This window comes from Cyprinus carpio, chromosome A17 (assembly GCF_018340385.1).
Source record: "Cyprinus carpio isolate SPL01 chromosome A17, ASM1834038v1, whole genome shotgun sequence".
Lineage (NCBI taxonomy): Eukaryota > Metazoa > Chordata > Actinopteri > Cypriniformes > Cyprinidae > Cyprinus > Cyprinus carpio.
Window position 1 is genome coordinate 25331585 of NC_056588.1, and position 72089 is coordinate 25403673.

Below are 72089 nucleotides of genomic sequence, written 5' to 3' on the forward strand. Positions count from 1 at the left end.
AACGCATAAATGTGAAATACTGGAAGTTGTGAAACATGCCACAAACAAATACCACAATACAGTTCTTTACTGGCATTGATGGTTCCACAGAAAACATCCATAAATGGTTCTGTATAAGCTGGAAATACATTCTTTAGATTATTAAAATGTTTCACAAACACACTCAAACAAAAACGGCTCTTTTCACAACTCTTGACTGAAACGTCCTTTGGGGAACCAAAAATGGTTCCTCCATTTCTGTTTCGAACCCCACATTTTGCAAGCTTTATTTCTAAGAGTGAATGTATGTAGAGTTAGATGCGTCACGTCTCACCTGCTATGTAAATCTCATCTAGTTTGACTGCAACTTTTCTGGGCAGGCCGGCGTCGAGGAGCGTCTGGAAGTGCTCTGAATGGGTAACAGCCACCGAAGACTCCACTGGTTCATCCGTACCATTTCCATTTATATGCTCCGTGGCCATGTCTCCGGGACCTGTGCAGATGTAAGGGGCCAAATTAATCCAAAACTGGGTCAAAGTTGAGCGATCTGGAGCCTGCCGGCTGTCTTCATCACCACGGAAGTAGAGGCATGCAGAAAGTCTGCAGGACAAACTTGATTTTACTTACTGCACCGAGCGTTTAATGATTATAAACAGTATTTGTTTACTCTTTTACTATTATGCAATATGCATGCATCCAACCACCATTTGCTCCAAGGAACCACATTCACAGGAATACCAATTTATCACGCCGTTTGGATTTTTAAATAACAGCCATTCTTGAGAATCAAATGAGAAAGATTCATTAAAATTAAACATCCTGAAACCATTGAGAAAATCAGGATAAAACGTGCATTATTAATCGTTATATAGACATTTGATATTATTTATTGTCTCTAAATTCATTGAGCACATTTTTAATATCGCAGCCTACTGATCAATCAGTTATTAGGCGAGTCAAAACAAAGAAATAATTAAAAAATCTGTATAAGTTCTAAAAGTTAAATTTCAATCTGACTATATTTTTTGATCTTTTGAGAGATTACATGGGATTTTTACTCATTACAGCACAGCATGATTTATGTGATGGCAAAAAAGTGGATGATTAAAGTATAAATGACTCTATATTACTTCTGTCTCAATATAGAAATTTCTAGTGGTACATTTAAGACACTGCTGTTTGTTTGAATATCTCAGCCAGCCGGACACAGTAACAATGAGCCAATCACTGCTTTGGGGCGGGACAATCCGTTTGTCTGACCAATGGCAGATGAAGGAAGTGTACAGGGAAACCTGTTTGGAAACAGCCACCTGCTTGTGCCCATAGACTGTATAAAAACATGAAGGTAGCCTAAAGTGGGCGGAGCCGGACATCATCTCGGCAGGTTGCATTTTATGCAACAGCCTTTTTAGTGGCAGTCCCTTCTGAAAACGAACCGTTTTACTAAAGTGACCATACTTCAACTACAGTATTAGTAGATTTGCATGGTTACCACTACAGAAAACATCTTAACCATGTGTAAATAAAAATAAAACCTAATCAGTTGAAATTAAGGCGTACTGAATGATAAAATGTGCTTCAAATATAAAGTTAAGTGGATATCATTCCCAATTTTACTCTTGGAAATGTAATACATAATTGAAAAGTTCAGTTTAGAAGCATCATATCGGTCTCGACGATACTGGCCTTTAAAAGTATCTGGATTGCATCAAAAACAAAATAAGTGGTATCGGCCATCCCTACCCAACAGAAAACAATACGCCCAGACCAAATACTGAATCAAGCCCATGTACTTTGAATACTTGTCAGTTTCTATAGTTCATAGAGCTTTTTATGTATTACAGACAAAGTACGTTACTGTGAAAGTACCACGGTACAGAGATGGCCTCACACAATACCATGGTACTGAAAATATCAGCTGCTTTTTGCCATATTGTGTTATTAAGGCATTGACTAACAACATTGCCAATTATTATTATTATTAGTATTTTTTACCATAAGGCAATATGGCCAATAATGGGTCCAATGCTCAAGCTAATAAGCATCAACTTCATCAACACCTAAGAAAGCTGTCAGCACAAGTAGGCTATTTGTTATTAATCAGATTTCACATTAAAAAAATAAATAAATAAATAAATGTATTACACTTCAACTTAATGCAACTCAATCATACAGATATCACAGAGACGTGTTATTGCTCAGCTGGTCCTGTAGACACGTCAGCACTCGTCTGACCCAAACTAACTACCATATTCATAAAGACTGCATGCATACCATAATCATAACACTTCAGCCTGTTACTGTTAATAGAATGCGAGAAGAGCGCGCAGAGGCGTCTCGTGCTGAATCTGTCAGCGCTCTTCTTCACGCAGACCCGCACGTGCTCCGCGCGATTCCCGCTTCAGCAGCACGTGCACCAGCTTCAGCCCGCGGGCTACACACTACACACTAAACGGCCATTTCTGTCGCAAAACACAAACAACATAATAGCTTTATCAGCTCGTGCGAACAAAAGCGTTTGTTTACAGACTGTGTGGCTCGCCTATTCCTTCAAACGTTAGTCGGTGTGGATAAAACCGTGTTTTCTCGTCGGGCTGTGTCTCTTTGTTGTGTGTCAGATGCTGAATGACAAGGGCACACTCACTAGGCCACAACACACGAGCTACGTGGACACTCTGCGCTCTGATAAAGCCTGCTTCAGCTCCTCAGAGAGTCTTTCAGCCAGACCTGACGCCTTATTCACTTTAAAAACAACAAACGAACACTTCCACCGCGAACTTTAGTCATGGCTGGTCGTGTTAAGTTTGTTTGTTTGACAACGTGTGTGTGTGTGTGTGTGTGTGTGTGTGTGTGTGTGTGTGTGTGTGTGTGAGGAGGGCGAGCTCGTGTTCGATCCGCGAGAAAACAACAACCACATCACGACTTTAACACACTACTTTAACGGTGTACGTGCACGGAACGCTAACAACAGTCGGTGAATTCCGCCTGAACGCGCGGGAACGCCGCTCCGAAACGAGACGCGACGCGCCGCGCGCCGCCACAGAAGCCGGTGCGATCCAGAAGCGTCGCTTCACCTTCATCAGATCTCAACAGAACGTTCTCATACCTGTCAGTTAATGTCTCGGATTGTGTTGGGATAGATCCAGAGGGAAATGTACTGAAGGAGGATAAAGTGGCCAAATCCCGCCGTGTCTGCTATCTCACTCTTTTCAATAGGTCTGATGCAAAATGGCGGCGAAACTCATGCCGCGGGAGGTTTTTTTTCCGCTTCCGGTTGCACGGGGTTTCTCACGCAGCCATTGGAGGGCTCGCATCACACAGACCGCGTTCGGAATGGCACGCTGTCTCACTACGTACTAAATATTGCGCAGTATGTACTGCTTACTGTTTTAAAACCATTGCTAGCTTACTAGTTAACTAGCTAACTACTGACTGAATACGCACTTTATGTATTCTACACAATCTAGTACTTTTAATAAATAGTTTCAGATAAAACAGTAGGGCTGTGTTGCAAATGCACTCTACACTATATACTTATGTACTCAACCTGCCGCTGGTCACGTGACAGTAACAACATGGCGGATGTAGTAGTCCGAAACACAACATACTTTTTTATCGGTCATGAAGTAAATTAACTGAAGTAATTCAGAACATACTTTTTTATTTGGCCGTGAAGTAAATAAATTTAATTCAAATGTAGTATCATTCTTTATTAGTATGTGATTTTCAGATGCATCGAACCGCAAACATTCCACTTGTTAACACAATCTCTAACTGTCTGTTAATTTTGATTTTATTTTGGGACGCACCTTAGGGATCTCTTTTTGAAGTTTTTGCAGTACACTTTTTCTTTTGGGAATTGTAAGTACGCTACTCTCTCTATTTTTACTACAAAACATCATCGAATAGTGCATAAGTACACAATTTGGGACGCACCTTAGGGATCTGTCCCAACTGGCTCAAAAAGCCCTTGGTCTTTTCAACTTCTCTTCGATTTTTTTGTGTGATACAGTATACAATACACTGTAAATAATGATTGTGATATTAACAGTAAAAGACTGTAAAAATGCTACAGCAAAAACCTGTTAATTGGTTATCAGTAAGTTTCCATACTATATACGGTGAATAACTGTAATTACATTTAATGTAACTTTACGGTAAAATAACGTTAAAATTACAGTTTTTGGAAGTGAAGAAGAAAAAGTCATTGTTGAATTTACAGTGAAAAACTGTAATTTGACACTCCCAGAATTCCCTGCATGACACTTCATATTTTATGTTTTTTTCATTGAAATAACTATGTTTCTTCTTAGTTTTTTCTTATCGGTTGTGTACATTAGGGTTTTATCTTTCATCCATTAATTTTTATTGCATTATTTCAGTATCATGTGTGTTACCATGATGGTGTTTAGTGTTTGTGTGAATGACATTTTACACAACTGTGCACACTGTATAATACCTTCTATATATGTATATATATATAATATTTTCTCAGCTTGTGGAAGTTAGTGATGAGCTTTGATTCATCATGTTACTTTCTCATCACCACCGGTTTTTGGTGGTTATCAGTGCATTACAATGGTTCAAAACAGATATTAGTACTTCAATATGTTGGTTTATGAACATTAGATCATTTAATGAAATATGGTATTTTATTGTAAAATTTAAGTTAAGTCTGTAAAACCTAAAATGTTGCTACCATATTTTTAACGGTGAAGTTCTGGCAACCACAGCTGCCGGTATTTTACCATAAATGTCACGAATTTTTTTTTTTTTAATGCAACAAAATAGCTTACAGATTTCAGAAAAATGCAGCAGGTACTCCGGGAATTCCATGCATATGGAAAAATCACATGCTATTCACAGTATACACATAGCATACTGCAATACAGTAGGAGTTATATGGTAGTATAGAAGGTCATCTGGGTATTCCACGCATACAGAAAGTTTGCATACTATGCACAGTATACATTAAAGGTACTGCAGAAATAGTAAGGCCTTTAGAACACAACATATTTTAACAGCTACTGCTTCTTGATGCTTCGAAACATCAGTTAAATTCAGAAACTTTTGTTCACGTGAGGCTTCGTTACGTCATACTGCTTCTGGTTTTAACTGATCTTGGGTCAGTTTTAGTGTAGGTTTATTTTTAATCATCTGAATGAATTATAATATTTGTATGATACCATACTTGTATAATACAGCAAGGCACGCACGGCCCAAAAACATACCAAACAAGCACTAATAAAAGAACACACGTTAAGTACTTAATTAGTTGTAGATTATATTTTAATAGATTATATTTTCTTGAAAACATCTGTAATCAGTTTACAAAAGGTGTAATAGTTTATGCTTCTGATGCATTTAGGGACACAACGATGTTTGGCGAAACTACCGTCTTTACGACCGATAATATTTAAACTTTCAGATAACTAGAATGAGATGTTATATATTTCTATGTTTATAACAATACTTATTTAGAAAATACTAATTATTTGTTGTTCACAATACGTCAAGAAAGAGTTCTGCCGCTGGTACATCGCTACATCGCTATACGGAAGTGAAGTCGCTGGCTGAGATTCTATAAAAATAAATACGGAAATACGTAGCAGTGTTCGTGCATGGAGTCTATATTCTATTGCAATGTGAATGTTAGCTCACTTACACAACGAACATTTCCAAAAGGATCTTGTTTGTTATGGAACTATTATATAACATCATATCAACACTATATTTCTAAGAGGTTTCATCCTGTGAAGTAATTGCAGTGATATCAAAGCACAGAGTGCTATAATTCACAATAATCAGCAGTCCGTGGGCAAGAGCAGCCTGTTGTGTAACTTGAATCATTTTATCAGTACCAAGACTGGAATATCTTGATTAATTATTTAAAATATAATACTTAATTATGTGATTCAGTAACTTTGTCCAGAAAGCAATGACGACTTTAGTGTATTTTTACCAAAAACATCTCTTTACTGATTTATTTTATTGTCTGTTATGTCATTTCACCAGTAGATGGCGACAGGTGAGTGACTCTCAGAGTGAATATTACTGACAATCAAGGTTAGATAACTATATTAACTAGGGGTGCACGATAAATATCGGCCGATAATTAATGCTGATAATGAACGTGGATTTGCGCAGCTTGTCGGTTAACAGCGGCTCTGTGTGAAATCACGCACCTGATGGAATTTACCACTGATTAGAGAACCGGCTTTACTGACGAGATGCGCATTAATTATCGGCCGAAATTTATCGTGCACCCCTAACATTAACATAAATAGCAATTAACAAATATCACAACAATGCATCATGAACAAACATGCATTTAAAAAATGGTAAATTCTTAAATTGTTGTCAAAATTAAAATACATTACCATAAAAAAAATTACATTGACATCAGTTAATGAAATTGTAAAAATTCAGTTAAATTCACCGAAAACCAAAGATCTCTACAGAGGACAAAAATGCATTTTATGAGCTCAAGAGTAAAATTATTTAACAGGCTAAAGGCAGTAGTGTTTCTTTCTGCTGGGGAAATTAAGTAATTTCTGTATAGCAAAAAGCAAAGGAATTATATAAAAATATAAACACTGGATATTTTAATGTGAGATTGACATTGAATTTACAAACATCTATCATTGAAATCAGTTTACTGTCAGTTTACTTTACTTCTAGAAGAATTACTGTATTTTTTTTATTTTTACTAACAGAGAGCAACACATTTAACACCAAAACAGACAAAGTTGTTTTGAATAAGCACACAGCATGACATTTCACACTAAAATTGTCAGACTGCTCTGAAGTTGCATGTGTCTGCTAACAGAGAGTCACTGCGTGATCTTCCTCCTGGTGGCGCTGTGCGGTTGTTTGGGAGGTGGTGGTCTGCTCTTGATGTTCTGGCACTTTGGGATGTGTCTCTCTGCCGGGCCTGGGGCAAATCTGCGGCCACAGTGAGGGCAGCTAACATATTCTGAGTTCAGATTCAAGCCGGACTGTGGCGGCACACTTCCTCGACCCTGACGCATGGTTTGAATGAAGGCCTCATGTTTCTGCCGCCAATTATTCTTCTTGAGCTGGGGATAAAAACAGTAAGACATCGGTAGTAAAGACACGGCTAGTACACAGAAAAGCGGTGTTATGAAGCAAAAATTACCACAAAACACAAATAGGCCTTTAGGAAATTGCAGATGACAAATAACATCATGACAGTGTATATTTTCCGAGAGCAATGTTAAAATGTATATGAATATGCTGTTAAATTACTGTCATTACATTTGAATCTGTTCCTCACACTATCATAAGGGGTCATATGATGTTGTTAAAAAAGAACATTATTTTGTGTATTTGGTGTAATGAAATGTGTTTATGTGGTTTAAGGTTAAAAAAAAAAAAACATTATTTTCCACATACTGTACATCATAGTTTCTCCTCTATGCCCTGCCTTCTGAACGCATCATTTTTTACAAAGCTCATCGTTCTGAAAAGCGAGGTGTGCTTTGATTGGCCAGCTATCCAGTGCGTTGTCTGTGATGCAATGCCCCAATCATACAACACAAAACCAATGCCCCTTAACATACTGTGATGCATCTCCCGGCACGACGAGACAAAACCAATAAAACCTATTATAAACGAGGCATTTGTTGCATCCAGTGGGGACATAATTACTGATTATAATGCATATCGCATATCGCGCCGCGCAAACATAAAACCATGTCTGCATTTGTGATCGGAGAAACAACAAACAACAAGTGCTACTCTACACTGCTCAAAACTCATGTTTGAATCGTCAGTGGCAAATTATTTAAATATGAAAATGTACTTACAGGCTGTGAGTCTCATCTGCACTGTATTATATAGTCCTCGTCCTCCGTAAAATGTGATGCACACATCTGAATATTTGCGTTGAACTGTTCTGGAACAGTGTTGTAAATACAACTTAACCACTGATTTCTAGTCTTGTCCTCTTTTGGAAGAACAAACAAAGTAGTTTCACCACAACAACAAAACAAAAACCATAACAACAAAATTACACCTTCTTAAACATCGAGAATAAAAAATACAAATCCTCCCATTGCCAGAACATCTGGGCGGCGTTATGTAAATCTTCCCACATCGTGACGTAGAGATGTGGGGGCGTGTTTAAACGAGGCGTTTTAGTAGGGCGTGGACGAGTCTTAACTTTGATAAAGAATATCTCTTTGGGTTTGAGACTTTAGTCTTTGCAACTTTACAGATCTTCTTTATGCACCAAGAGCTTGTAACACTCCAAAGAGAAAGGCAAAATTTAAATTGCATCATATGACCCCTTTAAGAAGAGGAGGAATATGGAGGAAAAAAACAGCTCAGTTTTATTCAGAGACTCAAATATATGCAATTTGGTGCAGATGCTGATATTTACACATGATAAAATCCTGATGCTTGTGATGTAAATCAATGAGATCTTTAAAATTTTATAGCAGATACTGACATAAGATGCTATAATTATCAAGTGTCATATATCTTCAATCATCTGTCTTAATAAGATGAGATTTAAATGATCCAAACATATAATGCAATGCAATCCAATGATAACTGAGAGATGAACAAATGCTCCTCAAAAGATCCTGATGATCAGATTTGAGACTCTAAAACATGATTGATGGAGAATCAAGTAAAGTCCAGTAAGAGTTCATCTGGAGATATTACTGCAGTTATTCTGACCTTTACTTGATCAAAATCAGTCAAGATTTGACACGAGAAGCTCAAGCTGAAGCAATTACACTTAAAGAGCTTTGACTGGATAAAAAAAGTATGAACTATCAGTAAAATTCTGCTCATCTTGATCATTTAGAAGCATTTGCGTCTCAAATATGACACAGCAGCAGGCTTGATAGAGTTAAAAGTATCATCTTACTTCTGGCGTTTTGCTCCTGCTGTTGGTTTTCATGAACTCCTCGAGGTCTGTTCCTTTGGCTCTGTACTGTGACATGTCGAAGATCTTGCGCTGAGGCCGCTTGTTCTCACACACCCTCATGTGCGTCTCCAGACGGTCTCGTGCGAAGCATCGGTGGCACACGTCACACGGGATCAGCTGGTGCGCAGCGTCCGGATCCTCCTCCAGACTGAGCTCCACCTGCTGCAGGCGCGGTCCTCTCTGTCTGGGGTTTGTCTCCGGGACGGCCTCCTTCATGAGTTTCGATGCGAGTCGATATAAACCGTCTTTATTTTCTCTCCTCTCACACTTGAGGTCAGATCTGTCTCTTCTCACAGAGTCAGATAGATTGGGGTTTCTCACGTCGCAGTGATCTTCATCTTCATAGAGGTTCTGCGTCGCCCTTCTTCTTCTGACATTGTCCCATCCCATGTTTCGCCCGCTACTCATTTCCCGGCTCCTGTGCTTTGCTGTGTGTTCATACTCATCCCACTCGCTCATTTCCTCCAGCTTGTGAGCCTTTGCCATCTCTAACATCAAAGGTTGTCCCCATTTTGCACTTTCTTTGCTCCTCTCCAGCTGGCTACCATTTATCCCTCGCTCCCACTCCTCCCATCTTTCCATATCATCTCTGAATTCCCTGTGATATCTGTCTCTTTCCTCATCCCAGTCTCCGTATCCATTACTACAGAACCTGTTGTCCTCCTTTAGCTTTTCCGAATATCTTTTCTCCCTCTCATCTCTCTTTGCACGGTCCTTCCTCTCTTTCTGGACTCTTCTCAGAGTCTCCTCTGCTTTGAAGATCTTCTCCTGGAGCATCATCTCTTTCGAGTGGATTTCCTTCGACAGCCACGTTTGTTTCTCAAGCCTCTGTTCACGATCCACGTCGCTCTTTGTCTGGTTTGTTCTCCCTGTCACATAGTCTGAATTAAGAGCGTCTGGTTTCCTTACCACCTTCTGCTGGTGTCTGTTAGTTAAACACGAGGAAAGTCTCTCGTGATGTTCTGGTTTCGTGACGTTACTCAGGCTGTACGCTCTCTTGTGAAGGACTGGTTTCAGAGGGAATATATTGTCCGATGCTCTCCGTGAAGGGACGTATTCACTGTGCTCCTCCAGATGCATGTGATTCTTCCTGTGGATGTTGTCTGGATGTTGCCGGGGTTGTTGTCTCTCTCTCGCGGAGCTGGTCGTTCCCTCTTGGTTTTCTAGAGCATGCGGTCTGGAGCTGTGGTGAGTTCCTGTGGGACTGCGCTGTCCACTCATGCCCTCTCTGTGCAGGTAAGGAAGTCTTGTTGATACCGTCTCTTTTTCCCAGAAATGCTGCGTGAATTGATGGCGTGGCATCGCTTGCATGTTTACGCAGCGTGGAAATCTCTGTAACAGCTTCAGCAGGAGCTGATCGTCTAATAACAGCGCTGTCAACCTGTGGTCAGTGGACTGATATAACATATGAATAAGCTATAAATTAGTTTTCTGTTTCTTCTGTCTAGCATATATTTACATTACCTGGTCATTGGGTGTAAAAAAGCTAGTCAGCTGCTGGGGCCAGTTGCATGAAGTTAGCATCTATGTCTTAATATATGCTTTTATGTAACTGAATTTAAAAAATGATGACTAGTTTTAAAGGAAAATAAAATGTGTCGAATAACTTGTAAGACTAGCTTAAACCTTTTATGCATCTGGCCACAGATCTCATACAGTTATTTATTTATTTATTTATTTATTTCTGACCATTGGCAGTATTTCCTAATTTATGAAGTTCTAAAACAAATAAATAAAAATCTCTGTAAAAAGGTTAGCTCCTAATATGTCAACAAAATCAAACAAGAATTATAACCTGGCTTTAACCAATAATCAGATTTCTGCTCTGGAAATATATGCAGATGAGTGCATATTTAATTAGATAAAACCTCATTTGGATGTTTAAACATATTATTATCGAAAACCTGTAATACAAACATAACTGATGATGTCTCAGTATACTGTGATTAAGCAGCTGGTGATAAAAGGTTACCTTATCCTCTTAACTCTCTTGTCTAAATCAGCACATTTTAATAAGCACTTATTAGCACATTATCCTAAAGAAATGTAATATCTGTTTAGTTTCAAACTTACCGGCGTGTGCTTTCTGTGAATGTAAGCGGTTCAGTGAAATCAGTGTTTGAAGAGTTGTGTTTACACTCGTCGCTTAGAAACAAGACAACACGAACTTCCTGCAGTCGCGTCAGACATCGCGTAAACCCCCGGATGTCCGACGTGCTGTGATGATGATGCTGATGCTGCGCATGTGCCGCTCATGAGCAACGCAGTAAGATGCTACTTCACGTGTGAAATAAACTGCGTTTGAAACACCAGCGAAGTCGATTTGATTGCGGATTCAGAAACCAGAAAGGCTTTTATTATCGTCCATCTGCCGGTAAATTAGGCTATACAGTGCGCACCTCACGGAAAACCTGGACATATCAATCATATCCAGGGTTTGCTTGGAAAAAGTCTTAAGAAGTCGAGGAAAATTCTGTAGTGTATAAAAAAGCCTGGGGAGGTTCTGACTGTGATGGTCAGGTGGTGATGCTGTGAGGTCAGTGGTGGTCATGTCCTCTGAAGAGCTGCTGTCGGTAGATTATGAGGTGTTCGGGAGGGTGCAGGGGGTGTTCTCTCGGAAATACACACAGGTAATGAAGTCCTATCATGCACAGGGGCTAGTTGTCACGTGATGTCTATATTAGAGGCGTTCCTGTCTCTTAAACATCACACAGTCATCAGCAGAAAGCATGCATAGATACCTGATAGATACTAATGTGCATCTTTAATGCAATGTAAGTTGAAAGTGTCTGCCAAATGTTTAAGTGTGGATTACTTTTAGACATTTCTGTGTCAAAAGTATAAACCATTGAACCCTTTATATGCTTATTGTTCATGAAATATGTCAATATGGTACTGTTCACACAATAAAAGCCTGGTGCATATTGACATGAGTAGTTTAAAATATTAATTACTATCTAAAGTTATTTATTTTTTAATTTTTTATAGCATATTTCAAACAGTAGAGCAATTTTGAAACATAAAAAATAGAGGAAAACAGCAAAAACAGTAACAGAAGTATTTATTTTATTTTCATTTATATATGTTATATATTTATTTATAATATTATATATTTATTAATTATATATATTAAACAGTTATTGTGAATAATAAATTGTGTAGTATTACAAAACATAAACCCACACCCTGTCCTGACCAGACTATTTTCTTAAAACTAATCTTGTCCTGTGAACACAGTTCTGCCTTCAAAACAGAATTCACATTATAATCTCAACATGAAATCGAAAGGAACCCGGTTTAATTTTTAGATTTAGATTTTTTTTAATGTCTGTATTTTTATTTGTTTTAAGTTCATTTCAGTTTTAGATAGTTTAGTACATCAAGTTTATTTTTTTTAAGTGAATTTCAAGGTTTTCTGATCCCCTCCCATCCAACAACCTCATGTTTCTTCATGTAGAGCACTTTGCATTGTACAGTGCTGTGTTGATGAGTCCATCTGGTTTTTTTTTTTTTTTATCCAAGTTCATTTCCTCACTTTCTCAACACTTTACCTTTAGTGTGTGTGTGTGTGTGTGTGTGTGTGTGTGTGTGTGTGTGTGTGTGTGTGTGTGTGTGTGTGTGTGTGTTTCAGTCAGAAGGAAAGCGGCTGGGTCTGGTCGGCTGGGTGCAGAACACTGATGCTGGGACGGTTCGAGGGCAGCTGCAGGGTCTGGCCTCTAAAGTCCAGCAGATGCAGTCCTCAGTCACGAATCACCAAAGCAGAGTTCAGGAACGAGCACGCCATCGACAAACTAGACTTTAAGGATTTCAAAGTTGTTTGTTAATGACAGAACAACTCAATTAGTATTTATTAACATTATATAATTTATTTATTTTCTTTCTGTCCTAATGTTCTAATTGACATTATATAACATCTGTTCTGTAATTTCAGAGTTCTGTGTTCTGTAAAACACTCTCCTCCTGATGGAACAAATAATATAATGTCCAGCCCTGTTTCTTCACTGGATTTCTGTATTATCATGGCTTCGCTTTCATTCACACATTATTGTTTTTGTTTCTTTTTCAAAATGCAATACATTAATAGTAGTTTTGTGTCGACAAGAATCGTCTTGCAATACAAAAGTGAGTTATGTGAAATCTAAAATTAAAACATAATTTTTGAATTTTCACCACATTGATTTGTGAAATTATGCATGATGTATTTTTAGTAGTTTAATATCAACAATGCATAAATGAAAATGAAAATAAAAATTAATTAGTATAGGAAGTGTGTCCTTCCAGAGTAAAAACATCATTTACATGTGTCGCCTGCACAGTAATAATAGTAATATTGCATTATTTCTAGTAAAGTTCTGTAATATTTGAGGTATGTGCTCAAGCTTAATCCATTTCAGTTTCAGAAAAACATTATGTACAATTAGACAAAAGTCTAATAATGAGATGATCTATGGTAAAAGCCAAAAAAATACAATTAAAAACTTCTAAAACACAAAAACAAGTACAATCAGGGACAAATGATAAGGTTGATCTCTTCTGGCCCTTGACTGGATTTTTACTTCCTTGCATTTCAAAAAAAAAAAAAGTCTTAAAATATAAATTTACACAAACACAAACCTATACAATAAAAAAAAAGATCATAAAAAATTAATACATACATAAACAAATTCATTAAATTTTTTTGAAATGCAAGTAGGAAGTAAAAATCCAGTGCTCTGAATCCATTATATATGTAAGAAAGACATTTTTATAAAATATTAAACAGAGAAAAAAATTATAAAAGACCTACTGTTATAGCTGTAAATTACAGGGCTAAAATTATTAGACCCATCTTTCCCAAAAGCAACTAATTCAGTCGTTACCAACAGAGTTCAATGGAACTAACGACCACAGTTATCTAACTAAGCTTTTGGGAAACGCACTCCTGGTCTGTTAGCACTAAACTCAGGTGCTTTCACGGTGATTTATCACTAGAGGTCGCTGTATTACACATTGCCAACAGCTACTGTACATTGGAAAACCAGCAACACTAAGAAATGCTGTCAGTGTGAAACCTCCTTTACATGAAGGAGATACTGCAGCTTGCATCACTTGTAGCTTTATCACACCACTCCTGGTTTGTGGACAATCAATGTTATACGAGATGCAGCAAGCGTGACTAGAACATGTCTGCCCACTTTTTGATTGCTTTCTGCCAAATTATTATTATATTTAAGTGTTTTTTTGTTTGGTTGTGTGAAGAACAAATACTAGTCCTCTAAATATCATATTGCTTCCTGGTCTGAATCATTCGAGAAATCTGCACAGATCAAGCGCTGAGTCTTAAACAGCTCTGAAGTAATATGCATGCATTTTGATGTGAGAGATGACAGGAGATGCACTTTTTCACTGGAGGAAGTGTTATTATGGATTATGGATTATGGACTTAAAAACGTCTTAATGCTGGATGTGTTTCAGCTTTTGTCTTCTCCAGATGTTCACTGATGGACTGGAGTGCTGTGGATTACTTGGGGATTATTGTGATGTTTTTATCAGCTGTTTGGACTCTCATTCTGACGGCACCCATTCACTGCAGAGCATCCATTGATGAGACACTGATGCAATGCAACATTTCTACAAACCTGATGAAGAAACAAACTCATCCTGATCTTGGATGTTCTGAGGGTGGCTGAATTTTCAGCAAATGTTCATGTCTGGGCAATCCATTCCTTTCAGTTAGCAGTGGATTGTGGTTCCATGTTGGCAGCTATACAGTACAACCATGTGTTTATGTAAAAGCTGTGTACATATTTCAGCAGTATAGTATTGCTTAGAAACGAGTAACACTATAATTATCCCACTTCATCAACAAAACTAAGCTTGCCGTTTGAGGACTGGATCTTTGCAGGCCTTTTTCCTCTAATGAGAAAATTACATTTAGATTTTTGGCTGAAGGTACATCATGATGTTGCACTGTCCATAAAACATGCGTCTTGCTCTTATGTTTCATGTGTACATCGAGCAGCGTGTCTGGTATTCTCCCAGAACCAAGACTCCAGAATGAATGGATGTATTGTGAAAGAGCCAAACATTCCAGGAAATGAGTTTTCCCCACCCCCTAGTCTGCTTCCAAAGCCTAGACGGGATGCTTATTTTCTACAGGAGCTTTTTTAAGTCCCAAACACCCATATGGATGCCTGCACCAACTATGAGACCGAATCCATTTGATGACGCCAGTACTATCGCAAATGGCTGAAGCTGGTGCTTCCTAAGGGCTTAATATATCACTTGTCATTATTAGTGAGTTCAGCCATCTGAAGAGGAGCAATCACATGTTCATGAGAGACATGATGACAACATGTTTTATTGGTAGGTGGAGGTATAAACTTGTGGTGCTGTCGGGACGGATTTCGCGGGAAATTGCAGACATCATTCGCTCGTGACTCAAATCACAGGGAAGAGAAACAGCTGTTAAGAGACAAAAAAAAATTAATGAAAAAAAGTTGGACTTGGATCAAACAGCAAACCTCAGATGAATCATCAGTTGTAAATACAAAGAAACCGTTATTTTTTGTCCATCCGCTCTGATAAGATGTTGAACCAAATCATCCGCGCAGAGCCGAAGCACAACCAAAACAATGTTCCTCCGGCATCAGTGTTCTTTCTTTCTTTCTTTCGTTAATGGCACAGTTTATTGAACCTTTAGACCAAAGAAAGAAAGAAAGTGTATATACATTATGATCTGTTAAGTGTCATATTTGACATCATGGCTCATATAGGAGAATATAGTACAAATAATTTAATATCAAAGTTATTCTTGACTTTACTTTAATAGATTAATAAGGATTTGCAGTGAAAAGACATGTAAAGCATGTGTCAGACGACTGAAGGCATGTAGATTGTGAGCCAGTGGCAGACTGGCCATTGATTTATATAATAGGCCTAATAAAAATATAATTTGCTTATTAATTAAATAATCACATGCATTATTTTATATACACTGGTGGTTAAAACTTTGAAATAATTAAGGCTTTTTATTTATTTTTTTGAAAGAAGATTGAATTTATTTGATCAAAAATACAGAAACAATAATATTATGAAATATTAACCTTAAAATAGTGGTTTTCTATTTAGGAAATTTTAGAATTTTAGTTTATTTCTGTGATCAAAGCTGAATTCTCAGCTTCATTACTCCAGTCTTTAGTTTCCTTTCAGAAATCATTTTAATGCTGCCTAATTATAAGTTATTAATATTATTAATTAATTATTAATAATGGTTTTTATTATTGGTATAATGGTTCTCAGTTAAAGAACAGCATTTATTTGAAATATATGTACTTTGTTATAAGTATAAATATCTTTACTGTCACTTAAATCGATTTAGTGCAACCCTGTGGAAGAAAAATATTAATTTATATGTTTAATCTTACCCAAGACTGAATGGTATCACATTTTCCACAAAAATATTGTGCAGCACAAATGTTTTCAACACTGATAATAATCAGAAATATTTCTTGAGCAGCAAATCATCATATAAGAATGATTTCTGAAGATCATGTGACACTGAAGACTGGAGTAATGATGCTGAAAATACAGCTGCACATCACAGAAATAAATTACAGTTTAATATATATTGGCACAGAAGACAGCTATTTTAAATTGTAACATTATATATTTCACAGTACTGTTTACTGTATTTTTCATCATCAAAATAATTAGTTTACTCTTTTCCACAACTGGGGCGCCTGCAAAAGGACAAATACTGTATATGACCAATAGAAAGGCATGCATTCTGCACTATTCAAGGCGATACCAGAGCACTGTGTCATATGGACTGATGATAAGCTTTAGTGATATTAAACTGTCCCTCGTAAAAATTCTTAAAAATGATTTACTATTTGCCATAAACACTAGGAAAGACGAATTATAATGCAAAGAGAATGCCAGTCATTTATGGTCCAGGGCCACTTTTTGAAATTCAGTTCATTCCTTTTTCCGTTCATTAACTTCTTGTCCAGTTCAATTCAAATTACACTCACTCTCGAGAGACATGAGTTCTTTGATTCTGATTGTTTCACAACCCTGAAATTCCCCTGAATGACATTTTCATGTTATCAGGTTGTAGTAGGCTCACAGCGCTGTGCTTCACTTGATACAGGTGTCATTAGTTATTAATTAATTTTATAATGTACATTCTATACCTTGTATTCTGTGTCTCTGTAGAGAGGCTCATATGGTGTGATTTTGCTAACAGTTCATATTATACGGATACAGTCAGTTGGACTATCCGTATGGACTACAAATGGACTACAGTTCCCAACAGTTTTATTTTAAACACTGTCTCCAGAGAGGAGCAGGAGAGAGAGAGAGAGAGAATACCCAACAATCCTAAAACGGACTCGACCGCGTTCTTCGTGAACGCGCTGCGCCTGTGAGGTTCCCTGAGCGCGTGCTCGGTGCGCATGCTTGCACTTACACTGAAACAGACATAATGAATATCTCACTAGCCTATAAAATTCTCATGCATATAATTCTCCAGTGGTCTGGTGTTGACGAAATGCAGACACAAACCAGCCGCCGTCCAAACTCATCAGTTCTGCGTTATACATTTTCGACTGAAAGCCGCATTGATATTAATTTACATACAGTAATGATGGAATTACATTATCAAAGGTAATTAAAAATTACCTTGTAATATAAGAGTACAGCCTTATATTTAGCCTAAGCTATATGTGAATATACCGAATTGTACTAAAAAGAGCTGCTTCATCATCAGATTTTTACATCATAAGCTACGCATTCATTCATTCTAAATAAAGATAATAATCTACCATTTTTTAATTTAATGCCATAATAGCCTATAGCTTCCGAGATGTTCTGGGTTACTTCAATAATAGCTGAATAACAGAAGGATAGAACACATCAGCATTTGGCATTTAAAGAAAAACATGCTGTAAAATCATGTGTGTATACACACACAAATTACACAAATACCTTTCCACATATATAGGCTACATTTGTGGTTCACTGGGAAAATAATGTCATAATGCCATCATCTGTTACACACTATGTAGGCTAAATGGCACCTTTCCAGCTTAGTTATGCCATGCGCATTTGTGCTACTGACAGGAGTCCAAACGCCCTTTCCAGAGGAAAACGCAAATGCATTGCACAAAACACAAAGCAGCAGCAGCCGCTTCAGCCCAGACACACGCTCAGCACTGGAATCCCAACACGTAGTTATCCTTATATGGGCATTTTCCGGTTAGGCAGTGTTACGTCACTGCGTGACGCGTGAACAGGTGCAGATGCTGAGACTGGAGGGGTCAGGAGAAAGAGACGGCACATTAAATATACATTTAATTAAAGGCGACTGCAACACGCATTAACGAAATATATAATCATTGATAAAAAAAATAAAATAATAATAATAATAAAAAACATTGAATTGGTCCAATATCCGTTTTGTCTTTCTTTCACTGCCTAATTTTCACATAGGCTACTTTGTAGCTGAATTATACATGACATAGGCTATACGCCTAGATGATATAATATACATTATAATTATACATAACATGACAACATAAGACCTGATCAGATCAAAATATAGTGTCGAATATTCAGGTGAGCATCATGAAATGATCTCGTTCTAAAATACGTCATATGCATAAGTTATACATTATTTATAAGGACGTTATGCATGTCTTTATGCATATCAGGGTCCGTCAGAACTTTATGAATGAAAATGTGGCACGGACCACATTTCGTCCTCACAGGGGTTATCGATTCCCTGCGCGCGGCTTTACTACAATAACCTCTGTTTCAGTCGACGTTTTAGTTCAGTATGGATTAAACGATAATAGTGTGCGCGAATGTGCTCAGACAGCGCAGGTTTCCCCGCGTGCGGAATGGTACGGCCCGTTTCATTCATGAAATTCAGCCGGACTATAAATAGGCGCTCGCGGAGCTGAGTGTCACTGGCCAGGTTTATAAACCTGGAGAGAGCGAGGCGACGCATCTGGAGCAGAGAAGCTGGGATCCACTCGATTGTTTTGTCCGTGCGCGCGCTGGAGAAATGTTTCCGAAGAAGACTGATCCGGACTCCTCGTGCTCTTCTGCTGGGGACCAGGCTTCCGACGCCCCGATGGACAGCAGCACACAGGTAGAGGGATGACCGACAGATGCTTCCACTTTCATGCGTTACATCACAATATAACACTGCTGTGCATTGTGATTAACTGCTAATATATAATGCAAATGTGTGTTTCTGGAGGCCATTGTTTCTTATTCTGAAAAATACTTATTATCATCCTAAATAGTAATATTCACAAGATTTAGAATAGCACACTCTTGCAGTGCGTGTGCTTCATGTTTATCTGATGTTGAATGTGATGTTTTGTCGCGCATCCTTTGCAATGCAGTGAAAGATGGTAAAGCACTGTGTAAATGCAGCTGTTCATTGAGAAAAATAAATCCATTGAGGAGAGCCCACAGCAGTCCTGCGTAAGCATTGACGTCAGAGACAATGAAAAAGTTAAATATTGATCGGGAGACTATTTTTAGACGCTCGAGCGTATTTAAAGAAAGCGTCTTAAGTGTTAAGTAAAAAACGCGTAACAGTACAAGGTACGGTGAATTACAAGACTGATGTTTGAAACCTGGTTGTCCAGATGCACATAAAGCAGTGTTGAGTTTATATAGCTGTAATTGCATATTTCCATCGCCATTACAGGGCTCGTTCGTTCCGACGGTCACCGCGATCTCCAGCACGCCTGACCTGCAGTGGATGGTCCAGCCGACCATCATCACGTCTGTGTCTCCGTGTCTGGGCAGAGCCGAGAGCAGTGAACCGGCAAAGAGCAAGCCAGCTGGGAACAAGGGGAAATGCGCTGCCAGAAAGAGCAAGAGCGAGCAGGTACTGTTCTGCATTTGCTGCATCATGTTTGGCGCGCGTGATCGTCTGTGAAGCATGAGCCCGGGATTGATGGGGATGCAGTTCTTGCTTTGGCATGTTGCCTAGACCAGCAGCATCCACTTTATATTCAGGTCACAGCAAGTCTGCAACAATAGACTATTTTTAGACGCATTGCAGAGAAAGACGCGTTTGGGGTGAACTGGCGATAGCGTTTCTGCAAGGCATGCATGGATTCTTCGAGATGGTAATAAGTGCAATTCGTCTTTGCTTTGACTAGCTCTCTCCGGAGGAAGAGGAGAAGAAGAGGATCAGGAGAGAGAGGAATAAAATGGCTGCAGCGAAGTGTCGCAACAGACGGAGAGAACTCACCGACACCCTCCAGGCAGTGAGTACAGACACCACAACAACATCAGGTTTCATTCTGAAAGCTCCAGTTCTTCCCCCCCAAAAAATGAAAATTCGCTCTGTTTACTCACCCACTATTAAAAAAGTAATCCATACGATGCGCTTTTGCGCCATTGCCCAAGGCTTCCAAAGCCGTGTGATGGCATGGCGTGAGAACGGATTCAGTTTTAAAGGTGAAGTGTATAACTCTAGAAAGACTGAAATCCCAGACTCATGTCATTGGTTGATTTGCTGGTCGGGCAGGTCGGGATATTTACAATTTTTAGGCGAGTTCACCTACCAATGGCTTATAGTTGGTTCAAAATATTAAGCTGGGCTATGAGAAGATATTTGAACAATAAATAAATAAATAAATAAATAAATAAATAAAAATAAAAAAGAGACCTCCAAACTTTCAAAATGGTGCATTAACAACAATGTTAAAGGTTCTCCATGGAACCATAGAAGACCATAACGAGCCCATGTAAGGAAAAACATCTTTTGAAAAATGGATAAGATCCTGGCAGAAAATGTAGCTTAAGTTTATGGACTTCAACCTTAAAACACCACACAATGCAATGCATAATTCATAGTTTTGGGTAAATCACCTGAAAAAAAAAAAAAAAAAAAATACATAAAATTCCTTCATATTAACATTGGGCGCCATTTTTACAGGCTTTCTTTGAGTGCAGGATCACATTTACCATTGTTCTGATCATTTTCAAAAGTGAAATCATTTCAATAAGAATAATCCACACAAATTTTGCATGGGGGGGCGAAAGATTTCCATGCAGATCTCGCTGCAGGTTCGAAGTGATCATCAACAGAAGCTGCTTGGTTTGAAAGTGACTTCTGTGAGAGCGGTGCTTCATGCATTGCAACACTTAATTAATGGAGCTTTTTGCCTGCAAAATTGTGCTGTAATTGCACTGATGTGACCGCATCCTTAAGCCAAATAGGTTTGAAACGAATGATGATTTTCCTTTCAATCTGTGGAATAATCCTACTTTTGGTTCCTCCAGGAAACAGACAAGCTAGAAGAAGACAAAGCCGCCCTCCAGGCTGAGATTGAGAATCTCCTGAAGGAAAAGGAGAGGCTAGAGTATGTTCTCGCCTCTCATAAACCTCTTTGCCAGCTTCCTGAAGAGCTGGACTGCCTGTTTCCAGAGTCTCCTCAGCCACTTCCAACTCCCGAAACGGCTAGCAAACTCCCAGAGGACAGCCCGCAAGACGCCGCTTCCCTGCAGGACTTGGAGATCCCCACGGTACCATCCACCGCTATTTCCGGGAACTCCAACATCCTGCTGTGCTCCAGCGCAGAGGTCAGTCTGTGCGACCTCGAGCCCTCTCTGGATGTCAAGGACGAGCTTCTCGACCGGATCTCGGCGGAAACGGCCCGCTCCGTCCCCGACATCGACTTGACCGGCTCGCTGGGCATCACAGACTGGGAAACCCTCTACAAGTCTGTGGCCAATGACCTAGAACCTTTGAGCACCCCGGTGGTGAGCACATCCACACCCACCTGCAGCAACTACCTGTCCGTATTTACCTTCGCCTGTCCAGAGCTGGACTCCCTGGCCGAGGGACTGGAGGGCTGCAAGGGTGGCATGAGCAAAGCAGAAACTAGCGTCGACATTCTCAACTCTCCCACCCTTCTTGCCTTATAAATGCAAGCGTTGATGATGTAATGTTACGATATTGTTCTTAATATCTATTGGATATCGCGGTGTAATGATGTCCAGATGTGTGATGTTGGTGCGAAGCCAGCTGTTTTATGGCTGCATCCGTGTAATGTGTGCGGGACGGGGGTTTACTTTCTTCCAGATACATTTGATGTAGCCCAAATATAAGAGCATGGATAATTATCTTACGAGCAGATATGAACTATGTTCTGGTTTGAAAAGCATGCACGAGATATCTATATATATAATATATATATATATATATATATATAACATATATAGTATATATAAATGTATCAGTTCCATATTTGTTTGATCTGGTGCTAAGTTCTGTGGAATTGACTGCGGTTTTGTGTTTGTTTACTATACCAATAGATTATCGACTCGTGTTGTGCTTTAATATACAGTCATCGGCGTTATCACATACCTCAGTGTTTTCACATTGTTCTTAAATGTTTAGAGTTTTCCATGAAAACATCCAGTGCTATATTGATGGAGATGTATTTTATGATAATTTATTTTTCTACATTTTAAATTTGACTTCTTTGTCAAATTAAAAGAACAAAAGGAGCATTGATTGCTGAATAAATGGATATACAGTCATGCACTGGTGTTCTTGTGTCCTTTGTTTTGGAAAGGAACTGTGGATAGAGAGTGGAGCGTAATAACTGGCATGTGTTTTCAAACGGCTTAACCAGTCATCCTTACACCAGGATGTTCAGATGCAGGCCATTCATTCAGTTTGATATTATTTACAGTATAATCTTACAAATATAGATATAAGACTCATGAGAATTAAGATGAATTGCATCTTATAGGACATCATAGGTCAATCTAAATTAGTAAAATCCTTTGAAGTTAAAAAACGGTGTGGCCGTTCAACCTGTGAACTTCATTTGAAGTTATGAACACTTTCATAAATACACTGCCAAGATCCAAGGAGTTTAATTGACATATAGCGGGGAATCACATGTAGCAAAAAGGGATGACAAACAATACTGGACAGCGAACTAGAAACTGAGAACACTATTTATACAGTACTTGATAAGGGGAGGATGAGGAACACCTAGGACTAATAAACACAAACGGGGAACACCTGGAATCAAATCACAGAGTCTGACAGCACGCCCCCCTCCGGAAGGCATGTCCTCATACCGTATAACATAAAATGGGGAGGGGTGGTGGGTGCTCTGGAGGTCCTTCAGGACAGGCACAGAACAGTAGTCCTCCCTATTCAAGGGTGGCATAGTGGATCAGGAGACTTGGGAGGCCATGGCGGCTCCTTCGTGGCCTTAGCCGGGTCAGCCACGGGCATATGGCCCCCCCAAAGAAAAGTTTTCTTGGGGAAAACTAGGGGAAAAGGCATTTGAGGGCACTCAGGGGCTGGAGCTGACACTGGGTTTAACTTGGGGACAGGACGGGAGCCCACCCTGGGCATGACTGGGGATTGGGACCCCTCCGTGGCCTATAATCGGGAAAGTGAGCCCCTCCTGGGCTTGAACTGGTGATCGGGAGCCCCTCCGTGGGCTGAACTGGGGATCGGGAGCCCCTCCTGGGCTTGACTGGGGATCGGGACCCCTCCGTGGCCTATAATCGGGAAAGTGAGCCCCTCCTGGGCTTGAACTGGTGATCGGGAGCCCCTCCGTGGGCTGAACTGGGGATCGGGAGCCCCTCCGTGGGCTGAACTGGGGATCGGGAGCCCCTCCTGGGCTTGAACTGGTGATCGGGAGCCCCTCCGGCTTGAACTGGTGATCGGGAGCCCCTCCGTGGGCTGAACTGGGGATCGGGAGCCCCTCCTGGGCTTGAACTGGTGATCAGGAGCCCCTCTGTGGGCTGAACACTGGGGATCGGGTGCCCCTCCTGGGCATGACTGGGGATTGGGAGCCCTCCCTGGGCAGAACTGGGGATCGGGAGCCCCTCCTGGGCAGAACTGGGGATCGGGAGCCCCTCCTGGGCAGAACTGGGGATCGGGAGCCCCTCCTGGGGATCGGGAGCCCCTCCTGGGCTTGAACTGGTGATCGGGAGCCCCTCCGTGGGCTGAACTGGTGATCGGGAGCCCCTCCTGGGCTTGAACTGGTGATCGGGAGCCCCTCTGTGGGCTGAACTGGGGATCGGGAGCCCCTCTGAAATGCCTCCGTGGGCTATAACCCCCAAGGCGAGAACACTGGGGATCGGGTGCCCCTCCTGGGCATGACTGGGGATTGGGAGCCCTCCGTGGGCTATAATCGGGAATGTGAGCCACTCCTGGGCTGAATTGGGGATCAGGAGCCCCTCCTGGGCTGAACTGGGGATCGAGAGTCCCTTCATAGGCTGAACTGGGGACAAGGAGCCCCTCATAGGCTGAACTGGGGAACAGGAGTGTGCTTACATGGTGTTGGCACCGGAGAGTGCTCTTGAGGAGCAGGCACATCAATGTGCTTCCGAGGAGCTGGTACTGGAGTGAGTTTTGGGACTGGCAGGCTTAGCACATTAATTTTTATTGGGCTTGCCATATTATCCTGTTGGCTTGCCATATTAACAGCCAGTGAACATGGGTGAGCTGCGGACGGCAGCGGGCGTGGGTGACGAAGGAGGGGACTACTGAGGGATGCCTCTGGGCTGGTGGAGAGGACACGGGATCAGCTGACGAGCCTAGCTAGGTTGATGTAATCTGGCAGGGTCCACCTGGATCCTGCCAGTGGCATGCGTTGCACAATCCCCTCATCCAAACCACTCTGGAAACGGTCCACCAGATTCCACCGGTCCAGGGAAACCTGCCGAGAGCAGGGGAGGAATTCTTGAACCTACTCCTCCAGTGACCAGCCATTCTGATGAAATGCACATAAATGGTTGAGGGGATCCATCGAAAAAACCAAAAGAAAAACAGGAAAATAAAACATAGGGTAGATCACCGCTCGGTATTCTGTCATGGGCTGCTACAGCACAGGAACACGTAGCAAGGAACGAGGAGACCAGGAGTCCAGATACAAGGAGTTTAAGTGACATATAGCAGAGACTCACATGTAGCACACAGGGATGACATAAACAATGCCAGACAGAGAACTAGAAACTGAGAACACTATTTATACAGGACTTGATAAGGGGAGGACGAGGAACACCTCGGACTAATAAAGACAAACGGGGAACACCTGGAATCAAATCATAGAACAACATGAGCAAAACACAGACAAAACACGGGACAGAGTCTGACATCTATCTTAAGAGACGAATAAGAGACAGGTTTTTTCTTATTATATAAAACTATATTGTCAGAGCACCATAGTGTACAAATAAACAGGTTCAGATTAGACTCAAGATTTCTTATCATCTCTAGTGGACAACATGAGTCTTACAGCATCTGTCAGATGAAATGACTGATAGCTTAGAGTTCACTGTCAGCACCCTGAACATCAGATATTCATGAAACTAAGCATGTTTCCTTCCACATGTTTTTCAAGTTTTGAGAAATTTGGATTTTTGTGCACAGAAGATTCCATTCTGATTTAATATCATTAGCCATTGAAATTTGATTGGCTGGCTATTTTATTGATTTATTTATTTATTTAACATAGCCAAGTCATATTAGAGGATATGTTATGATGTCCACCAAAGAAGATGCATACCAATTTTACCCCAGAAAGTCCTGTGGTCTGTGTTTATCAAGTTTGTACATAGGCGTCAGGAGGAAAATCAGTACCAGAAATGAATGATTTAAATTGCTTATATCTTCACAACATTTGGACAAATCTATTTTTTTCTGTTACTTCTTGCCAGCACCAGCCCTGACTGCTGTCTACAAAATTTGGTGAAGCTCATATAGTAGCAAGGTTACAGTACACGGGTGTATATGCAGAAGTGTTTCTTTAAAAAAAATAAATAAATAAAAATAAAAAAAAAAAAAAAAAAAAATAAAATGCATGTTTAAATTTCTCCCAAATCAATCTGTTTCTTTACACATCTGTATTTTTTTTTATCATTGCATTTTAAACAAATTATGCATTTCACATATTTCAACAAATCTTGCTTTATTAATATTTATTATGAATTTCTTAAACAGCCAATGTGCATCCAATGTGTGTCAGTGTCAAAGAGTTAACAACAGAATTTAATCATTTAATCGTTAAACAGACATGGGCTGATATGTTTTGGGCTGCAGCTCATATTATATGTCCCTTTTCTTGTAAACACAACGTCCAAACTCTTCACAACACATGATACACATGAACAACAAGACAGAGATTTATTTTTTTAATTGCTATCACATAGATCTACTCGTATGGTTTATCGCAGGTGTTAACAGTGATTAACAACTACAAATGTGTCTCACACACACCATGTACGTAAATCTTCACTCGACTGCCGATGTTACTCTTCACACATTATATATGTTACATACAACAAAGCATCAAAAAGTACTATGTTACTGTTTAGATAGGAAACAGAGTGCCATGCAAATATCATGGTACAAGCATTCCTTACTGCCACACATGCTACTGTATTATTTTTTGTCAGGGGTATTAAACTAAATCTCCCTTCATTACATGCTTCTAAAAAAAACTAAAAAACAAACATTTCAAACTCCTTTAGGTCTTTAGTCTGCTCATCTGGAAGCTTCTTCACTCCTCATTCTTCATGGTGCAATTAAGTGAACTGAGATGTCCTTATAGATGTCTGACTTTGACTGATTTCCAGGTCACGGGATGGAGGACGGAGGAGTAAGCAAATGAGAAAGCATCAGTTTGAATAGTGAGAAGCACACTGTATCAGGTTTTGTTAAGTCTGGACATTGCATTAAGCAGAGGTTAGTTAGTGCATCGCATTTCAGCAATTTACAGGTTGTAAAGTTTATTGGAGCTATGTGGGGGCTCAGTTTTTTCTGTCATTTTCTTCTGCCAAAATATGTTTTTAAAGATAAAGTGCACCGTCTATTTAAAGAGATAGTTCACCCTTAAATCGTTCTAAACCTGTAAAACCTTTGTTCACAAATGAAGATATTTTTGATGAAATCCGAGAGCTCTCTGACCCTCCATAGACAGCAACACAACTACCAAGTTCAAGGCCCAGAAAGGTTGTAAGGACTTCATTAAAACAGTCCATGTGACATCAGTGGTTCAACCGTAATATTATTAAGCTACGAGAGTACTTTTTGTACACAAAGAAAACAAAAATAACAACTTTATTCATCTAGTCTTCTCTTCCGCGTCAGCCATTCACAAGAGTACCACGACGTACCTTGGCCTTAAACGTTTCAGCTGCGTTTCTGTCTACGGAGGGTCAGAAAACTCTCGGATTTCATCAAAATTATTACAGTGGGTACAGAAAGTATTCAGACCCCCTTAAATTTTTCACTCTTTGTTATATTGCAGCCATTTGCTAAAATCATGCTTTAAGTTCATTTTTTTTCTCTCATTAATGTACACACAGCACCCCATATTGACAGAAAAACACAGAATTGTTGACATTTTTGCAGATTTATTAAAAATGAAAAACTGAAATATCACATTGAGCACGGCATTGCATGCCAATTTCATAGAGAACTTGACTAATTGTAATTTTGGCTGCCTCTGAAATGGGTCAAACCATAGATATTACCTTAGAAGTTCAAGAAAATACTCTAGGAAATCACATTCTTTCAGGCTATGTCTGAAATGGATGCGCACTGTTCAGTTGAATGATAAGGTTTACCCTCGGTTTGTCTGTCTGTTTGATGTTCATGAAACTGTTTGTTACTATAGCATCACAAATGTTAGATATGGTAGATTTGGTCTGTGCAACTTAAGTTCTGTAAAACTGTTTCAGTGTTATTCAGTGTTTTCTTCTTTGCCCCACTTATGGCCATAAATATGGCAGATGGGCAAAAAAGCCACGTGAATGAAACAGATAAACTGATTGCCCTCTACCATGTTTTTGGACATATAGACCAAGGTAATGCCATGGTATTTTATGAAGTACTTAAAAGAAACCAATGTAAGCTATATCAAATGGTACAGGGGAATCACTAGACTCATTTTACAGTGAAATACCGATGTAGGCTCCCCCAGTAGAATATTAGGCTACTGATAAACACTTGACCATGCAGTTTCCCTGATGATAGTATTTCAGCTGTCATGTCCTGTGTGTGTTCTTTCAGCTGTTTAGCCACTTACTAGCGATGCCAGACCACAAATGAATCACTCTTGTGATCTAATCAGTCAAACCGGTTCATTCCCTGATAGCACACATAGGCTACATCATGGAGACGTCTGCATTTACATCTGCAAGACTTCTATAGGACGTTTCCTATCAGATGTCAAACAGACGTTTAGAAGATGTCTTTAAGATGTTTATGATTTAGAATGCACGTAAAACTGACATCTTAAAGATGTCTTTCAGATGACTGCAAACAGCAGATGCTTTCCAGATGAAGCGATGTGTATTGTGTTTGCAGACTCTCTGGGTTGGGATCGTTTGCAATCTTTTATAAGTCAGAAAGTGAAAGGAGCGTTTTATTTATTTGAATTCATAGTTGTAAACAAAACTTGCACATTTGTCAGGGATAAGCAGCTCTTTATTTGCTCGTGCATCTTGTGCATTGCAGGAAAAGGGTTTCTATCCATGTATGTATCCATAATAACAGAATCAAACTTTTATGGCGAAAGGTTAGGAATGCTCCTGTTACATATCAGTCACTACAGCACTGTACTGTTCAAGGAACTTGAACTCGAGGGAATGTAAAGCGCTGACGGTGAACGGAATGTTTGTTTTTTGGTTTCTAAGGGGTGGAGCGAGTCTGCTCCTCGCTTCTCCACTTCTCCACTTCTCCATGTGTGTTTTCCCTGCAGCTCATTCCTCATCCTCCCTGCTGACGTCTGACTTCCGCATTCCTCGCTCTTCCCGATCAGGGATCAGCTCGAGACTCGAGCTGATGCAACGATTCCCGCTCTTCAAGATCTACTCGCGACCTCCGGCTGACGTCACAAAGGGACTCCACTCGCTCACCTCGAGACCAAAGTCAGGTAAGAGCGCAACTTTGTCAACTTTTGCACGGCGTCAAGTCCGACCGCTGCATTTCTCCGTGGATGCGTCTCAAAGCGCGGAGAGCCGCCTAGACAGGGCGCATTTTTGCGCATCGCGGGCGTGCGCGCAGCAGCGTTTTTGGGCATCGTGCGCGCGTTCCGATTCAGAAGAGCTGCTGCGCGCCCGAGATGCGCAAAAAATGCTGTGTATGTAGGGGGCTCGCTAGGTTTTGAGACACAGCCCAAGCGCAATATAGTACATCGCAAAATAAGTAACGTGGGCGTTTCATATTTGAGTAACAGCAGTGTATTCCATTGCTATAGCTGCATAACGTAACTGCAACTCAGATACCTCTTTATTTCCAGATTTGACCCGGACATGTCCATCTTTAGTTGTAGCCTACATAGGGAATGTTCACTTCCTAAAATAGCGCGCTGATGATGATGATGATGATGGGACAGAAAGACTCGACACCGCTGTAAGCTGAAGTTCATGTTGCATAAGAGAAACTTCCGCTTTGAGATCATTGAGTCACTGCAGGGCGTGGTGCATATGCACGTTCATATTTGATTATCTGTACATTAATGTTTTACTCTATTGTCCGCTGTCACTGTGCATAGGCTCGAGAAATGCCTGTGTGGTAATGGCGCGTGAATACCGTGGACACGAACTTTTACAAATTCAAATATATGCAAAATAAGTGGTTAAAATATACAACAAGTAACAAAAGTGTGAGACCACTAAGTGAAATGCTATTTTGCATTGTTCTAGATTAAAATAAATAAATAAATAAAAATAACAGTTTGAGTGAAATGTTACATTTGTGTTTGAGAATGTGTCAGTTCAGTATTTATTGTGTCTCTCTTTTGCTTTGATGACAGCAGCACTTAAACTGACATGAACTAAACGAGTTCATCATGTTCCCCAGCATTGTTTGAGATTATCCGAAAAGCATCTTGGACCTTAAGGGAAGCAAGACTTCAAACATACTTAAATAATTTTATATTATTATTCTTTTTTAATATAAAATAGTTCTTATGATCAACTTTGTATATATTTCAATATCTGGTGTCTTTGTTTGCATTTGATATCAATTAAAGGGCCTGGGGTGATGCTTTCCCCTTGAGTGCACTGAGCATGTCCAGATCTACAGCTGGATATCCGTCATCTGAATGTGATATTGGTGTCTTATTTAAAACATGATCTAAAACTTCAGCGCTGCATACATTTACAACAAAGTTAAATGAACTGCGGTGCTCTTCGTAGGTAAACAATGCGCAGCAAGCATTTTCAGTTGTTCAGTAAAGGGTTTCAGTTCCACTCAAAAAACAGTGGGCGATCAAATCTGGAAGCAATGTGTGAAACTGCTTCTCATTGCATAACAGTGCTATTATAACTGCATGCATAATGCAATGAAATGACACTGACCTTTACGGCGCTGACGAATGGAGGAATGCTGCTTATAACACACAGCTCTAGCAGTGATCTGATCAACAGTAACTCCACACAGATTCATGTCACTGTGAACAAACTGGCCTTTAGAGTGAACTGTGACGCTCTCAGGCATATACACGTAAACCCTCACTCCTCAGCAGATGCTTTAGGGATTTCTGAGCTGGTTTTGGGGAGGAATGTTCAGATGCTGTGGAACAGATCAAATGCATTAAATGGAGCTTAAAGTACTACAGTAATGTAACTAAATGCATGATGAAATATTACAGAAACAACTATGAAAACACAGGCAGGCGTTTCAAGAATTCAGATCCTTTTGTTCATATACATTATTTTTAGTCTTGTTGTTAAAAGTACTTCACTTCGGCAAAATCCAGTTGTAAATGGTTGACTTGTGTTCTATGCATTGTACTGTAGAATCATTACATTACAATAATCACATTATTGGTTTTCTGGATCACTTATCTGAAATCTTTCAAGACACATTTCTTTAAAAACAATTTAAACTTCATTTGACGACTGGAAAAATTGGAACAAAAACTGGAAAAATAACTCTGATTTTATGTCTCAAAAAAGCTTCCATTGCTCCTTTCCTTGTCAGACTAAATGAACCTCACGAATGTTTGATTTGATGCTGTACAGAGGCAAAAGTATAGCACAACTCACATTATGCATATGACTTACAATCGATTCCAGTAAGAAGTAAATATGTTGTTATGCTAACAATATGATACTCCAGTAAGCATGTAAATGCACAGTACACACGGATTTTAGCAACACTTGTTACAACTAATGAAACTTGGATGCATTTATAGTCACCCGGACCTTTTATTAAACTCCAAGTTACTCTTTTATGTATAGTTTTGAAAGCTGAACATAATTTCTCTCTTTCTCCGGGTGTGTTGTTCAGCTGGGCTGTGTTGAATTTAACACATGCACAGTAGATTGATTATTGTATTCATTTTGCTTGTCGTCCATATTATATTTGGACAAACAACATAATCAGATCCCATCTGTGGCACTTCACATCATTTCTTTAGTGTGTTACACCGCATTCCTCCCTGGACCTTTGCAGAACTGCTTTCCACAATAATGGGGCAATCGATCAATTAGAGCGACACGTAATCTGTGATAATGGAGCAAAGTATTAAAATGAAATGTGTTAACGGTCACAGCGGAGAGAGTGTTAGCGAGGACGGCGCTCTCGGGCTGTGAATCACAGCTCTCTATAGGACTTTCCAGTGCAAATCTAAACAAAGAGAACAGTGTTGTATTCTGTTTCTTTTTCCAAATCCTTCATGCTGTCATTCCCTCAATACATACTTGTCTTGACTGGGTCGTATGAAGTGTTATTTGGAAGTGTGCTAAAAGTTTCAGAGATGGTGAATTTTATGGTGAAAATCGTTTTTCCATTGGGGCTTTTAGTGAGATGGCTTGTGTTTGCCGGTGTAGACTCACCTTGTACACCTTCTAAAAGCCCAGAGTATCCAACATGCTCATGAAACACGCTTGATCATGTGCTGATGTTTGAGTTTTGTTTACCTGTTTCTACGAGGCTGCTGAGGTGTTCTGGCTGCTATATCTGTAGTAATGCACTTTAATTATTATTATTTTACTGAAACCAAAAATAAAATGTTCATTTAGCCAAGAAACGAAACCTAGAGTTCATTTAATAATCAATTAATCAGTTTTTTTAATAAAAAAAAAAAAATGTAAATCTATCTATCTATCTATCTATCTATCTATCTATCTATCTATCTATATATATATATGTGCTGGAAAAAAAGCCTGAGGATGAATATATATATATATATATATATATATATATGCATCTTGATTTAAGGATGTATAGATATGTGTGCTGGAAAAAAAGCCTGAGGATGATACTCATTTTTTGCACCGAATGCAACATTTAATGCCACGTCTATAAAGAATTTCTGCATAAGACAAAAATTAATGCTTTTTATGATCAGCAGAAACCCTGCTGAAGACATGAGTGCACATAATACCAAACAGGACGGAACTGAGTAATTTTACAAAGAAAAGCAATGCTTAAAATTAGTTGTGTAATTGGTAATTGAATTAAAAAAATAAGTCCTCAGTGGACCTGAGCACTTCAGCAGCAAAAAGACAAGATCTGCAGTAGCCTTCATTAAACAGATTCCATTACAGGTAATGTTTTTATGTATTGTGCGCTATACGTTTAGTTTCATACAAACATTAAATACATTTTCAGCTGAATATTCTTGGCTGCTGTAATTTGTCCCTTCTTGAATGAAAAATTTTCACTCATTTTATCATCCGCCTGGCAAAATTCTCTTACAAAAGTAAAAGCAAACTCTTCTCCTCAACAAACCACATAATTTAAGGCATCAATCTGTGACACAAATGATGACCGACGAGCGACGTGCCCGTGTTAGTAGCTCACTTGGGCTTAGGGATTTGTTTAAATGACTAACTCTCAGTATGAGCAATGATAGCTTGCCTTAGCAAAGACTAATTAAACTTCCTCTGAGTCACAAGTGTTGTGTGTGCCGTGCAGCGGTTCACATATGGCAGTGATTGCTTGTGTTATCGTGAGGCCGGTTCTTAAGAAGAACATTCATGTAGTCGGTCACTTTCTGTCTGTGACGGTGCGTGACTTGAACAGGCTGTGCTCTCAAACATATTGTTTTGTGAAACTGCAAAATGCACACTGCATCTGAAAGGTTTTGATGTGAGGAACACTTGTGTAGGCCGATGACATTGTCCTGTTCCTCTGCGGCCACATTCCTCTCGGCTGACACGGAGAACAGTACGCAGATTTGGACGGAGGAAACATCGGCTGATCTTGGCTGACGCTCTCAGTTTGTGTCTCCACGGCTTAAAGGAGAATGTGTCTGGGTCTAGTTTTGTGAAAAAGAGTAGTTTCTCTTGCCAAGGATCTGTAAGTGCTCATATTCCGTACATTTGTCAGATGTGGAGAGAGATAAAAACAAAAAAAAAGTAGGCTATTGGTTAGTTCTTTATTATTGTCTGATAAAATCATGATGGATTTCAATGACAAAAGCCTGATGCTGCTTTGTTGGTATTTCAGCACAGGTGGTGTTGAGAGGGTGACTTTTATTCTAGCAAAGATAAGTCGTTAAATCCTGGATTTGTAAAATATCATCTACTTTGTGTTTCTTTCCTTTTGAAGTCTTATATTTTTGAAGATGATGTGTGCCAATTTTTCAGTCATGTTTTCCAGTTTCATACATTTTATAAGGAAGTGTTTTGTAGGGCTGGGCGATAAACTATATCGTATTAAGATAAAAATTAAAGTTGATAAGCTCTGATTAATCTAAGTCAGTCAGTGCATGTGTTTAAGTCTGCATGCTCTGTGTGTCTCTGTGTGAATGAATGGCGTGGATTCGTCTGATAAACAAACTTAAACACACGCGATGCTCGCAGTGTTTTCAGCGTCTGCGTCTCACTATATGAGGACACATGAACTTCATCTGCAGCGCTGCTCTGAGAATCACTTCAGCGGCTTTTACTTTGAGAAAAACTACCGTCAAACACACACTGAACCTGAAAGTAAAGCTGACAGAGCCGCCAAAAGTCTGGTTTAACTTGAAGAAATTATGACAGAAATATATTTTAAACACTTTGCAATAAGGTTCCATTAGTTAATGTTAGTTGATGCATCAACTTACATGAATAAACAATGAACAATACAACTTTATCATACAACCAAGGTATTTTTCTTTCATTTATACAGTTCTGTTGTACAGCATCTGAAAAAATGGAAAAAAGAATTTAGAGGAAAATAAAATGAAAATTTCACGTGGCCCTAAATTGAAAGGTATCTTATTTTGTGGAGTTTAATTGGGAACAAAGTTCAGTCTACATTTATTCTCAAGGTCTGACAAATATGTGGAAAGCATTTCCTTTCCTATTAATGGTAAATGAATATCGCAATAAATATTGATTTAGTATAATATGGAGAAAAAAAAAATATTGTGATGACACCAACACGTGAACAATGAGAGACGTCTCTCAGGAAACAGATTGCAAAGTATCTTGAAGGTGAATTGATTTTTACAAGATTTCATCACCAAAGTAACTAGCGCCACACAGCTTGGTAATCTTGGTAATAGATACAAGTAATTCAAATTAAATTTACTTACACAAATGGGACAAATTCTTCATGTAAAGCGAGGCGGTGTGCTGCCTATCAGTCGAAACGGGATACTATTGTAAAGCAATTTAGGGATGCTTGTAAAGTTTATTGTTAATTTGTACGGGATATACAGCTTGTCATTTGATCTCACAAAATAAATTTCTGTGAGCAATTAAAAAGGAGTTAAATTATTAAACAGGTGAGTATATTTAGGATTATTAGCAGAAATTCATTTAAATGCAATATGCGACTAAAATTATTAAACCCATTAATCGGTATTCAAAATAAACAGGCATGTATATATATATATATATATATATATATATATATATATATATATATATATAATATATATGGATATACTATATGGAATGCAATGGATGACTTTAGATAAAGTAGTTTAGAAACTAATTAGAGTTTCTGCCAAATGCACAAAGTTGCTTTCCAAAACCTTCACCTTCTCTGTTCCTCTCTGGTGGAATGAGCTTCCGACCTCCATCACAACTTTCAAGAATCAGCTGAAGACACACCTTCTCCACCAACATGAAACCACTCCTAACTCTAATCCAGAGCTCCAGCTTCTTTCCTCTCTTTGAATTTCTCTTCTGCTCCAGCTTGTTTCCTAATCTAGCTCTCTAATAAACGTGGCATTGGAAACTTTTGAATGAACGGATTCAAATCTATGATTCATTTGCATCGTCTTTTCAGACCACTTGGGATAAAAAGCGTCAGCTAAATACATAAATGAAATCAGTTCAAACTGTTTGAATGAACGGATTCAAATCTATGATTCATTTGCATCGTCTTTTCAGAAATGCAGTGGCATATTTAAAATAAAAATTTTATAGAATGCTGGTAAATATTGCTGTTTTATGTGTTATATGACAAAGACTGTTATTGCTTAAATGTTAATGTAAGATAAGTGCCTCTGCTCTTTTCTCCAGCTGTGGTCACGGGTGTTTGTGACATGATGCCGGGACAGATACCGGACCCCTCGGTGACTGCGGGCTCACTGCCCAGTCTGGGCCCTCTAGCGGGCCTTTCTGCCACCACACTGACTGAACACCTGAAGTACGCCGACCTCTGCAACCTTGGGGCCATGTTGTCCCCTTTACATCTACTGGGGAAGCTGGGCAAGCGGCCGCTCCCTATTAAAGCCGAGGTGAGCACCTTTCATCCTTTAGCTTGGGGAACAAATTTAGAGGGATCTGTAGGAAAAAGCACTGTTTTATTATTTGCTTGAGCTAGTACACATCAGTGTGAGCCAGTATGTGAAGCCTGTTTCATATATGCATCTAAATGATTCATCTGCGGAAAACCCAAACCCGATAGCGGAGCTGTAAACTGATTTAATCATCTGGATTCAATCAGGTGTATTAAAAAGAAAGTGCTGCTTGCGTGCTTCATTGTTGACTCCATTATTTGATATTGCTTTCCAAACGTCTGCAGCACATGCACTGTAAAAATTATTTTTCAATGTTGTAAACAAAGATTATTGAAGTATATTTTACAGTGTTTCTACTTAAAAAAAAGCTAATTTAACAGTTATTTGCCTTTACTTTGTAATTATTATAAAATTTCTGAATGAAGTGTCAAAGTAAATCTTACATCATATTTTTAGCATGCACATCTGGCACAATACTGTGCATACTTATCAAACTGCAATGACTCCATCTAGTGGCTAGAAGGGACTGTTCAAACAAAAGACTCTTGCTGCTCCCAATTCACCTATTTGTAGTACGCGCTTAAAGTATGTACTCCTTTTGTGAAGAAAAAGTGCACACTTTTGAGTGTGCATTAGAAAAGTAGGCAAGCTTTGGGACAAACTCTCATGTCATACAATTGCGTCTTTAACAAAGCGCTCTGTCGCACAGTTACACGCATCCTGTCACTGTAAACATATTAACTTCAATTATTATGATATTGAATATTGAATAAGTTATTACATTCTCTGCCTTTTTTATTTAGTTGCATGTTGGCTGCGAATAGCAACAGGTTCTCGTTTGAGAAAACAGTGGAGGGAGAACATTCATACTGACTGAACAGCTGTTACTGTCATAGGAATAGTTCAACCAAAATTGAGACTTTGCTGAAAATGCACTCAACCTGCAGGCCATCCAAGATGTAGATGAGTTTGTTTCTTCATCAGGTTTGTAGAAATGTAATGCATCAGTGTCTGGATACTCTGCAGTGAATGGGTGCCATCATAATGAGAGTCCAAACAGCTGATAAAAACATCATCCACAAGTAATCCACAGCATTCCAGAACATCAGTTCACATCTGGAGAAGCCAGAATTAAACAAACAAACAGAGAAATCTGTACAGATCAAGCACTGTTTACAGGCCAAAACAGTCCTAAAACAGCTCTAAACAAATATGTGGTGGATTTTGATGTGAGAGACGACAGATGATGCACTTTTTCACTGGAGGAAAAAATGCTTTAATGATGGACAAACATGCAGCTTTTGTCTTCTCAAGACATTAACTGATGGACTCAAGTTACTTGTGGATTATTGTGATGTCAGCAAAACCTACTGATATTTCAGTTAATTCTTGGATTTCACAATTTGATGGCAAACAGGAAGTTCATTCAATATACTCAATTGTTTTTTAAATTCACCAGCAGGGACAAATGTGCATTAGTGTTGTTCTTGGTTCCATAATTTTAACTCTTATTATATTATTTATTTTTATACTGCATGCAAGTTCCTTGAATTTAAAGGTAAATTGAGTTTAGTGTAAGTAATGTAGAGTAAACAGACCTATAAAAACCTTTGTTTTCTTATTTTGCTGTTGCCACTCATACAGAAAGATGAAGAGGAAGAGCGGAGGAAAAGAAGGCGGGAGAAAAACAAAGTGGCGGCAGCAAGATGTCGAAACAAAAAGAAAGAAAGAACAGAGTATCTACAAAGGGTAAGTCTTATGTAAAAGCCTCAGTCAGTGTTGGGGAAAGTTTCTTTAAAGTAATGCATTACAATATCGCATTACTTCATTAAAAGGTAACTAATTGTGTTACTTGTTATGGAAAGTAATGCATTACATTACTTTTGCTGTTACTTTTTGTCACCTGAGCTGGGCTTGCATATTTCTTTTTAATAACAAAAAGCCCAAAATGTTATGTCTATGACAGCTGTAAACGCTTAATTAATTAATAAGCCTCAGGCTAAAGGAAGTGCCTGTGTACATCACTCCCAATTTCTCTCAACACGGGACAGGATAGGTGTCAGTCAATAATTGGGAAAACAAAATAACTTGCATTACTTATTTTAAAAAAGTAAATCCGATTTTTTTCCTTTAAATGTAAAAGTAATGCATTACTTTGCTATCTGCACATGAAAAATAATCTTGAAAAAGTAATCTGATTACGTAACTTGCATTACCCCCAACACTGGCCTCAGTTTTGTATCAACAGATAGCACGAGTGTATTGATGTGCCTTCAACTCTTCCACTGAGAATCTGAGCGTCTAGAGATGATGAACTCGGAGCTGAAAGCACAGATCGAGGAGCTAAAGCACGAACGACAGCAGCTCATACTGATGCTCAATCGCCATCGGCCCACCTGCATCGTGAGTACAGACAGCATCAAGACGCCTGAGAAAGAGGCCAACCCTCTCCTGGAGCAGGTGGAGGCCAAATGAGAAGGAACCACACATTTCCATGTTACTGTTTACAGGTCAGCTCGTCTCCAGCTAGCTGAAGCACTTGGCTCGAAGCACTTGGACATTTTAGGGAAGAGAGAATAGTGGCTCTGACCTGCAAGGTTGGAGTTTTGAGGCTAAACGAAGCAAGAAGAAACACACACAGATGGCCTCATTACAAAACTTTTGTGGGATAGTTTTTTTCCTGTAAAAGTTTTTTTTTTTTTTGTGGTCATAAAGTGCCTTATTTTAGTCCATTTAGTTTTTTGGAAAGAATTGTGTATATGTTGTTCTGAATGGATGAAAACACTCATTGAATGGTTGGACATGCATGTTAACTGGATGATTCTTCATGGACTGTCTCAACATTTATTCACCATTTGCTGCCTTCAGTTGGGTTTTTTTTTTCTCTGACGCAGGCGTCATCTATGCACATATGTATGAACTGTTTACATCTTGCCAATTTATTATAGTTATGTAGTATATAAATATATATATGATTTTTATACTTCCTGTACATGGACTTATCACTAGATGTGATACATTTTATGCAACAATTTCATAACCTCTATTTCTGTGATTTATTCAATTTGTTGTATAGCTGTGAAAACTGTAAACAATTATTAAACAAATTATTTCCAAAGTTATTTTGCATTACTCAACAAAGCTCATTCTGATTCTGATTCTGGTTCATTCTGATTCAGATTTTTGGAGTTGGTCAAGATGGAGCCGTTTACTGTGCATGTTAAAATTTTCACATTCAGTTTAATTTTAATTTCACCTTTTTCTTGACATAGGGAGAGTAAATATATCAAATTAAACAACACAATCAGAAAAGGCAGCTAAGGATAGAATCAGAGCTGCTTGGTTTACAAAAACGTGCTTCAGATCTCTATTTCCCAACCATTTTGTTTGTTGTTCCACCATTAGCCCCATCAGCATGATTCCAATAAACAGTTTTCATATTAAATCATATTATACCTGATATTATTTATCAATACAATTTATATTAGTCACTTTAAAAAAAAAACAGACATATTATACCACACGTCATAAATACATGTTTATAAAATGAGCACACATTATATTTCACTTTTTTTCTCTTATTTTGGAAATTGATTGATTGTTTTAATCTATTTTTGTTTGTTTTAAAAAAAAATGTAAACAGCAATAACACAGAAAAAGGGCCCAACATTCTGGTTGTAAGCCTGATCACAACTCACCCGTTGTGTGGTAGCTCGCATCAACCAAAAGTAAGTATCAGTATAAGTATATTAGTAAGATAAAAAAAACAAAGTTAAGCACAAACAATACAACAAAATAATGAACAACAAATATTAAATACAAAAGCAGGTAATCCAGAGAATGGACAAACGCTATGAAACAGCATGTTAAGCACAAACAATACTAGACAGTGAGGAAGAGCAAGTGAGTAACTTATATACACCAAGGTGATAATCATAATGACAGACAGCTGTGATTATCATAAGTGTCCATGGAAATTGATGATTGGTGGGAAACTAGAACAAAAGAAACTGATGAATACAAACGTCTCTATTATGTATGTAACCCTCATTCCCTGAAGGAGGGAATGGAGATGTCACGTCGGTGATGACGACGAACTGGGATCTCGCCAGAGAGACCAATCCACTTCAAGTGTAACTAAACGAGCCACTGGACATTGGCATGCAGATTTCGCATCTGGCTGTCGGTCCCTGCAGCGCAGGTATAAGAGGCAGCAAGTGCACCGCATTCAATTCATGACCGGCAGCTCAGCGTTGGTATAGCAACTGTGGTGACGGGATGTGAAGTCTCTGTTCCCTCCTTCAGGGAACGAGGGTTACATACGTAACCGGGATGTTCCCTTTCAGTCGGTCACTCTCGACGTCACGTCTGTGATGACCAATGGATTGGGATCCCTACCAACACGCCACAGGTGCTGCCTGCTCCAGTGCCCTGTGTAGGCCTCCTGATCCTTCCTATAAGACAGACGATAGGACCAGGCTCTACACAGAGAAGGTCGACTACAGCTGTTCCTCGTAACCCAACAGTAGGACTTGGATAACACTGGGAAAGCGTGCCCTTCCAGTTGCAAGGGAACACACTGCGGGGTCACCTCCTCCCAGAGGGTGTTAAGTGACATTTACTCATGTTTGAGTAACCCTGAGGGGTTTCCCTACTGACACAGCTTCACAGAGTCTCTGAGGTGCTCATGGCTGCATCATTTAGAGACGGCAGAACATGGTCTGCCAGGCATAAACCGCCTCCCATGGCCGAAAGGTATTACGACATCTGTGGGCCGTGGTCAGTAATGCTAATGCTAATTTAAGGTTGATAACCAGGTCATATGCAGCACTATAACTTGACCATTTTTTCAGGAATTCGCCCTTTGGCTTCTCAAAAGGCCTGGCACCAGTCATTTTTTGGATATTTTTTACCTCACGTTTTACACATTGCACCAGAATACAAAAGTGCTGGAGAGAATGGACAAACGCTATGAAAACAGCATGTTAAGCACAAACAATACCGTCAGTGGGACTCTCTGGAGAACTTATATACACCAAGGTGCCAAGGATAATGACAGCAAGCAGACTCTGATCATAAGCCTCTCAGTGGAAACCCGTTTATTGGTGGGAAACAAACAAAAGAAACTGATGAATTCAACACGTCTCTATATAGTACGTAACCCTCCGTTAAGGAGTCGCCCAGGGAATGGAGATGTCACGTCGGTGATGACGACGAACTGGGATCTCGCCAGAGAGACCAATCCACTTCAAGTGTAACTAAACGAGCCACTGGACATTGGCATGCAGATTTCGCATCTGGCTGTCACAGGTATAAGAGGCAGCAGGTGCACCGCATTAATTCATGACCCGGCAGCTCAGCGTTGGTATAGCAACTGTGGTGACGGGATGTGAAGTCTCTGTTCCCTCCTTCAGGGAACGAGGGTTACATACGTAACCGGGATGTTCCCTTTCAGTCGGTCACTCTCGACGTCACGTCTGCGTATGACCAATGCGATTGGGAGGACACCAACACGCCACAGGGCTGCTGCCTGCTCCAGTGCCCTGTGTAGGCCTCCTGATCCTTCCTATAAGACAGACGATAGGACCAGGTCCCTGAGAAGGTCGACTACAGCTGTTCCTCGGCACCCCAACAGGGACTTGGGTAACACTGGGAAAGCGTGCCCTTCCAGTTGCAAGGGAACACACTGCGGGGTCACCTCCTCCCAGAGGGTGTTAAGTGACATTTACTCATGTGGAGTAACCCTGAGGGGCCCTACTGCACATGGGAGTCTCTGAGGTGGCTCATGGCTGCATCATTTAGAGACGGCAGAACGTGGTCTGCCAGGATAAACACGGCCCTAGTAACTGTACTGTGGAAATACACATATGGGATCCTAACCAGGTCACTCATATGGGCACTAGCTTCACACCAGATTTCAGGAATTCATTGGCTGAAAAGGCCTGGCACCAGACGCTCCGCCACGTCTGGCCACCAGAGTGCTGGAGGCCAAAGAGGATTTGCCTCAGGGCCTCTCTGGAAACCTAGGTGACCAAGGATCGCCGCAAGAGTCTGAACCTGGCCTCTCAGTGCCACTACCCGTTTAAGGTGAGAACACAAGAGGAAACTGGTTCAACACGAAGGCTATAGAACGTAGTGGACATGTAAGGAGTTGCCCAGCCTGCAGCTCTACAAATGTCTGCTAGTCGAGGCACCACGAGCCAGCACCCAGGATGATGCGACACCCCTAGTGGAGTGAGCACACAGCCTGAGCAGGCAAGGCACACCTTGTGCTTCATAGGCCAAGGTGATGGCATCCACTATCCAGTGGGCCATCCTCTGTTTGGAGACAGCCTCCCCTTCTCTGCCACAGTGCTAACAGACAAAGAGCTGTTCATATGGAGCCTAGACTAAGCATGGAGTTCTACCGCCACAGCTGCATCAGTTATGCCCCAGAAGCCTCTGAAAGATTTTCAGTGGGACTCGCCATCCCGGGGCCTCATCTCAGCACTGCAATCAAACCACCCAAACCAAACTGAACCGAACCCCACGCAACTGAGCCTGATGGCATGCAGAGAATCAGCCGGCCCAAACTGAAGTGAACCGGATGCCCCTGAACTTGGGGGGATGCCGGGGGAACTGAATCACGTAGCCGAGTCTGATGGTCTGCAGCAGCCACCAAGACTGACTGGGGAGCACTAACCAGGCTCAGTAAGGAAACAGAGGAAACAACGGAGCCACCGATGTACCCATGGTGGGGCAGCATGGTGGAACACAGGGACTCGAGGCCTGTGACGGTCTTGCCTGTGATGGCAGAGGGCGGAGTCTGGGTGTGAAGTGTAACACTCACCTGATTCCTCCTTCCACAGGGTCCCGGCTTGAGGCTTGTGACACGGTGACGAGCAAGCTGAGGGGCTGCAGCAGGGGTGGAAGCAGAAGGTTTAGTCTGGCGCATGATGTGTTTGATCACCTCAGTCTGCTTCTGTGCTGCCGAGAACTGCTGTGCAAAGCTCTCGACAGCGTCGCCAAAAAGGCCAGTCTGTGACATGGGAGCATTCAGGAACTGCACCTTATCATGCTCCTTCATGTCGGCCAGACACAGCCCGAGATGGCACTCCTGGACCACTAGAGTGGACATTGATGACCCAGAGACTCATTTTTGTCGCTTGAAGCCCAAGGTCCGTTGCAGCACGCAGTTAATGTAGAACCGCCAGGTTGTGGCCACCCTCGTGCATGTCTCTCAGGGCTTTGGCCTGATCGACCAGCAGTAACGCCATGGCGTGGAGGGCAGAAGCCGCCTCCCCACAAGCTCTGTAAGCACTGCCAGTTAATTCTGATGAATACTTACAGGCCCATGAGGGGAGACAAGGGTCTCCCCGCAGAGTGGTAGCGGCTGTTGGACACAGTTGCATGGCCACAGATGGGTCCATTGAGGAAATGCCCATGTACCCCAAAGTGGCCCCACCATCGAGGGTGGTGAGAGCGGAGGAGCTACAAGACCTGTTTCGGGCAGAAAAAGGTGCCTTCAATGATCTTGTGAGCTCCTCATGCACCTCCGGGAAGAATGGCATTGGAGGGGGGTGCTGAGAACCAAAGCAACCCCCACGAGAAATCATTCGATGAACGCTGGATCGCGGCAGAGGCAGAGGGACCCTGCCACGTTTGATGTAACAGGGTCTTTCATACAACTCTGAGATGGCCATGTCCCCACAAAGAGAACATGCACCATCCACGAATGCCTCCTCAGCGTGCTCAATGCCCAAACACGTAAGGCAGCGATCGTAACTGTCCTGAGGCACCAGATAGCGACAGCACCCAGAAATGCACGGGTGATAAGCCATCTTTAAAAAGATGCGATCACCCGTGTTGGTCTTTTAGAAATTGCTTTTTTTGTGCTGAAGCACGCAGAAGAGATGGCCACCACAAACTCCTGGTGTGGCTGTCTGCACAAGAACAAATCTTTTTTTTTTACTCTCCCATGAGACGGTGACCACTGCTGCTGTCCCGTAATACCCACACTTGCTTGCTTCTCTCTGCAAGACTGAAGTAGAGAGCAGTAGTGAAGTACTACCGCTCAGCTCCGAAGCGAAAGGATGAATTAATGCGGTGCACCTGCTGCCTCTTATATCTGCGCTGTGGGGTGTGGCAGCCAGATGTGAAATCCACATGCCAATGTCCATTGGCTCGTTTGGCTACACTCGAAGTGGATTGGTCTCTCTGGCGAGATCCCAATTTGTCGCTCATTACCAACATGACGTTGAGAGTGACCGACTGAAAGGGAACTAAAAGTTCATGAATGTGAATCTAACAGACCATATTTGTGACAGATTTCTAAACATCTGTTTGTAACAGATATATATATATATAAAATAATATATATATATATATATATATATAAAAAAAAGTTGCAAATCATCTTGGTCTAAAGTGTTTTTTGAAATGTTTTTGAAATGTTTTTTGAAAAGAAGGAAACCCTCTTTAAAGAGCTCTCTGTAATGTAGCCTTTCAGAATGACTTTTCCTGTGAACAGATTTAACTGTCTGAACTCAGTTGCTTTCCATCTGTCAGTTTTATTCAGTCCCCTGCGGCATTTGGCAAATTCTGCTTCTGAGATTTTCATGTTTGTTGCTTAAAACAGCTGTATGTCCTGCAGACATCCTTGTCTCTTTTTGCCCTCGCATCCATATTAGGGTTTGATTTACTGGGACTAGGATTTACTGATTTGATGAAGGCCTTGGCAGGTTCAGCATCACAGATGATACCACTAAATTGACCTGGCATGTGTCTTTCTTCGTACCACAGACCTTTTCTCTTAGAGCTTATAGTTTCCACATGTTATGGCCACTGGGAATGTATTTCAACGTTTCAGATGTTCAGGTTTACAGACTACAAGTACAAGGTTTGTTTTTTTTTTGAGACCCTATAAGGTCCAATTACTCCATTCCTGACTTCTGCTGAAGATTGATTGATTGATTGATTGAATGGAGTATCAAACAATGTTGTAGAACCTGAGGAATTTTGACACGTTCCTTCAACAATTTCAGAAAACTGTCTACAGTATTACGGGCAATTTCTTTTTCCAGGCTGGAATTTGAATTTGCTGTCATCACGGAATCATGATCTGAAAATGAGGATCTCTTCAGTTTCCAAATGTAGTTTTTCATCATTCTCCATTAAGCCATGTTCCGTGTTTTTTCTTTCCATGACTTCTACCATAAATTTTCAAACAGTTTATCCATCTTCGTCTTCCATGAAAAGTTCTTCATTCTCTGTGTTTTCCCTTTTGTAGTCTTTTCACAGAGACTCCATCCCTGTCCTGTTATTACTCATCCTGTTCATGGCTTAAAGTTACAGATTTGAGAGAAACTGGAAGAGAAGTATTCAAATGAACTTACAGGGTTAAATCACTCACACATGAAAAAACTGTCATCATCATTGTCCCTCATGTCATTACAGAAATTATTTTCCTCTGTGGATCTCTAGGAGTTAATTTTAAAGATGTTAAGTTTGCTGATTTCAATAGAAGTTGATACTGATGCACTTTGAAGCTTAAAAATCACCCAAAAGTGTAATAAAAGTACATCATGTAATTTTTTTTCATGCATCATATTCCAAATATTCCAAGTCTTCTGAAGGTGTACGACAACCTTTTTTTTTTTTTTTTTAGCAATTTAAAAAAATAATTGAAAAAATAGCATTTTTTACTTATTGCCCAATTAGTGTTGAGAACAGGACGTTTATTTTGATACGGCAGAAAAGTCCCACAGTACACACAAGCACAGGTTGTTTTAATCATAAATAGGCTACTTACTCTTAAATGTTTTAGTTGTGTAGTGACTAACTATTATTATTATATCTGGCAGCAGGGGTGGGTTTAACATTTTGGGTCTAAGCAAAGTCAAGACTTGAGGCCTCACATGCCACACCCCAACATTACAGTTGTAACTTTTACTTACAATTACACATCATTAATATTAAATAGAATTCAATATGCATTTGCATAGTTTGCCTGGCAGTTAACACCGCTACTGCCTAGCAGCATATAAAAAATAAATAAATAAATAAATAATAATAATTCTTGCTGTTTTGGCTGATTTTTATCATACTCTAATGTTTCCACTTTATATCATTGCTAGGATAATCATAGACCATCTTCCTCGCCCTATTCATAATATAAGTTTATGATATAAATCTGTAAATTCACTCACATTAAACCTGCCTTAGCATTGTTGCATTGCAGTTCAAAACCCACTGGAACCCGTGGAAACGTTCTCTGATGCTCCTGCTGCAGTTTTTGCTCTTATATTAATGCCAGTGGAAGTTTCAAAACACTTTAGCTATGGAATCAGCAGAGCGTTGGAGACTTTTACACACCAGGTGCAGGTGGCATCCAATCAAAGTATCATGTTTGAGTTAACTAATGACCTATGTTTGTAAATGCAGATAGCATGGCGAGGTGCTTTATTTTATACACCTGTGGCAATAGGTCTGATTAAAAAACCTGAATTTAGTAATTAACAGGTGTTGGTCTACCCAGCTTGCTGCTACAACACCTTACAAACATGATGTAGACATAAACAGATGTAGATTCCTGCGAAATCCATCCAGACATTTCTAAAATATAAATTATTATTATAGGCTCCAGATCACAGAAACAGTGTCTGGAACACAGATTTATGCTTGCAATAACTGTTGAGAGAAAGAGATTAAGTTTGATGCCATGTCAACTCGTGATTACTTGAGTTATTACTCCCACATCAGCAATTTTAAGGCAGGTTAATTAAGTTTGCCAGTAAGGTTAGATTTTTGTGAATATTTTGAGCAAAATATGTTTTACTCATATTTACAAGGATGCCGATATTTGTGGAGAATGCATATCTGTTTTAATCCAAATGTATTTTTGTTTCACATAACTGAATAAGATTGTAATAGCTAGCAAACTGTTTGTAAACAATAACACATAGGCTATTTATATGTTAAATGCTTCTTGAGCAAAGCAGCAAAGACCTCCATAAATACCTCGGCCACAGCAAAATCTTCAGACTTCACATAGTGTAATTAAAAGGCTTCTAAATCCCAATGTAATTAAATAACACTTTCAAGTCTCCCTTTTTTCATTATCTTGCTCAAGACCACATTTCAACTCTCCCCATTACAAAGCATGCTGGAAACTACAATGCTTCATGGTTCACATTTACTCTACATAATTTAATCTAGCAGATTACACAACTGAAAACAAAGAAATCATGTTAAGAAGAGAACACTATTTTGTTGTGTAGACCATAAATAATATGATTGAGAACACTAGATCTGTGTTTTCCAGTTGTTTTTCAGTGACTGCAGGACCTAAAGCTTGTCTTTAATAGTATTTTATCAGCACCAGTCACACCAAACAACAACAACAAAAAAAGGTTTATTTATAAGCCTTTATAATATAAGGTTTATAATAGATTTTTTTTTTCATAAAAATGAATGTGCAATAGGCCTGCTTTGTACAAATAAACAAATATTGTTAACAAAGAACATTTTAGCTGTTTATAACCTTTTCATCACCCTTCTATGCAACATGATGGGAAATACAAGTTCACGCTGCTTAGACCATTTGTGCACATTAAAGGATCTCTCGCCATCGTAAAAATGCATAAATACATGAATGAATGAATGAATGACATTTCAGGTAAGGTAATCTTGAGAGATTGTGACTTTCAACCTATTGCTGATATTATTTGCCTGTCACTATGATCATCGCTTATCAGCTTTATTTTAACATTTATTTGGTGACCAGCAGAGGGCTCCGGGGCCCCAAGTATTTGCGTAATGGATAATACCGCCACTTCACACAATACATACTCTATATTTAATGACAATTCTTCTGACAAATGTGTTGGGTTGAGCAGCATGAGCTACGACTGACAGTCGATCACGTGCATCATGATGATGATGATGATGATGTGGAGTCTGAGGCTCACACGCATGAATCAGTGAAGTAGAGTTGTTCCCTGGAGGGATGTTTGATTCTGTCTTCACCTTTGCACTTGAGTTGTATTGGCGCTGGAAACAAAGTCTGTCTGAAGACTCACGCGCTCTTAGGAACTGAATTTACGCGTCGGGAATATTTCCTAAATCTAATGGAAGGACGCGATTCAGGATTCATGAAGTAGGATTGACTGAAGGTAGAATTTAGCGCGTTTTCTTAGCAGTACAAAATGTGCGAAAAAAGCGACAACCACTTTGGACAGGCTGGACAGATGAAAAGCTCTGATGGAAACTTCGATCAGGTTGAAATCTCAGAATGTAGAGACACGATAGTTGTTGCTGCATGTAGCACGCGCTTATACCGGAGGCGATGGCTCATTGTGTTTCTCTTTAGCTCTTATTCGCTGTGCAACGCGTTCCAGTGGATCCAGTACGGAATCATCAACAACATCTTCATGAAATTCTACAACGTCTCTTCATTCGCCATCGACTGGCTGTCAATGATCTATATGCTGACTTACATCCCTTTCATATTCCCAGTGACATGGCTGCTGGAGAGGAAGGGGCTGCGGGTGATCGCTCTGTTCGCAGCTTCGATCAACTGCGTGGGAACGTGGATCAAAGTGGCCAGCGTTCAGCCCAACCTGTTCTGGGTCACGATGCTCGGACAGTTCGCGTGTTCCTTTGCGCAGGTGTTCATTTTGGGAATGCCGTCTCAGGTCGCGTCCGTGTGGTTCGGATCTGATGAAGTGTCCACCGCCTGCGCCATCGGCGTGTTTGGAAACCAGGTGCGTAAAAGCGCACGAAGCGCACCGCCACAGAACAGGGCTTGACACTAGCATTACATTAGTCAGCTGGACTAGATAACACCAAACGCTCAGACTTTCCCCGAATATGTCTGCACACATAGACTGTGCAGTTCTTTTGCCATTTTAGGCACAGAAACAACCAGTGAGCTGTGGAAAGAAGGATGCGAATTGGGTTAATTGGGGGGTTAAACGTAGCATTGAATATTCATTAGTAATACGTTTCAGCAGCGTTTTCAAGCAGCATTCCCAGCAACCCAGAAAGTTAGACTACGAGTTTGCCTCAGCTCGCACTAAACAGATGCCCACGTGCAGAAAGCGCGTTCGCGAGAGGATCATCCTCATCGGAGACGAAACATTAGTCATACAGTATACAGTCAAACCAACATTTATTCAGCATTTCACACATTATCACAGTTTATTCGTTATAGTTTAGAAAATGGTAATAAAATATGACAAGTGACAGAATAGTTTTCTGTACCAAAACAAGTTTCTTGTTTTCAGATAAAACTTGAGCAAAACATGTTTGGGTCAAAGTGTCTGAATAGTTTTCTTTAAAAAAGTTTTTGTTTTAAGGAGCTAAAATTTGTCTCTGCCTTGAAGAAGTCATTCAATAATCATTTGTCTACTTGGTTGCCAACAATACAGTAAGCCCGATGCAAACCTGTGAACAACATCAAAACAGTGTTGCATGGCTTTATGAAACTAACATTACACGATTGCTTGACCTTAAATGGTTTGGTCCCTTTTTAAAACTCTAAGAGACCATTCACACAGAATGGGGCAGACTTGTTTTTAAAAGTTGAGCTTATAATAATTTGCGTTAATTTTCTGTGTTCTGTAAACATCTGTGTTTGAATGTGCTCGTATATGAACATCTGGAGGATAGCACTGCCCTTCGAGGTTGTGCCCTGTAGTTTACTCTTATTTATTTATTTATTTATATCCATTCAAATCAGTGAAATTGTATTCAATCAGTGAAAACTGTTGGACTTTAATTTTCATTTTAACATCACTAAAATGTTCATTCTCTAGCAGCTCCTTGTTGTGCCTTTAATTGGAATATATAAATGTCACTAATATACACCCCATGACTCATATTATAACTAACCCTGATAAAGTCATACTAAAATACTGTAAATATAGTAACAGTATTGACGGGAAACATTATCACCAAAATCAATATTGCAGTGCTTAGGGGGCGAGACCAGATAAGGCAGAATTATTAGTGTATCTAATGTTGTTTTTATGGCTGGTTGTTATTAATGTACTAACAAATGAACAAATCCAAATAATGCATTTTTATAACTACTATAAATGTACTAACAAATCCAAATACTAGGAGACATTCATGGTGGGGGTTGCTTGTAAAAAAAATCTACACAGGACAAAACAAAAGCCATGCAGAGTTGCCAAGTCTGCTTATAATACATGATTTTGGGCTTCTATTGGGGCGTTTTTTTTGGGGGGGTGGGGGTTGCTTGTTAGGAAAATCTGACAAGCAACGTTCTTTACATTTATGTCTGCCGTATTCTCCAATGCACTGATTGACACTCTGTCTGCTCACAGTTAATAGCCAATTTGTCAAACATTCTGCCCCCTCCTCCCCCTCACTGGAGAAAAATCACGTTCAACATGAAGGCATCTGTTGTTATTCACAACTGTTTTTGTCAATTAGGAAATGCATGAACCGATATGTATAGGTCTACTACTGAATGCAATATAGGCTGCTTTGGAAAAACGCATCTGCCAAATGCATTCATGTAAATGTAATGACAACCTTCTCTACTTAACTGTGTTGTGATTGGCTGTGACATCATTCATAAAGCATTTGTGTGATGCTCTATTATAAACTTTGACTGTAAGATACAGAGATGTTAGTATAGAGCACAGCACAGGGTGTGTATGACTGTAGTTTGATATGAACTGGGTGGGGATCTCATGTTAATGACATAATTACAAATCACTCACACACTGAAGTTATGGATGGGAGTGAAGGGAGGATATTAACTTTAGCGCTGAGGGGTTACACTATATCCTAAGACAGATTTCTCAATAACCTGTTCTGAAATGAAATATGACCCCTGTGACCCCTTGGCACACTAGTAAATAAGAGAAATCGTATTTCTCATCATAACTCTGAGTGCTTGTTCACTGTTTCATAGCTGGATTAAACTGAGCTTACAGTATTGGGGATCTTTTGGAAGAATGTGTGGCTGTATCAGCCTGGAAAACAATGCAACTTATACTGCAAATCAGAATATTTAGTTCTGCTTGTGGATTACTTAGTTTACTTGCTACTCAAGCAAAGATTTGATGCCACTATCCTTACAAACTTTAGCAAAGTTAGTGATTATTTTGTTGGGAGAGAGAGAAAGAGAGAGAGAGAAAAAAGCAGCATTATCAGGTAGCTGTGCACGGAATATGCATACAAACGATTTTACCGGTACTAAAATTTATTCTAAACTTGTAAAAAAATAAGAACAAAATAACAAAACTAACATACTCTGTGTGGCCATAGCCATGTCAAGATTATATTTAAAATTTATTTCCAATATATTTCATCATATACACTGAACAAGTAAGAAAAGCTGCATCATTGCTCGAGCTGCGAGGTTTCTCTGTATAACAACACGGATATACGTGTATGTAAAGCTGGCTATTAAAGAGCTGTAGTCTGACTAATCTTGGGCATACAGTCACTCATTTAGAATCAGATTCATTAGCGTGAGAACAAGGTTAAGAAAAAATAATGTGTTGTGAATTGTGCAAAAAAGTTCTCCTGTGCATGCAAATTCAAAATGATGTGGTACTAAGAAATATGATGCAATTCTTTCTTTATGCCTTTCCTCTTCAGCTTGGCATTGCTATTGGCTTCTTGATCCCGCCGGTTCTTGTGCCCAACGTGGATGACATAAATGAACTGGCTCAACACATCAGCTTCATGTTCTACATCACAGCCGCTGTGGCCAGCCTCATCTTTCTGCTGGTCGTGTTCGGTAAGAACATCCACAACAGCAGCAATGAATGGAAATCTAACTGTTTTTAAACAGCATGAAAAATTTTATAATAAATCTGCTCTGCTCTTTAACATAAAAACGTGAGTGTGCCACACTACTTTAAGGAATAGTCCATTAATTCACTCATGTCATCAGCTTGATTATGAATGCCCAAACATGTGTAAATACATACATACATACATACATACATACATAATAGTTATTTGACTGCTTCATCATTTATTCTTTAATTCTCCTGTTATCACATTTACTTATGTAGTTTTCTGCAGGTTTGGCTCTCTCTATCTGTTCCTATAATGCTTAGATGATTTAGATCAGTTTTGAGATTTGCTTTTACAAAGTCATTTGTGTCATAATTGAAGTAGTGAAAAATCTGGAAATGGATTGTGGTGATTTGGTTTTGACTACATGGAGGAAACACAAGCAGAACCAGTTTCTGTGGAAATGTCTGAATGCAACAATTTATGCAAGTGGTGTTTACAAGCTATTTACTGCTCATGTTTCATGAACGGCTCAATGATTTTGCCCTATGATGATATCCTCGATTGTAATAATTTTGTCTTCAAGTAAATCGAGTCATGTTGATTGATCTCCGATGTTCATAGTGTTTATGTGATTATTGTTTAGAGTGGTATTTTTCAGTTTCTTTAGCCGTATTCATATGTTTGAATAACTTCTGTATGTGCTGCAGTGTTTCAGGAAAAACCCGAAATCCCTCCATCCCTGGCTCAGGTAGCGCTCAGACACATGCCCACCGCACAATACTCATACCTGGCTTCAATCTCAAGACTTTTCCGCAACAAGCCCTTCATCCTCCTCCTCATCAGCTATGGTATGGACAGATTAATCTTATTCATATACATATTAAGATATTAACACATTCTACCTTTGTATATTTCGCTCAGTACATCTGCACTATTAGTGTTCTAATAGTGTTTTTGTCAGTATTAACATATATTTTTTTATTAATTTTATTTTCTTTTATAAAGAGGGGAGCGGGTGATGTATTTTTGCTACTGACTATTTGTGAAACTTACTAAAACAACAGTGAACAGACAAATGCTCACTTAATGGCTCTGCTCCTAACCAAGTAAGTTGTCTTTATAATCAGCATTTGAAGACCCCATATAGGCATATATTATTTCCTCCAGAATTAAAAAAAAAAATCAACATGATTTTTATCAACATGATGTAGAGACAGACAGCAAGGAAGCTCTAGGTTTTGGATCAGAATACAGAGATACATAAATAATTGGTGGTCAAAATGCACTTTTAGTTCCATTGACTTCCATTCATGCATGCAAATACATGGGACCAAAAATGCAAGCTCATGCTAAGGTTTGCACGAATAATGATTAAGGATTTTCAGATTCAAGATTATTTGTTATATGTGTTTGCCTACCTTAGTTTCTAGTTAGTTTCCTTAGTTGTTAATTAGTCACTCACACCGGTTCGGTTTTCCCTTGATTGCACTTCTAGGATTTAAGCTGTGTGTTCCCATCTGTTCATTGTCAGGTAGTGTTTGTGTTTCAGTTGTTGTGTCGTATTTTCTCCATTATCCTGTTGGATTTATTATTAAAGACTGTTAGCTTTGTGTTCTCCTGCGTCGTGCTACTTACATTTGAGTTTTTAGTTTTAGTTATTATATTGTCGTCATTTGACAGTTTTAGTAATCGTCATTGTCTTTAAGTAATTGTAATGAGAAATGTTGCATTGGCAACCTGTGGAAATAAAGTGTTACTTTTTTACAATTTTATTTCAAGCAAGAAAAAAAACAACAAGTGTGGTTTTTGTTCCTAACATTTGCCAGCCAAAATACCGCTCCCCCAGAACAATTTCAGCTGAAACTTTATGCATGATAGGTGCTTCAATTCTACAGAAATCTGTGTAATTTAATGCATGTAAAATGTTCATGATTCTCCCAAGTGAAATTAGAATTGGCCTCTCTTTAATTGAAATAACTTCACATTTGAAATTATACTTTGTCTTTAAAACTGTGTCAGAAAGTGTGTCAGTTCTACAACACTAGAATCTCCAAAACTAGAACTGTTCAAACAGCTCTCCCAGTTGGGCTGCTTAAACTTCCAGATTGCAATCCTTTTTCAATGCTGCTCTTTGTGGTGGAGAATCTACACATCCTTTTAAACTATCAATTTGTCATTTTACCAGATAATTTTTTGAATCCTGTGGTTCATATTTATTTGACAGCATGATTTTCTCTGTTTGTGCTTACCAGGCCTGAACGTTGGATGTTTCTATGCCGTTTCCACCCTGTTGAACAGGATGATAATAGAGCATTACCCTGTGAGTCCTGCAGTCAACATCCGCGAGTCCTTATCATCCTCATCCACTCTACAGACACAGGATAGCAGTAGCTGAGCTTCCAAATGATGCATATACACTAACAAAGAAGTAGCATGGTATTATCATGATATTTTTGGAGATGGTACCATTGTAACAGCATGGTATTTTTAAAGTACCATTTATAAATCATGGTAAATGATTATGATAATTGCTCAGCACTATAGGAACATTGCCTTGCTTTTTATTTGCGGGAAACATAATGTATCGTGCTATAAGTTCACTGTGAATCTCTGAATCACATTCTTAGCAAATGCTCTGTGAAAGTCTGACAGTAGTACTCAATTTCAGTGTATTGTGTCATCTAAACACATGAGAACATGGTCTTACAGGGTGATATATTAAAGATATCTCAGATGTCATTATTGTCTGAAGCACAGGGTGAAGAGGTGAATGCTGGGAGAATTGGCTTGACTCTTGTCATCGCTGGCGTGGTCGGCTCTCTGCTGTGTGGAATCTGGCTAGACAAGACCAAGTCTTATAAGTAAGTCATGCATTTTCTGTTGTTTCATTTCCCCCTGAGGTCCACATATCATGATAGCAAAGTTTTTAACTTTATGTTGTGTTCTGGTCATTTTGACATGGAGTATCAGACTAAAACTTACTTTGCTTACAAATGGTATAACAACAAAAAAAAAAAAAAAAAAAAAAAAAAAAAGACAAAAGATTTGGTGATAATATAGCATAATGATTAGCATAACAATTTGTAAAAGGCAGGTCACTTTTGACTGCAAGCACTAAATTAGGTAAAGGATTGTTAGCATAACACAAGCTCTGAAAACAGTAGTTTTTTTTAATGCAGCTGCTTGAGTTTGTTACATATTTATTCTTGTATCGCATTTGTGTAATTTAGTAATAGTAATAAACATAAAATGTCCAGGCATTTAAGTATCACAGCTTCTAAAAATTACAATAACACAACAAAAAAAAAAAAAAAAAAAAAAAAAAGAAATAAAAAAAAAATATTTTTTTCAAATTTGTAAATAGATGATTACAGGAGTACCTTTTACAAGAAAATATTTACATTTTTCTACTTAAAAAAAAAAAATTAACAGTATGTTTTTGTGAAATTTACTAGCAATTTCTGAGGAAAAATAGTTTCAAATTAAATCCTACACCAATTTTTGTTAGAGTGTGGATCTTTCAATAGACTGACTTTTCTCCCCAAGACTTTTCCTAAATTGTTAAAACTCTTAACTTTGACTCATGTTGAGCAGCAGAATGACTGTAATGCGCTTTCCTCTATAACAGAGCCTCTGTTTCTCCTAATCGTGTCATGTGTGAGAGGATTTACTAGGACAGATCAGTGGTTACTGGGTTTATTACTCACACTGACCTTGATTCAAGAATAGGTTTATGGAGAACTCTCTCTGGTCTTTACATTCACTGACTCTCAATCCTAAATATGTGCTTTCAGACTTGCATAATACCAATAATTATTCACTGTTAGTAATGTTATTTCAGTCCTGTCACAGTAAGCTTGGACTTAATCGACTTGTAATTTGAATAGTAGCTGAATAAATTCTGTTTTTAACAGTGTACTTATGTGCAAATCACACACTGTAACTGAAATAAATATTTTGCAAACCCCACTAAATTCTAAATGTGTTAAGGTTGAACATTATGGGTGGAAGAGCGATGCAAAAATGTCTAAATGCCTTAGCAAATATCACTCCATCACACTCATATGTACAGTCAATATTTCTGTGCTTTGTGCAAAGAACAATATTCTTAAAAGTGAAAAGTGGAAAAAAAAAAAAGTATCAATACATAAAGAACTGCAGAATACATTGGCACTTACACTGTAACTAGTAAATCTGCAATTGTTACATTAAGGAGCAATTTCTATCTGACTTGATGTAAATAGGTTGTTCAGTGATGTTAAGTCATTTTTAACTTGAATAAGACCAGTATTTTTTTTCTTTTTTTCAGTGTAAGAAGAGAATGTGCCTTGAAATGAAAAAGGCCCAACACCTCTGATTACCATCACTGCGACATGAACAAAACACATATATTCAACTAACTAATCAACATAAACCAGATTAAATGGATCTAAAACATCGATTAATTCTAAATAAATGACAGTTATTTATACAGCCCTATACATATTTAATGTGTTCAGGAGCAAAGGATTATGGGTTTCCCTCAGCCACAATGCTTGCTAGAAGATTTATGCACCATCAGTGCACTATAGAAATCAGTGCAATCAGTGTTTGTCTTGTTGCTTGGATTGGATTGAAGAAAGGCGAGAGTTGGTTTGTTTTGAAAATGTAAACCGTTTTTCTTCCAATTGAAGCACAAGTTCAATTAAAGAAAGTATGAATAACCCACTTAAACGACAGGTGTTTTACACTGTCAGATTATATGGCACTAAGACTGAACAAGTAAAGGCAATTTAAATATCCTTTGAGCTCTGAGATGCAGCATTGAGTTATCATCCACCTCCTGATATTAATGGATGCTTATTGTTATATAAAACAGTTGCTCGTATATTTGTCTGTGAATGCATTCTTTCCGTATCCATCACGAAGGCTATTCACTGTAGTGGTCTCTCTTATCTCTTGTAAAGCACTGGTTTGAAAACTGCCTGTTCAATGAGCACACATCATCCTGGTGCTTGTAATCGGCTCAGAGTCGTTTGAGTCGGAATCGCCCCTGGCAGATCCCAACAGCAGCGGTGAAGTGGGGCATTTTCTTACGCGTGGTTGTATAGAACAGTTTCATAATATATTGTTTATTTGGAGGGAGCTAAAGACATAAAAGACCTACTTACATGTACAGGAATTTTGTTTTTCCACTGAGGCTGGTTAAGATTAAGAGATATATGCTTTTCCTAGAAATATGTGTGGATTTGTGCCACGGCGGTCTGATGGATTCTTCAGACATAAGACAAATCATGTCCCATAACTTAGCATTTCCACTTTGATATTCATCTCAGATGATCACTACAATGTTCTCAACACAAATCTACTATTTAATTGGATTTTCTATTTATTTAATAAAATTATAACATTACATTACGCACTCCTGCAAAAAAGGCTGTTCTCAATAACTCAATACTTAAAGCATTATTCAATTTAGATGAAAATCTATGATTAGCTAAAAGATATAAGAGATAACTAACAGAAATGGTTTATTCTGAAAATATATATTTTTTTTTTACTGTGAAGTTTTACATCTGTGTCCCTATGTCTTGTAAACACTTTCAAATTCAATTAAATTAATTTCTAAAATCAGGCCATATCAAAACCACTCTTCATCTTGCCTTGACATTGGCTAATTCTTTTTTCCGTATTTCACAACAATTGTATTAAGTGGGACAGACAAGGATGATGAGATGCAGATCTAGATCTAAAACAGAATGGGAAACCACAAATGGCAAGAAACAAACACAACAGCTTTACACATGGCATGCAAAGACAATACCAGACAAGGAACTAAGGAAACTGAGGGCATATAAATACACAGAAAAATTAGAAACTTAAAAAGACATAGATGAACTTAATCAATCAGCGAGGATGATGGGGCTTTGGATGACCTCCATGGTGGGAATGAGGAAACATATGGAGGCCTCCATGGCTGGGATGCTGGATATTGGAAACTGGACGGGACCAGCAGAGACGAAGGACCTTAGAGATTGGAGAGGACCAGTGGAGACAAAGGAGCTTGGAGGCTGGACGAGACCAGCAGGTAGAAAGGATATTGGACAGGATCAGGATCTTACACCAGCCAGATGGGACTGACAGAGGAAGAGCTTTGAGGCTGGGAAAGCTGGTGGGACACCACTGCAGGATGGTGAACTGGATTAGTACTCCTTCTGGAACAGACATGGTGGCTGCCTCTAGCTCTGGAATAGACATGGTAACAGGCTCAGCCTCTAGGAAGAACATGGCCTCTGGCTCTAGCTCAGTGACAAACATGTCTATTGGCAGGAGGTCCGTGGTGAGCATGGTGCATGGTGGGTACATAATGTCATTCTCCACCTCACCCATGGTAAAAGAGGGGCCGTTTATTGTGAGCTTCAGCTCAAAGTCAATAAATTTCCCTTGAGGATCATAAACTGAAAAAGGAATGTTGTGTTTTATATTGTAATTAGTCCAAACAAATGGAGAACAAAAAAATTGAACAGAGCCCCCCACTTAAGAAGCGGATTCCAGACTCTCCCCAACAACAAAACTAAGAGTCCAGGAGGGAGGTGTAGCTGAGGCAGACCAGGGGAGGGATTGAGGGCCAGGCCTGTGTGGTGGTGGAGGGCCTGGAGAATCAAGCAAAGCCAGCAGAACAAGAAGCAAGGGCAAAGCAGGGAGCCAAGGTGGAGCAGGTGTCCAGGGTGGAGCTGACGGGACAAAAGACCATCTCAGCAGAGCTGGAGACCACCACAGCGGAGAAGATGACCCCGCCAGCAGAACAGATGGGACTGAAGACCCTCATGTCAAAGAAGGTGGAGTTGAAGACCACCACAGCAGAGCAGGTGGAGTTGATGACCCTGGTGGAGCAGGCAGAAATGGAGACCACCAAAGCAGAACAGATGGAGCTGAGGACCTCCAGAGCACACAGAGCTGAAGACCACAAAGGCGGAGTTGATGGAGCTGAAGACCACCATGTCAGAGAAGATGAAGCAGGAGTACACCAAAGCAGAGCTGGCAAAGCAGAAGACCACCACGGTGGATCAAGCGGAGCTAGAGATGGTCATGGTGGAATAGAAGACCACCACAGAGCAACATGTGGGACTGAAAACAAACAGCACAGAGATGTTAGAAATGGCCTCTCTGGTCATAACAGAACAGGTGGAGAGTTCGAGAACACCCTCCTTGGCTGTGACAGGACAGGCAAAGGGTCCAGGGATGGCCTTTTTTGGGCTGTGACAGGACAGGCAGGGAGTTCTAGGGCAACATCTGTGGTAGTAACAAGATAGGCAGGGAGTTGACAGGTGACCTCCGATATCATAACAGAACAGGCAGGGAGTTCGGGAAGATCTGGAGCAAAAAGCGTGGCCTCTGGAGGATCTGGAGCAGACAATCCCACCTTTGGAAGACCGAATGAGCAATGTGCAGAGTCAAGTCATTCACCTTTATTTATATAGTGTTTTAAACAAAACATATTGTGTCAAAGCAACTGAACAACATTAACTAGGAAAACAGTGTGTCATTAATGCAAAATGACAGTTAAAGGCAGTTCATCAGTGATGTCATCATCCAGCTCAGTTCAGTTTAAATAGTATCTTTGCAATAATTTGCAATCAAGTCAATGATATCGCTGTAAATGAAGTGTCCCAAACTAAGCAAGCCAGAGGCGACAGCGGCAAGGAACCAAAACTCCATCGGTGACAGAATGGAGAACAAACCTTGGGAGAAACCAGGCTCAGTCGGGGGGCCAGTTCTCCTCTGGCCAGACTAAATCAGCAGTTCAATTCCAGGCTGCAGCAATGACACATTGTGCAGAGGACTCAACTGGTTTCCTTTGTTCTTGTCCCGGTGGTCGTCTGAGAAAAGGTCTTTACAGGGGATCTGTATCTGGGTCTCATGTAGCTGTCCTGGTCTCCGCTGTCTTTCAGGGCTGTAGAGGTCCTTTCTAGGTGCTGATCCACCATCTGGTCTGGATACATACTGGATCCGGGTGACTGCAGTGACCATCTGATCTGGATACAGACTGTATCTGGTGGCTATGGTGACCTCGGAATAAGAGAGAAACAGACTAATATTAGCATAGATGCCATTCTTCTAATGATGTAGCAAGTACATCGGGTGCTATGGGAAGTGTTCCCGGTTCCGGTTTACCTAATTAATGCAGCCTAAAAATCCTTTAACGGATCTGGATATTAGTAGCGTATTAGTGTGTTATGTGTAAGCCATGTTAAATAGATGGGTCTTTAATCTATATTTAAACTGACAGAGTGTGTCTGCCTCCTGAACAATGTTAGGCAGGTTATTCCAGAGTTTAGGTGCTAAATGGGAAAAGGATCTGACGCCCGCAGTTGATTTTGATATTCCAGGTATTATCAAATTGCCAGAGTTTTGAGAACGCAGCGGACATGGAGGACTATAATGTAACAAGAACTTGTTCAAATACTGAGGTGCTAAACCATTCAGGGCTTTATAAGTAATAAGCAAGATTTTAAAATCTATACAATGTTTAATATGTAGCCAGTGCAGTGTTGACAGAACCGGGCTAATATGGTCATACTTCCTGGTTCTAGTAAGAACTCTTGCTGCTGCATTTTGAACCAGCTGTAGTTCGTTTATTGAGCATGCAGAACAACCACCCAATAAAGCATTAAAATAATCTAACCTTGAGGTCATAAATGCATGGATTAAAATTTCTGCATTTGACATTGAGAGCACAGGTCGCAATTTAAATATATTTTTGAGATGGAAAAATGCAGTTATACAAATGCTAGAAACGTGGCTTTCTAAGAAAAGATTGCTATCAAATAGCAAACCTAGGTTCCTAACTGATGACGAAGAATTTACAGAGCAGCCATCAAGTCTTAGACAGTGTTTTAGGTTATTACATGCAGAGTTTTTAGGTCCTATAATTAACACCTCTGTTTTTTCAAAATTTAGCAGTAAGAAATTACTCGCCATCCAGTTTTTTATAACGACTATGCATTCCACTAGATTTTCAAATTGGTGTGTTTTGCCAGGCCGCAAAGAAATATAGAGCTGAGTATCATCAGCATAACAGTGAAAGCCAACACAGTGTTTCCTGATGATATCTTCCATGGGTAACATGTAAAGCGTGAAAATTAACGGCCCTAGTACTGAGCCTTGAGGTACTCCATACTGCACTTGCGATCGATATGATACCTCTTCATTCACTGCTACGAATTGATGGCGGTCATATAAGTATGATTTAAACCATGCTAATGCACTTCCATTAATGCCAACAATGTGTTCTAGTCTATGCAAAAGAATGTTGTGGCCAATAGTGTCGAACGCAGCGCTAAGATCCAATAGCACTAATAGAGAGATCAACCACGATCAGATGATAAGAGCAGGTCATTTGTAATTCTAATTAGAGCAGTCTCAATAATATGATATGGTCTAAATCCTGACTGGAAATCCTCACAGATACCATTTTTCTCTAAGAAGGAATACAATTGTGAGGATACTACCTTTTCTAGTATCTTACTACCTTTTCTGTGCTGAATTCTGTTCTCTTGTCTGGCCTGGACACGTTGGCTCCTTTGCAATCACGATCTGTTTCTTTTGCACACTCTGCTCCTTGGTACAATGATGATTTGCATGCTACGAAGGCTTTGTGTCACAAAATGGAGCGTATATGGCACATATCAGGTTTAACTGTTCATCACCAGGCCTGGAAAGACAGCTTACTTGAATATAAGGCTGAAATTGTGTAAGTTAGATCTGTTTATTTTTATCAGATAATTGTCAGCAATCAGAGAAATCCTAAACAACTGTTTCACTCAATCAACAAGCTGCTTAAAAATCACAGTCTCTCTAATATTCCTGCTTCAACTCACCTTTGTAATATGTTTTTGGAGTTTTTTAGCACCAAAATTTATAATATACGTAACCACATTGTTACCACTCATACTTCTGCTGCCTCCTCCTTAAATATTTCTGCTTTTTCTGGTATTTCTCTCTCTAACTTTGCTATTCATGACTCCTAGACTCTCTGTAATATGGTTTCAAAACTGAAAGCCTCGACTTCCAGAGTTGATCCGATACCATCTTGTCTCTTCAAATCATGTTTTGATTCCCTTTGTTCTGTTGTTTTGAGAATTATCAATGACTCACTGTGCACCGGTGTTGTGCCAGCAGCACTTAAAACTGCTGCTGTCACCCCTGTACCAAAAACTTAACAACATGGACTTTGATAATCTGAATAATTTTCGTCCCATCTCTAATCTTCCATTCCTCGCCAAAATTTTAGAACAAACTGTAGCTTCTCAATTGCTTTCTCATCTTTCCTCTAATGATCTTTTTGAGCCACTTCAGTCTGGATTCCGTAAACTCCACAGCACTGAAACAGCGTTAGTTAAGGTCACTAATGACTTGTTAATGGCTTCTGATTCTGGCCGTCTGTCTATACTGATTCTTCTTGATCTTAGTGCCGCTTTTGACACTATAGATCACTCTATTTTAATCACCCGTTTAGAGACTATCTTTGGAGTTTCTGATTCTGCATTAAAGTGGTTTAAGTCCTACCTCTCCGATCTCCGGTCTGAGGTCAGTGTGGTGCACTCTGGTGTTCCCCAGGGATCCGTTTTGGGCCCTTTACTTTTTAGTATTTACATTTTTCCATTTGGCCAACTTTTCAGAACACTTGGTCTTAATTTTCACTTTTATGCTGATGACACTCAGATCTACATACATTCAAAACCTGATGTTAATATGCCTGTGTCTCTTCTTTCTCAATGTTTTACTGAGATTAAAAAATGGATGTCTGAAAATTTTCTCTGTCTAAACAGTGACAAGACTGAAGTGATGCTTATTGGTTCACCTCATCAATTGTGTAAAGCAGAGTCCATAACCTTGAGTGTGGATGGCTCTGCTTTACAATTCCAAACTAAACTAAAAAATCTGGGTGTGATATTTGATGCCAATTTAACATTTGATCCACATGTTCGTAATACAGTCAAAGCATCTTTTTTTCATCTCAGAAACATTGCCAAATTACGTCCCATGTTGACTTTCTCTGTGGCCGAAAAGTTAATCAACACTTTTGTTTTTTCACGTATTGATTATAGTAATGCTTTGCTGGCTGGAGTTTCTAAAGCTACCGTAAGTAAATTACAGTTGGTGCAAAATTCAGCTGCTAGAATTCTGACTAGGACCAGTGCAAGGAAGCACATCACACCTATCCTGGAAAAATTGCACTGGCTTCCTGTTAGTTTTCGTATTGATTTTAAAATTCTCATGCTCACTTATAAGGCCTTGAACAATTTGGCCCCTCAATATTTGTGTGAGCTTTTAACCCCGTACACTCCTACACGTGCTCTACACTCTTCTGAAGCTGGTCTTTTAACTGTTCAAACAACTCGGCTAAAAACTATGGGTGATTGGGCTTTCTCTTCTTTGGCTCCTAAGTTGTGGAATTCCCTGCCCTCTGAGATTAGGAATGCAGAATCCCTTAGTGTTTTTAAATCGTCCCTTAAAACTTACTTTTTTAGGGTAAGTTTTATGTGATTTGTGATTACTTTGTTTGTTATTATGGCTTTGTATTTTATTGTTTGGTTAGTTTTTATGTGTATCTTTTAATTTCATATTTTTTATGTAAAGTGCTTTGAGATGCTACTTTTAAAGGCGCTATATAAAATAAAGTTTATTATTATTATTATTATCTTGGACAGAGAAGGGAGATTCGATATCGGTCTGCAATTAACTAGTTCTTAGGGGTCAAATTTTTTTTTTTTTTTTTGAGAGGCTTAATAACAACCAGTTTGAAGGTTTTGGGGACATATCCCAATGACAATGATGAATTAATAATAGTCAGAAGAGGATCTATGACTTCTGGAAACACCTCTTTTAGGAGCTTTGATGGAATAGGGTCTAACATACATGGTGTTGGTTTAGTTGATTTAACAATTTTATACAATTCTTCCTCTCCTATAATAGAGAATGAGTGGAATTGTTCCTCAGGCGATCTATAGCATGCTATCTGATGCGATACTATAGCTGACGACTGCATGGTTACAGTTTTATCTCTAATAGTATCAATCTTAGAAGTAAAGTAGTTCATAAAGTCATTACTGCTGTGCTGTTGGGAAATGTCAACACTTGTTAATGCTTTATTTTTTGTTAATTTAGCCACTGTATTGAATAAATACCTGGGGTTATGTTTGTTTTTCTTCTAAAAGAGACGAAAAGTAATCAGATCTAGCAGTTTTTAATGCTTTTCTGTAGGATAGGTTACTTTCCCACCAAGCAATACGAAATACCTCTAGTTTTGTTTTCCTCGAGCTGCGCTCCATGTGGCTCATGTTTATAACAGTAATCTTGGGGGGTATACACCTAGGGTGACTTGAGGGTGAGTTTGAGGCTAATTTTAATTTTTGGGCAAACTAACCCTTTAACCACTACAAATACATCAGAGTCAGCGGCAAATGTCCGATGGACTAGCCGAGGTGAGGCTGCTCTCATAGGGATACATGAGCACTGGGATACATTACATTTGAAAAAGTACTACCTCGCGAGCTGGGACTTTCTAAGGGGCAAATTTTTACCCAGAACTTTATTTAGATCCTGGTTCCTGTGGTGGAAACACACCGAGTACCAGCCCAAAGTCCCTAGTTCCTTGGGAAAGTTCCTGCTGTGGAAAGGGGGCTATTGACCGCAACAGCTTTACAAATGACATGCTAAAACAATACCAGAAAAGGAACTAAGGAAACTGAGTACATGTAAATACACAGGAAACAAGGAGCTTAACAAAACACAGGTGAATATAATCAATCAACCAATGAGTAGCTATATAAACCAAGGGAACATAGGACATAGGGACTTCACATAGGAACAGAAACCAAAACAAAACATGCCAGATTATATGTGCATACATTTTCTTTGTCATAACCATGGTATGTCAACTTAGTCACATACTGTAAAGAAATTGCTTGCAACTATTTCATTATTTTTCTCATTTTAATTTGGTTCTATTAGCAGCTGGAAACACCAGAAAACCAAAATGATTGCTTTACTTAATTTGGGTATGAAATAAACAATATGGTTATTTCATGGTCATTTTATGGTTCTGTAAATTACATTATTACTATTAGAGTGAACGACATATATTTTGGTAGTTTAACTCATTAATCTTTGTTTTGCCAGGGAGACAACGCTCTCAGTGTATCTGCTGTCGTTTGTGGGGATGGTGATCTACGCATTCACCCTGAACTTGGGTCATCTGTGGGTTGTGTTCCTCACATCAGGACTGCTGGGGTAAGAGCTGCAGTGACATTTAAGGCACACTGGAAAAGATAAGGATTTTCTTAGTTTTTGTCTGGTTTTCCACTACAAATATCTAAACATTTTTAAATCAAGATACATTTACCTGATAAGAAAAATGACATACTGTAAGATGTTAAATCTTGTTTTCTGGAAAATGTATAAAAATTTAAAAAATCTATGCTTAAAACAAGAACAAATGTATCTGAGTCAGAAATATAAACTTAATTCAAAAAGAAAATGCTCTGGTTATTAACATAACCTTAGTTCTCTGAGATATGGGAACGAGTGTTGCATTAAACACTATGGGTAAACTCCTCTTTACTCTGAATATTGAAGCCTGATTTGTTCACATTCGTGTAGCTGCATAAAACAAATGGCACTTCAAACCCCCAAATGAGGAGGAGCCTAATGCTATAAAAGTCAGGTCTGAGTGCCATTTCATCAGAATCTTTTGACTGATAGCAACAGTCATTGACTCGAGTGCAGCCTTATATTATTTATTTCAGTGTTCCCTTTTGAACGATCTCTCCCATTGCGCTGAACGCTATGGGCAACACATCCAATAGCGCCATGCTTTAAGCAAGTGCAGAACGAAGCCACCCTCCGAGCCCCAGATCGCCCATACTAAGGGCTCCAACAAGCATGGCCTAAGATGAGCCCCATGCCACTAGGCTGTGGACTACTTGACAGGACTTTCTCCACTTGTAGCGGGGATTAGGCAATTTAAACGGACAAAATCCGTGACTGGAGGACAGGGATGTCCAAATTATAAAACCTGCTGAAGGTAGTTGGAGACGACCAGCCAGTGGCCACACAGATATAACCAATAGAAATCCCCCTGGACAAAGCCCAGGAAGAGTGGGTCTTTACTCCTATAAGGCACTATAAATCCGCTGAGGCATAAGCCAGAGCTATAGCATTCCACTATCCAGTGAGATAGCCTTTGCTTCGTAACCGGTGTCATGGAAATTCTAAGTCAATCAATACATGTGAAACTGAGAATGAAAACCTTAGCCAAGAGTTTGTCTTTGTTTTTGCTTTAATTTCTGCAGAAAGTGATATCCATCACACAAAGAAATCATCTTTTATAAAAAAAAAAGCAAATTTTCCCCAGCAGTCATCTTTTATACTAACAAATGTACCTTTTTGAAGATAAACTGTATCCCTTGGGATTAGTCTCTAACCAATCCTGTTTCTACCCATTGGTCATACCACTGATAAGAAAGAACATGTTCTGCTGACTGAGGGGTTTTGCATGTTTCTTTGCCATGTGTATGTTTTCTACAAAAGTCATTACATGCATATAGTAACGTACACACTCATACAGGAATCATACTCATAGAGAAACTATTGAATATACTGATAATTGATCCCATAATATATATAAAGGTTACAAAATATGTATAGAGGTTATAAATCCAGCTATAATAAAAATTTCCATCACACCTGCATACAAAGAGCTGCTCTTATTGCCGCAACGGGCCAGAGCGCTCCATATACACTCTAGATCAAGCCATTTACAGCTGACGAGGGGCGCTGATCCTCACGTGTGAAATCGGTGAGACGAGGCACTGCAGGGAGAGTGAAGCACACGGGAGCTGAGCCGGCTTAAGATCACTTGAGCATGATCGTTGAGTCCCATTGCTCTGCTGTTTCTTCCTCTGAGGCCCCTGGGAGGGAAGAAAAGGGAGAGCTGACTAGGGAGGACCAACTGCATAAAAGAATTCATGTCAAACAGCCACTCCACCAACAGTGGTGCCCCTCAGGGATGTGTTCTCTCCCCACTGCTCTTCTCACTGTACACCAACAACTGCACCTCTAAAGACCCTGCTGTCAAGCTCCTGAAGTTTGCAGACAACACTACAGTCATCGGCCTCATCCAGGACGGTGACGAGTCTGCTTACAGACAAGAGGTTGAGCAGCTGGCTGTCTGGTGCAGTCTTAACAACCTGGAGCTGAACACGCTCAAAACAGTGGAGATGATACTTCACTAAAAAAGGAACCCACCTGCACTCCCCCCACTCACCATCATGAACATCACTGTGGCTGCAGTGGAGTCATTCAGATTCCTGGGAACCACCATCTCTCAGGACCTGAAGTGGGACAATCACATTGACTCCATTGTGAAAAAGGCCCATCAAAGGTTGTACTTCCTTCGCCAGCTGAGGAAGTTTAACCTGCCACAGGAGCTGCTGAAACAGTTCTACTCAGCTGTCATTGAGTTTGTACTGTGCACTTCAATAACTGTCTGGTTGGTTCAGCTACAAAATCAGACATCAGAAGACTACAGATAATGGTTCGGACTGCTGAAAGGATTATTGGTACTCCCCTGCCCACCCTTCAAGAACTGTATGCATCCAGAGTGAGGAAAAGGGCTTAGAAAATCACTCTGGATCCCTCACATCCAAGTTACCCCATCTTTGAACTTTTGCCATCTGGCCGGCGCTTCAGAGCCGCAAATACCAGGACAGTCAGGCACAAGAACAGTTTCTTCCCCCAGGCAATCTACCTCATGAACAGTTAAATGTTCCCCACTTATGGAAATTAAAAATGTGCAATATCTTATATTTATTTGTTACCCCTTCATCCTAGTACATCCCTGCATCTTACTCAATCCTATTCCATTATCATTTATAGCACAATTGTTTATACACTTATTTATCAGGAAAGGTTTTTTTTTTTTTTTTTTTGACTGTGTGTTGTTGTCTCTGTGTACTGGAAGCTTATGTCACTAAAACAAATACCTTGTATGCGCAAGCATACTTGGCAATAAAGCTCTTTCTGATTCTGATTCTGAAAGAAGGCTATCCATGAGCGACACAGGGTGAGACTCTTGCAATAACAGTGAGAGCACTCTGTCCTGGTGAGCGCAGCTTCAGCGTGAGTGCTGCCCAGGCCCAGGTATTCACCGTGCCTGTCTGAGTCATACATAGGTTCCCTGCATGAACCACACTTGCGGCGCAACATTTACAACAATGCTGCTGGAAATTTCCACAGAAATGTGCTCTTATTGTCACCAGATGGCAGCAGGGAATGCGCTTGTTTGAGGCATTCTTCTGTGCTGGGGCTTTTCCACGGTGAGAAGGCTTCAAGCTTCTTGCTTTGTCTTCAGAGTCCAGTGAGGAGGACTCTTCACAGTCACTCTTCATGATCTTCACGCTGAAGGAGAAAAATTCTGACCAAATGCGCTTAGGCAGCTCCTTCCCTATTGGCGGGCTGAAGCACCGTTTGTTCGTGCAGCTACAGTGGGTACGGAAAGTATTCAGACCCCCTTAAATTTTTCACTCTTTGTTATATTGCAGCCATTCACCCAAAATCAACAAAAAAAAACATAATTGCCTAAATAATATACACACAGCACCCCATATTGACAGAAAAACACAGAATTGTTGACATTTTTACACATTTATTAAAAAAGAAAACTGAAATATCACATGGTCCTAAGTATTCAGACCCTTTGCTCAGTATTTAGTAGAAGCACCCTTTTGATCGTGTTTTTGGGAAAAGATGCAACAAGTTTTTCACACCTGGATTTGGGGATCCTCTGCCATTCATCCTTGCAGATCCTCTCCAGTTCTGTCAGGTTGGATGGTAAACGTTGGTGGACAGCCATTTTCAGGTCTCTCCAGAGATGCTCAATTGGGTTTAAGTCAAGGCTCTGGCTGGGCCATTCAAGAACAGTCACGGAGTTGTTGTGAAGTCACTCCTTCGTTATTTTAGCTGTGTGCTTAGGGTCATTGTCTTATTGGAAGGTGAACCTTCGGCCCAGTCTGAGGTCCTGAGCACTCTGGAGAAGGTTTTTCGTCCAGGATATCCCTGTACTTGGCCGCATTCATCTTTCCCTCGATTGCAACCCAGTTGTCCTGTCCCTGCTGCTGAAAACACACCCCCACAGCATGACCCCTTCTGTCAAAGCTCTGCCACCACCATGCTTCACTGCTGGGACTGTATTGGACAGGTGATGAGCAGTGCCTGGTTTTCTTCACACATACCGCTTAGAATTAAGGCCAAAAAGTTCTATCTTGGTCTCATCAGACCAGAGAATCTTATTTCTCACCATCTTGTAGTCCTTCAGGTGTTTTTTAGCAAACTCCATGCGGGATTTCATGAATCTTGCACTGAGGAGAGGCTTCTGTCGGGCCACTCTGCCATAAAGCCCCGACTGGTGGAGGGCTGCAGTGATGGTTGACTTTCTACAACTTTCTCCCATCTCCCGACTGCATCTCTGGAGCTCAGCCACAGTGATCTTTGGGTTCTTCTTTACCTCTCTCACCAAGGCTCTTCTCCACTGATAGCTCAGTTTGGCCAGACGGCCAGCTCTAGGAAGGGTTCTGGTCGTCCCAAACGTCTTCCATTTAAGGATTATGGAGGCCACTGTGCTCTTAGGAACCTTAAGTGCAGCAGAGATTTTTTTGTAACCTTGGCCAGATCTGTGCCTTGCCACAATTCTGTCTCTGATCTCTTCAGGCAGTTCCTTTGACCTCATGATTCTCATTTGCTCTGACATGCACTGTGAGCTGTAAGGTCTTATATAGACAGGGGTGTGGCTTTCCCAATCAAGTCCAATCAGTATAATCAAACACAGCTGGACTCAAATGAAGGTGTAGAACCATCTCAAGGATGATCAGAAGAAATGGACAGCACCTGAGTTAAATATATGAGTGTCACAGCAAATGGTCTGAATACTTAGGACCATGTGATATTTCAGTTTTTCTTTTTTAATAAATCTGCAAAAATGTCAACAATTCTGTGTTTTTCTGTCAATATGGGCTGCTGTGTGAACGTTAATGAGGAAAAAATGAAATTAAATGATTTTAAATAATGGCTGCAATATAACAAAGAGTGAAAAATTTAAGGGGGTCTGAATACTTTCCGTACCCACTGTACATGATGTGCTACTGCTGATAGATACACAGTCATGCTGCTGTTAGCATGTAAGATATGCTGCTGCTGCTGCTGCTGCATGGAAAGGCATACTTTTATTTTGTTTTATGCGGCAGTCATCCGTGAGAGGCTGCCACTTTTACTTCCGTTTTGTGTTTGTTTATTTGATTATTAAAGTTTTATGCTTAAATGTTCATAAATGAGCTTTTATCTTTAACATTTAACCCATAGCAGATCTAGGCCAATCAGCTTGTGTTAGCTGATTCTTCAGTCTCTTCTGTCTTTTTGCTGCAGGTTCTTCATGACGGGTTATCTGCCGCTGGGCTTTGAGTTTGCAGTGGAGCTCACGTATCCAGAGTCAGAGGGAACATCATCTGGACTGCTCAACTGCTCAGCACAGGTCATGCATCTGCTCTTCACTTTTAGATATGACAAGTCAAATCTAAAAAGACATTTAAGGGACCTATTCCCACTACGTACTGGGAATCAATGCATGGTTGCAATTGAACAATTCTAACTTATTGATTTAATTAAAACGTCTATTGACATAATATGCGTTGATCATTACGTCAACTTAATTCTTTGACTTAATACATGCTAATATTTTCACATAATCATGAACATGTTAAATAAGTTATATTTAGCATGTGCTGTACTAGCTATTAATTTAACTAAAACAGATTAGTTGATTCCAGAGCCACCACTCAACTATACTGAAACTTTAATTTTTTGAGTAATCAACTAAAAAATAGGTGCTTATTAGCATGCATATTACTAGCATATTGGCTGTTTATTAGTACTTACAAAGCACATATTAATGCCTTGTTCTGCACGGCCATATTTTAGATCCCTTAACAACTACCTAATTATAATTATTAAAAACTAATTATGAACTATTAATAAGCAGCAAATTAGGGTTTTATTAAGGGAAAACTCTTAGTTAATAGTGAATATGTGTTCCCATAATCTAAAGTGTTAAATAAAATGTGTTTATGCTACAAATTATTAAGTTTTCCAGTGTCGTTTGTTGGTTGAACAATTTCGGTAGCACTTTATTTTACAGTCCTGTTCTGCATGCACTGTATATGTACTTGTTATAGTAATTCGAATAACTGGTTAATAACAAGGTACTAACCCTGAACCTACCCCTAAACCTAACCTAACCCATGTAGTTGCCTCATATTATCCAATATTTTCTTAGGTATGTACACTATAAATTCAGGTAAGAGCATGCACTCATTGCTGGGTAGATTACTTACAAACTGTAGTCTGTTACTGATTCCAAATTGCATGAGAAAAATTGTAGTTAGTAACAATATAATCAGACTAATTTTTGATTACTTTTGACCTAACTTGTTTATCACATTGATTTAAATAGAATAATCCTGTACCATATTGATATAAAAATACAAAGAGAAGGAAAATATACTTAATTCGTTGTTTAACAGCATGAAGTGCATTAAACATTTAATTCCGTCAAGGTTTCCCAAAAGAAATTTGGGAATTGAAAACCTAATAATTAATTAAATCATACAATTTTTTACAATTAAATTAAATAATTTTAAAACAACAATAAAAATAAAACACAAAATAATATTTTTTAGAAAATATGTAGTTGATGCAATGTTGAAATGCTGAGAAAATGCTTCTTAAAATTGAAATTATTTTTGTAAACCTCTCAGTTTTCTCTGTAATTGTAGCCACCTGACTAGTGACTGGTCTTTCTGTGAATCTCCATGAGATTTTCTGAATGTACAGTATATATACAGTGGTACGCTATTTTAGAAAGTAAAATTTAAAGGATCAAAAAGAAGGATTAGGGAGAATCAGTTAATTATGAATAATTTATTGCTATTGTGTATTTATTGCTATTATGTAATCATATTGTCAATAAAAAAGTAACTGTATTCTAATTACAAGTATTTTAAAATCTAATCAAAAATCTAATTACACAGATTACATTCAGTTACTACCCAGCACTGCATGTACTGTAAAATAAAGTGCAACTGTAATTTCTTTAGAAGTTCCAGATCTGTTAAATTAACCTGGAAACTGTGCAAATCAAATGAAACGTGAATTTACATGGGACTATAGCCAACTTAATGAGCACCAACTTCCAGTGATGAGGAACAGAAGAAACATATGGAATTACATTTGCTTCAATAAAAATGAACGTAACTTTATAAAACTGAACGTAACTTTTTCAGAAACTATCAAAAATATGCCATTACAAAAGAAGAAAAACACAATGAAAATGAAAGAATGAACTCAGTCGCACAAATTTAACAGGCTCTTCAAATATGCTTCATTCTTTGTTAATGTTTTTCAAAGATTCGTTTTCAGTAATCGTGGATTCTGAATGCATTGCCACAGATTTCGCTTACGTTTCGCAGTTTTTCGTTTGGTGTTTTGACACAAACCTCTCGTGGCGGCGGGCTTAGCAGTGATCTAGTCTGATTGGATAGTGAGCTTTTGATGGACAGGTGCTCTCTGACCGGGAAATACAGACCTCACTCGGTGGCGCG

General features: G+C 39.5%; 5 protein-coding genes and 1 pseudogene across 9 annotated transcripts in view; 4 read left to right on the top strand and 2 right to left on the bottom strand.

Moving 5' to 3' along the window:
* Positions 1-3241, bottom strand: part of LOC109070146 (heterogeneous nuclear ribonucleoprotein Q-like) — a 17757-nt gene extending 14516 nt beyond the window's left edge. For both annotated transcript variants that reach the window (XM_042774511.1, XM_042774510.1), the window contains exons 1-2: positions 3086-3241; positions 314-472 (exon numbers count right to left, since the gene is read on the bottom strand). In XM_042774511.1, coding sequence (XP_042630445.1) covers positions 314-461 — 148 coding nt within the window. In that variant the 5' untranslated portion in view covers positions 462-472; positions 3086-3241. The remainder of the gene's footprint in view (positions 1-313; positions 473-3085) is intronic.
* Positions 3242-6719: 3478 nt separating this feature from the next.
* LOC109062395 (zinc finger C2HC domain-containing protein 1C-like) lies at positions 6720-11124 on the bottom strand. 2 transcript variants are annotated; one of them, XM_019079489.2, is made up of 3 exons: positions 11012-11124; positions 8879-10333; positions 6720-7058 (listed from the first exon to the last, which is right to left on the bottom strand). In XM_019079489.2, exons 2-3 carry the CDS (start codon positions 10247-10249, stop codon positions 6813-6815), a joined length of 1617 nt encoding a protein of 538 aa, XP_018935034.1. In that variant the 5' UTR covers positions 10250-10333; positions 11012-11124; the 3' UTR covers positions 6720-6812. The 2 variants fall into 2 exon arrangements, with proteins under 2 accessions (XP_018935034.1, XP_018935035.1); XM_019079490.2 differs by lacking the exon at positions 11012-11124 and adding an exon at positions 10911-10989.
* A 139-nt stretch (positions 11125-11263) lies between these two features.
* LOC122148216 lies at positions 11264-13488 on the top strand (annotated as a pseudogene).
* A 5322-nt stretch (positions 13489-18810) lies between these two features.
* LOC109062345 (proto-oncogene c-Fos-like) lies at positions 18811-22449 on the top strand. The gene is made up of 4 exons (XM_019079432.2): positions 18811-19076; positions 19647-19829; positions 20107-20214; positions 21236-22449. The coding sequence occupies exons 1-4, from the start codon at positions 18990-18992 to the stop codon at positions 21878-21880; spliced, it is 1023 nt and encodes a 340-aa protein (XP_018934977.1). The 5' UTR covers positions 18811-18989; the 3' UTR covers positions 21881-22449.
* Positions 22450-28320: 5871 nt separating this feature from the next.
* Positions 28321-38764, top strand: LOC109062394 (jun dimerization protein 2-like). Of its 3 annotated transcripts, none has more exons than XM_042774513.1 (4): positions 28330-28869; positions 35411-35628; positions 37276-37380; positions 37880-38764. In XM_042774513.1, exons 1-4 carry the CDS (start codon positions 28608-28610, stop codon positions 37895-37897), a joined length of 603 nt encoding a protein of 200 aa, XP_042630447.1. In that variant the 5' UTR covers positions 28330-28607; the 3' UTR covers positions 37898-38764. The 3 variants fall into 3 exon arrangements, with proteins under 3 accessions (XP_042630448.1, XP_042630447.1, XP_042630446.1); XM_042774512.1 differs by having other exon boundaries at positions 28331-28869; positions 37866-38764; XM_042774514.1 differs by lacking the exons at positions 37276-37380; positions 37880-38764 and adding an exon at positions 36435-36640 and having other exon boundaries at positions 28321-28869.
* Positions 38765-47580: 8816 nt separating this feature from the next.
* LOC109062339 (feline leukemia virus subgroup C receptor-related protein 2-like) overlaps positions 47581-72089 on the top strand; it is a 29055-nt gene continuing 4546 nt past the window's right edge. The window contains exons 1-7 of the mRNA XM_042774516.1: positions 47581-48374; positions 51250-51391; positions 52104-52244; positions 53649-53716; positions 54154-54257; positions 64561-64671; positions 69859-69964. Of these exons, the coding sequence (XP_042630450.1) occupies positions 47817-48374; positions 51250-51391; positions 52104-52244; positions 53649-53716; positions 54154-54257; positions 64561-64671; positions 69859-69964 (1230 nt within the window). The 5' untranslated portion in view covers positions 47581-47816. The remainder of the gene's footprint in view (positions 48375-51249; positions 51392-52103; positions 52245-53648; positions 53717-54153; positions 54258-64560; positions 64672-69858; positions 69965-72089) is intronic.

Bases quoted from the DNA above. Each gene is read 5' to 3' on its own strand.
- LOC109062394 (XM_042774513.1), top strand. From the start codon at position 28,608: ATGTTTGTTTTTTGGTTTCTAAGGGGTGGAGCGAGTCTGCTCCTCGCT. The intron at 28,870-35,410 runs GTAAGAGCGCAA...TCTTTTCTCCAG, and splicing joins CACCTCGAGACCAAAGTCAG to CTGTGGTCACGGGTGTTTGT. The intron at 35,629-37,275 runs GTGAGCACCTTT...CCACTCATACAG, and splicing joins CGCTCCCTATTAAAGCCGAG to AAAGATGAAGAGGAAGAGCG.
- LOC109062395 (XM_019079489.2), bottom strand. From the start codon at position 10,249: ATGCAAGCGATGCCACGCCATCAATTCACGCAGCATTTCTGGGAAAAA. The intron at 7,059-8,878 runs GTAAGATGATAC...TTTTATCCCCAG, and splicing joins GCAGGAGCAAAACGCCAGAA to CTCAAGAAGAATAATTGGCG.
- LOC109062345 (XM_019079432.2), top strand. From the start codon at position 18,990: ATGTTTCCGAAGAAGACTGATCCGGACTCCTCGTGCTCTTCTGCTGGG. The intron at 19,077-19,646 runs GTAGAGGGATGA...TCGCCATTACAG, and splicing joins CGATGGACAGCAGCACACAG to GGCTCGTTCGTTCCGACGGT. The intron at 19,830-20,106 runs GTACTGTTCTGC...TGCTTTGACTAG, and splicing joins GAAAGAGCAAGAGCGAGCAG to CTCTCTCCGGAGGAAGAGGA.